Source organism: Ceratotherium simum, chromosome 25 (genome assembly GCF_057802395.1).
Source record: "Ceratotherium simum simum isolate JZ-2026a chromosome 25, ASM5780239v1, whole genome shotgun sequence".
In the NCBI taxonomy this organism is placed as follows: Eukaryota; Metazoa; Chordata; class Mammalia; order Perissodactyla; family Rhinocerotidae; genus Ceratotherium; species Ceratotherium simum.
This window is the reverse complement of record NC_141924.1, coordinates 7933204-7991536: the sequence shown is the minus strand read 5'-3', so window position 1 is coordinate 7991536 and position 58333 is coordinate 7933204. Positions and strand designations below refer to the sequence as shown.

General features: G+C 51.8%; 3 protein-coding genes and 2 pseudogenes across 6 annotated transcripts in view; all 5 read right to left on the bottom strand.

The window, feature by feature from the left end:
• Positions 1 to 5665: 5665 nt before the first annotated feature.
• Positions 5666 to 9823, bottom strand: LOC101392565 (cytochrome P450 2D14-like; annotated as a pseudogene). The gene is made up of 8 exons (XR_015556296.1): positions 9773 to 9823; positions 9430 to 9673; positions 9178 to 9338; positions 8650 to 8825; positions 8331 to 8472; positions 7916 to 8103; positions 7308 to 7410; positions 5666 to 7207 (listed from the first exon to the last, which is right to left on the bottom strand). The product of XR_015556296.1 is annotated as a cytochrome P450 2D14-like (transcript).
• A 154-nt stretch (positions 9824 to 9977) lies between these two features.
• LOC147913707 (cytochrome P450 2D19-like) lies at positions 9978 to 25650 on the bottom strand. 2 transcript variants are annotated; one of them, XM_087448819.1, is made up of 3 exons: positions 25588 to 25650; positions 10967 to 14089; positions 9978 to 10270 (listed from the first exon to the last, which is right to left on the bottom strand). In XM_087448819.1, exons 2-3 carry the CDS (start codon positions 11153 to 11155, stop codon positions 10085 to 10087), a joined length of 375 nt encoding a protein of 124 aa, XP_087304945.1. In that variant the 5' UTR covers positions 11156 to 14089; positions 25588 to 25650; the 3' UTR covers positions 9978 to 10084. The 2 variants fall into 2 exon arrangements, with proteins under 2 accessions (XP_087304945.1, XP_087304946.1); XM_087448820.1 differs by lacking the exon at positions 25588 to 25650 and adding an exon at positions 14843 to 15182.
• Positions 25258 to 27498, bottom strand: LOC147913706 (vitamin D(3) 25-hydroxylase-like). Its single transcript, XM_087448577.1, has 4 exons — positions 27453 to 27498; positions 27101 to 27316; positions 26852 to 27010; positions 25258 to 25775 (listed from the first exon to the last, which is right to left on the bottom strand). The coding sequence occupies exons 1-4, from the start codon at positions 27496 to 27498 to the stop codon at positions 25729 to 25731; spliced, it is 468 nt and encodes a 155-aa protein (XP_087304703.1). The 3' UTR covers positions 25258 to 25728.
• Positions 27499 to 34331: 6833 nt separating this feature from the next.
• LOC101392821 (cytochrome P450 2D14-like) lies at positions 34332 to 40787 on the bottom strand. Its single transcript, XM_087448576.1, has 9 exons — positions 40599 to 40787; positions 39728 to 39899; positions 38901 to 39122; positions 38650 to 38810; positions 38121 to 38297; positions 37801 to 37942; positions 37400 to 37587; positions 36783 to 36924; positions 34332 to 36680 (listed from the first exon to the last, which is right to left on the bottom strand). Exons 1-9 carry the CDS (start codon positions 40785 to 40787, stop codon positions 36502 to 36504), a joined length of 1572 nt encoding a protein of 523 aa, XP_087304702.1. The 3' UTR covers positions 34332 to 36501.
• A 12580-nt stretch (positions 40788 to 53367) lies between these two features.
• The window catches only part of LOC101393081 (cytochrome P450 2D14-like), a 6603-nt pseudogene continuing 1637 nt past the window's right edge, over positions 53368 to 58333 (bottom strand). The window contains exons 3-9 of the transcript XR_015556295.1: positions 57836 to 57988; positions 57585 to 57745; positions 57056 to 57232; positions 56736 to 56877; positions 56320 to 56507; positions 55717 to 55912; positions 53368 to 55616 (exon numbers count right to left, since the gene is read on the bottom strand). The product of XR_015556295.1 is annotated as a cytochrome P450 2D14-like (transcript). The remainder of the gene's footprint in view (positions 55617 to 55716; positions 55913 to 56319; positions 56508 to 56735; positions 56878 to 57055; positions 57233 to 57584; positions 57746 to 57835; positions 57989 to 58333) is intronic.

Below are 58333 nucleotides of genomic sequence, written 5' to 3'. Positions count from 1 at the left end.
GTCTGTGGTCCCCAAGCTGTTACCTAAATGCACCAGGGGGTCAACAAGTCTCTGGTAAGCAGACAGTCGTTAAGAACTCTTGGGCACAGCCCGAGTGCTCAGTCCAGAGCCATTCAATTTTGGGCGTTGGGACAGGTGGAAAGATGGCAGTCCCTGCCCTCAGACAGGGCTCCAGCCTAACAAGGTCATGGCCCTGGCGTGAGCAGGAAATCAGGACCCAGCCACCATCTGGTACAAACGTCTCATTGGCTGAAGGGGAAAGAGAAGCCTAGGGCAGGGAGATATGTGCCCAGGGTCACAGAGGGTCCTGGCAGAGCAAGGAGGAGAGCCAAGGCGTCCCCCTCCAAGATCCTCATGCGGCATCTCTTCCCCTGGCCATCCAATCTTGGACCTCACATGGGGCCAAGATTGACCCCTGTCCCTAGGGCATGCCTGTGGCCCACAGGGCTCATTCCCTGCACCCTGGCAAAGGCTCCTGAGAGCCTGGTCTGACTCAGCCACTCCCAGGATGGTGCCCTGGGTTGGAGCCCATACGAGTGTCCTCCAGCTCCAGCCTGGCCATGAGGCAACCTCTACTCTGCAGTGGCCTGGACACGAGCATCCCTGAGGGGCTGGGAAAGGGCGCTGAGAGCCTCAGGGAGGTGCTCACTCCAGGACTGCCGTCAGGCTTCCCAGGGAAAGCTCTGGAACCTGAGGACTGAGCCTGAGTGTTAACCTGACACATCACTTCCTGGCTACCCCTGAGTTCCCCACCTCTTGGGGTGTCAAAGATGAAGCTTGGCAGATTTGATGGTGCTGGCTGAGCTGCTGGCCCATGGTGGGGTGGGTGGAGTCAGGCCTAGGATGTGGGCATCCAGGCCAAGTGAGTCCCTTGCACTAAAGGGTAAAGTCACCAGGTTTGGAGGGTTCACATCCTGACCCTTGTAAAGCAGTGACTGCCCCCTGACCAGCTCCTGGAAGATGACCTTTAGGTTCTGGGAATATTCTGCTGGATAACCATGTCTTTTTTTTGCTGGAGCCTCAGGCCATGCAGATCACTCACGCTGACAATGTGACACGTGGTGGGGCCCCTGCATCTCCCTGTATCAGTCTTTCCTCTGGAGGGGTTGGAAACTTACTGACTCCTCTCAGCCACACAGGTGCTCCATGCCTACAACACCAACCCAGTAAAATCCCTGGACACTGAGGCTCATTTGTGCTTCCCTGACCAGCAATATTCTGTGCCTGTGTCACTCATCCTTGCCGGGGTATTAAGCACTGTTCTATGCATCTCTTGGAAGAGAATAAGTGGAAACCTGTGCTGTGATCTCCTATGTGTCTGTCTGTCTGTCCTATTTGTCTTTTACCTTTGCTAATTTTAATTTGTATCTTTCACTGTAATAAAGCATAGCTGCTACAGAGAGAATGCCTGTGTCTCCCCAAAATTCATATGTTTAAACCTAATCCCTATGTGATGGTATTTGTTAGTGGGGCCTTTGGGAGGTGATTAGGTCATGAGGATGGAGTTCTCATGAATGGGATTGGTGCCCTTATAAAGGGGAACCCAGAGAGATCCCTTGATCCTTCCGCCGGGTTAGGACACAGTGAAAAGGTGACCGTCCATGCATCAGAAAGCGAGCCCTCACCAGACATCAAATCTGCCAGAGCCTTGATCTTAGACATCTCAGACTCCAGAAATGTGAGGAATAAATTTTGCTTTTTATAACCACTCATTCCAGGGTATTTTACTCTAGCATCACAAACAGACTAAGAGAATAACCCTGAAGATAACAGCATCTCTGAAGTCTGTGAGTCCTCCAGGAGTGCATTGACTCTAGGATGATCTTGGGGACCCCCAACACAGTTGGCTTCAAAAGTGGCATTCACTAGAATAACCCTGACTCTCTGGAACGTGGTGAAGGCACAGTTTGGGAAAAGAATGGAGGGGTGGTAGTTGACCAAACTTCTTTCCTGAATTGTTTCTGCATGCACATGGTGTGATGTAGCAGGTGCACTGTGGTCAGTTACTGGAGGTAAAAGTTACCTATGGAATTGGGAAATGATAGAGCTAACCTCCAAGGGGCTGGTTCACTGGATATGTAAGGAAATGCAAAAAAACTCCATGGAACAGGCTAATATACAAGCTGGTGGTTATTGCTATATGTAATTAGCTAAAATGGAAATAAAGGAGAGGGTGGGGCCATATGCTGACACTGCACTAGGCAGGGATTTCATCCGGTCTGAGTTATGGCCACTTCTGTCAGGGATGCTCCCAAAGGGGAAGATTATGCTGGGACAACAGAAAGCACCTCTATGACCTCTGGTCACCAAGAACGTAGTCTAAGTGGGGGTACAGAAAAGTCAGGAAACTACTGAAAAGTTTCCTTTAACCTGAGAAGGGGGATTATTCTTCCCCTCCTTTAAATGCCATGTGGAACTTTCCAGATGAAGCGGCTGATATGCTGCCTCTGCATGGAAATCATGCTGGATTGGCTTGATAGTGATCAGGATATTCATTCACTACAACCTAGAAATCAACAACAGAAGGAGAATTGGAAAGTTCACAAACATGTGGAAATTAAACAACACATTCATAATTAACCAATGGGTCAAAGAAGAAATCATAAGAGAAAGTAGGGTGTAGCTTGAGATGAATGAAAACAACAGCACAATATACCGAAACTTACAGATTCCAGCAAAAGTCGTGTTCAGAGGGAAGTTTATAACTGTAGATGCCTACATTAAAACAGATCTCAAATCAATCACCTAAGACTACACCTTAAAGAACTAGAAAAAGAAGAGCAAACTAAAACCAAAGCTAGCAGAAAGAAGGAAATAATGTAGAGTAGAGGTAAATGAAATGGAGATCAGATAAATAGAGAAAATCAATTAAACCAAAAGTTGGTTCTTCAAAAAGATCAACAAAGCTGACAAACCTTTAGCTAGATGGACTAAGAAAAAAGAGAGAAGAATCAAATTACTAAAATCAGAAATGAAAGCAGGGATATTACTACTGATTCTACAGAAAAAAGAAGCATTATAAGTGCATACTGTGAAGAACTGTATGCCAACAAATTGAATAACCTATTGATGAAGTGGAAAAATTCCTAGAAACAGAAGAGCTACCAAGACTGATTCATAAACAAGTATAACATTTGAATAGACTTTTAATAATAAGGAGATTGAATAAGTAATCGAAAACCTCCTGACAAACACATGCACTGGATCTGATGGCTTCACTGTTTAATTCTACCCAACATTTAAACAGAACTAACACCAATCCTACTCAAGGTTTCCCAAAATATTGAAGAGGAGGGAACACTTCCTAACTCACCCTATGAGGCCAGCATTACCCTGATATTAAAGCCAGACAAACACTACAAGAAAGGAAAACCACAGACCAATATCCCTTATGAACATTGATACAACAGTCCTCAAGAAGACACTAGCAAACCAAATGGAGCATCATATTCAAAGGATTATACAAGTGGGAAAGGATTATGAGCAGGTGGGGTTTATTACTGGAATTCAAGAATGATTCAACACATGGAAACTGATCAGTGTTATACACCACATTAACAGAATGAAGGACAAAAACTACAAGATCATCTCAATTGATGCAGAAAAAGCATTTGACAAAATTCAACACTCTTTCATGTTGAAAACACTCAACAAACAAGGAATAGAAGGAAACTACCTCAACAAAAGAAAAGTCATATATGGAAACCCACTGCAAATTCGATATTCAATGGTGAAAACTGAAAGATTTTCTTTAACACCAGGAACAAACAAAGGAGGCCCACTTTTGCCTTCCACTCTACATAGTACTGGAAGTTCTTGGCAGAGCAATTAGGAAAGAAAAGGAAATTAAGGCACCCAAACCGCAAAATAAGAATTAACACTATCTCTGTTTGCAGATGATATGATCTTGTGTGTAGAAAAATCTGAAGATTCCACAAAACAACATATTAGAACTTATGAACAAATTCAGCAAAGTAGCAGCATACAAAATCAATGCACAAAAATCAGCCATATCTACACACTAACAATGAACAATCCAAAAACGAAATTAATAAAACATTTCATTTATCATAGCATCAGAAAAAATAAAATATGTAGAAATTAACTTAACCAAGGAGGGGAAAGACTTTTACCATGAAAACTACAAAACAGTGCTGACAGAAATTAAAGAAGACACAAACAAATGGAAAAGAAAAGCTAGGTTTATGGATTGGAAAGCAATATTGTAAAGACATCAAAACTTTTTTGTAGATCAAAGTGATCTACAAATTTAATGCAGTTGCTTTGTTGTAGAAATGGAAAAATCAATCGTAAAATTCATATAGAATCTCAAGGGACCCCAAATAGCCAAAAACAATCTTGAAATAGAAGAATAAAAGTCTTACTTCCTGATTTCAAAACTTACTACAAAGCTGCAGCACTCAACCCACTGTGGTAGCGGCATAAACACAGAGTTATAGACCAACAGAAGAGAATAGAAGGCCCAGAAAGAAACCCTCATATATAGTCAAATGATTTTGAAACGAGTGCCAAGACCATTCAATGGGGAAAGGACAGTCTTTTCAACAAATGGTGCTGGGAAATCTGGACATCTTAATGCAAAAGAATGAAGTTGGACCTTCACATAGCTAGCACCATATACAAAAATTAATTCAAAATGGATCAAAGACTTAAATGTAAGAGCTAAAACTAGAAAATGCTTAGAAGAAAACCTAAGAAAATTCTTAGGTGAAAATTCTTAGAAGAAAGACTCAAGGTTCTCAACATTGGATTTGGCAGTAATTTCTTCGATATGACACCAAAGGCATAGGCAACAAAAAGAAAATGTGGACAAGGTGGACTTCATGAAAATTAAAAAATATTGCACGTCAAAAGATACTATCAACAGAGTAAAGAGCTAACTTGCAGAATGGGAGAAAATATTTCAAATCATATAAAGTCACGTTGTCACTTAATGACAGGGACACGTTTTGAGAAATGCATCATTAGGCGATTTCATCATCGTGAGAACATCATAGAGTGTACTTACAATAACCTAGATGGAATAGCCTACCACACACATAGGCTCTGTGGTACTAATCCCATGGGACCATGATCATACATGCGGTCATCGTACCTACACATTGTTATGTGGCACATGACTGTATCTGATAAGGGATTCATATCTAGAATATATAGAGAACGCCTAAAACCCAAAAGCAACAACAGTAAAACACACAACTCGATTTTAAAATGGGCAAAGAACTTGAAAGACATTTCAAAAAAGAGATATACAAATGGACAATAAACACATGAAAAGATGCTCAACATCACTCATCATTAGGGAAATGCAAATCAAAACCACAGTGAGATACCACCTCACACCCATTACATGGCTACTATCATCAAAACAGAAAATAGCAAGTGTTGGCGAGGACGTGGAGAATCGGAACCCTTGTGCACTGCTGGTGGAAATATAAAATGGTGCAGCTGCTATGGAAAACAGGCTGGTGCTTATATATCCACAAATGAAAGCAGAGTCTCAAAGAGGTATTTGTACCCCATGTTCATAGCAGCAGTGTTCACAAAAGCTGAAAGGCAGAAGCAACCCAGGTGTCCATCGACGGATGAAGGGATAAGCAAAATGTAGTCTATCCATACAATGGAGTATTATTCAGCTAAAAAAGGAAGGAAATGCTGATATATGATATAACATGGATGAACTTTGAGGACATCATGCTAGATGAAATAAGTCAGTCACAAAAAGACAAATACTGTATGATTTCCCTCATATGAGGTCCCTAGAGTAGCCACATTCACAGACATAGAAAGTAGAACGGTAGTTGCCAAGGGCCACGGAGTGGGAGCAGGGGGAGTTATTGTCTAAGGGGGACAGAGTTTCAGTTTTGCCAGATGAAAAGAGTTCTGGAGATGGATGAGGTGATGGTTGCACAACAATATGAGAACTTAATAGCATTGAACTGCAGACTCAAAAATGATTAAGAGGGCAAATTTTATGTTGTGTGTATTTTGCCACAAACACACACATGGAAAAAGTAGATACTAAAACAAATAAGACCATTTTGCTGTAGGAGCCAAAATCCAGGGGAGTGGCCTGTGCAGCACAAAGTTTACTCAGGTTTGGGGTTTTCAAGCCCAGCACATTCCAAAGAAATGGTGGGACCTTCACAGACTCCTGGGAAACATCCCCTACATCCTTAGGATGACCTGCCTGACGAGAGTGTCTCTGTACCTGGGGCCTGGGGTCACACAACACAGTTTATGTCAACAATGTGATTGGCGGGGGGGGGGGGGGGGGGGCCTTGGGACACACTGTTTGACCTTGAGAGGGGCTGGAGACTGAGTAACTGAGGTCAGCCATGCGGCTCTCTGAGTCTAATTGACTGACCCCCAACAAAATCCCTGGACACTCAGACTCAGGTGAGCTTCCCTGGTGAGCAATACGCTCTGCTGTGTAGCACATCATTGCTGGGAGAACCGAGCACTGTATGCATGAATCCTCTGGAGAGACAGCTGGAAGCTTGTGCCCGTTCTTCCTGAACTCCACCTATGTGCCTTAGACCACTGCTGATTCTATCTGGATCCTTTCTCTGGAAAGATCATAACTGTGAGTGTTAACAGCTTTTCTGACTCCCGTGAGTCCCTGTAGTGAATCTCTGAACCTGAGGGTGCTCACTCAGCCAGGGATCGGGCTGATTCCCATTAGAAGCCCATTCACACGCCTCCTTCTCCCTGACACCCGGGAGTCAAGACTTCTACATGGACTTAGTCACCAAGGCAGCCAGTGCTGGGTCTCCATGGGTGACTAGCGGGTAAACTCTCACCTTCTGAGCGTCAGTATAACAATCTCTCAAATGAGGAGAGTTGCCAGGTGAGGCTGGATCAGGGAGGGGTAGATGCTGGCCTGGGGAGGCTGCTGAGGCTGAATCACTGGCTCTGCCTGGGACTCAAGCCAGGTTGGAGCCATCAGACTGGTTTATTGTACATCAGTGCTTCTCCATGAGCGGGTTAGGGACTTGCTGACCCCTCTAGCGGGGCACAGCACAGAGCTGGTAGGGGGAGGGGGTCACCAGTCCACCATATACACCGTGGTCGCTGGGGCGGGGCTGCCCAGCGGGCACCGAGAAGCTGAAGCGCTGCAGGAGGCAGGTGAAGAAGAGGAAGAGCTCCATGCGGGCCAGGGGCTCCCCGAGGCACGAGCGGTGGCCTGGGGGTGGGTATGGGGGGGTCATGAGGCTGGGGGCGTGGGCTCAATGCCTCCAAGACTCCCTCAGGAGGGGAAAGTGTGCGAGGCTCCCCACAGGCACCTGCTGAGAAGGGCATGAAGGCCTCCTGCTTGACGAAGCGGCCCTGGGCGTCCAGGAAGTGCTCGGGGTGGAAGCGGAAGGGCTTCTTCCAGACGGCCTCGTCCTTCAGCACCGAGGACAGATTGGTGATGAGCGTTGTCCCCTGGCAGGATATGGCTGGCATGGGTGGGGTCTGGGCTGAGGGGGTGCCTGGACCCCTGCCACCAAACACGCATGGGCCACACTCTCTGCCTGGCACACACCTGGACTCTTTCAAGTCAGTCTCAGCCCAAGAGCTTCCCGCCATCCTCCCTGTTCCCATGGCAGGGCCATGAGAATAGCCTCCCATGGGCGCCCTCCTTGCCACCTGTCCCTGCATGCATGGCTCCTCCAACAAACTGTGACACATTTTAGTTTGTCCTCCCCTAACCAGACTGCGGGCTCTGCATGGACCTGGCCAGCCCTGCCTCTGCTTCCTCCCCACACCCACCCAGGATGGAGAGTTGGTGCCTGTGGAAATGAGGATTGGGTCGCCTCAGTTTCAGTCCTTGCCCTACCTGGCAATGGCCATACTGGGGCTACCAGGTGGCAGGGGAGCTTAGCTGGGGTGAGCAGGGCCGCAGGCCTACCTTGGGGATGAGGAAGCCCTGCACTTTAGTGTCGCAGGATGTCATGTGGGGCAAGCCCAGTGGGATGATGTCCCCAAAGCGCTGCACCTCATGGACTACGGCCATGGTGAAGGGCATGTGGGCCTGGTCCCCCATCTCTGGTCGCCTCGCCTGCCCTATCACCTCATCGATCTCCTGTTGGACACGGCCTGCACAGACAAGCGTCCCCACAGTGGTCAGACCCCAGGGGAATGTGCCCTGACCTCCTCCTGACTCCTGTGCAGGGGCTGTGCCCACGTGGAGGAGGAGGTCACTCTGACCCCTGACGCAGGGCCCGGCCTCTGCTCAGAGCTCCTGGTGGCCAACCCAAGCTCAGTGCCCCAACCTGTCCCTCTCCTCCCTGACCCATCCCATCAGGCCCACAGACTGGGCTCACGCTGCACATCCGGGTGCAGGATCATGAGCAGGAGGGCCCAGGCCAGCGTGATCGAGGTGGTCACCATCCCGGCAAGGAACAGGTCAGTCACCACAAGGCGCAGATTCTCATCACTGAAGCTGGTCTCAGGGTTCCCCTTGGCCTGGGCCAGGCAGAGAGGGTGGGCTCAGGGGCAGAGGGAGGAAACCCCCAATGGTGTCCCACTCTGCACCCATCAGCTCAGGTGCCTGATCACCGGGTGATACACAGGCCCCACCTAGCCCAGGCTCCCCTCATGGGCCCGCAACCCACAACCTCGTCCTTGTCCCTGGCACCTCACCTTCTCCACCTTGTCCAGGAAGGCATCAGTCAGGTCCCGGGGAGGCTGGCTGGGTCCCGGGTCATCCTGTGCTCGGCGACCAGCTCATCCAGCAGGGCCATGAAGGCCCTCTGCCCCGGAAAGACCTTGTCGACCAGCCCCGGGATGTGCAGGAGCACGGGGATGGCGTGCGCCACCTGTGCGGGCCACAGATGTGGGGCCCTGGGTCCTCCGTGTGCTCAGGTGTTCACCTCCACCAGTCAGGTCCCAGCACCTCCCTGGATGTCCCAACCATTGACCTGGTTCCTCTCTATGTTCTGACTACGACCTTCTCTCCTGGCCTTGTCCCCAAATGTATAAACCTAAAATCTACTCCTCATGGGTTCTGGTGGCTTCCAATGAAGGAGTTACAGGTTCCTAAGCCCTCTCCTGGGGCCCGCTGACCCGACACCCCTCTATACGAATCCTCCTCCCAGGAGGCCCATTCCAGGTGTAGGTCTCGTCCATGAGCTTGCCCTCAGGGCTCCTTGGCCCCCTCCATCCCCGTACCTGAGCCAGGAAGCCAGAATTTCCCTTCACTTGTTCATCGGTGAGGTCCAGTAGCTTTAGGAAGCGCGGGTCGTTGTACTCGAAGCGGCGCCCGAAGGTCAGGGAGGCGATCACGTTGGTCACCGCGTTATTCAGGAGGGCGTTGGGGCTAAAGGGCCGTCCTGGGAGGGGACGGTGCAGGTCAGGGGGTCGCCTCCATCTCCTCTTCCCCAGCCTCCATCCCTGTCTCCCATCTCTCAGCCCCGCACTCACCGGCCTGGTCTGCGAAGGCGGCGCAGAGGCACGAGGCCTCCTCGGTCACCCACTGCTCCAGAGACTTCTTGCCCAGGCCGAAGTTGCGCAGGGTGGACACGCAGAAGCGCCGCTGCTCCCGCCAGGCGCGCCCATAGCGGGCAAAGACCACCCCTGGGGGCGGGGCGGACGTGGTTGTGGCTCGGGTGAGCCCTGGCCCCGCCTCTGCGCGCACACCATACTGTTGGTTGGCCCGCCCTTCCGTCTACGCAGGGGACATACCCCGGCCTTGCCGTGCTCACACAGTCCCGCCCCTACTTCTCTCACAGTATTCTTCTTCGCATGCCCTCGAGGTCCCGCCCACTTTACACCTCTTTCCGGCTGCGGTCCAGTCCCACCCTCTGCCCGCCCACATCGTTCGCCAGCTCTCCCCACTGGAGGCCGGTTTGGCCGCACTCTTGATTCTGCACGAGATGTCCTTCCGTCCAGGGAGTGTCCCCGGCCCGCCCACTCCCAGTAACGCCCCGCCCTCCGGCCCGACCACAGCCACCTCCCCACCCTTAAAGGCTCCTTCCTCCACCTGCCGCCCCTTCCAATTCGCTGACTCTTCCCTTCACCGCAGGTCCACCACCTGCCTCCGCGTGGCCCTGCCGGTCTCAGGTGACTGCGGACCAAGTCACCGCCGCTTGCCTTGCGCGTGGGGTCCGAAGCCCAGGTGCTTGGAGACGGGCATAGGTGGGCGGTCGGCGGTGTACTCGCTGCGGTCCACCAGGGCCTCACGTATGGCCGCCAGCCCGTTGAGCACGACCACAGGCGTCCAGGCCAGCTGCAGGCTGAACACGTCCCCGAAGCGGCGCCGCAGCTGTAGCACAAGGGTCAAGGGCATTCGACAAGTCCTGCCCAACCTCAGGTTGCCTGACCCAGTCTCCTGGCTCTAGACCCCCGGGGGGGATGCCTGGGTTGCGAGCAATGAGTGGGTTCAAGGACTGTATCTGGCCTTGTGACGCTGGTGGTCACATCCACTATGGTTGAAGACCTCACGTTGGATCAGATCATCCAGCTGTGACTTTGCAGAGATCACCAACATGTCAGAAGGCCAAGTTAGCATCCCATTTTACAGGCGAAGAAACTGAGGTTCACAGAGGTGAGCAGTGCGGCCCAAGGTCTCACAGCAGCAAAAGATTTGAACCTGGTCACTGTCCCTTCTCAACCTCAATTTCCTGATTAAATGGGGCTCATGACCAGACTCCTCTTCCCCATCTCAAGACCTCTCCTCCTGATGTCATCAGAAGGGGACACATAACTTAAGCTCTGTCCCACTGGATCCCAAACCCCCTGCCAAGTCCCACCCACTCCAGGCCTTTGCCGTCTCTGACCTTTGATTGGAAAATTCAGACTGTCCTCAGGCCCTGCACAGATGCCCTCCCCCAGGAGGCCTCTCAAACCTGCCTCCTCCTTTCCACCCAGCTCCCTGTCCAGCCTGTGGCTTCACCCACCACCCACTGTCTGCTGCCAGGTGGGTCCCCAGGACCTCTGTGCCCACCCCCACCTTCCTCACCCGAGTAAAGCAGGAAAGCAAGTCCTGGAGGTCCACCTGCAGCTGGTTGCCCAGCCCAGGCAGGGGCATGGGGCCTGGTGGGTAGCGTGGGGCCCAGCGCTGGCGTCGGTGCATCAGGTCCACCAGGAGCAGGAAGATGGCCACAGCCATGGCCAGGGGCACCAGTGTCTCCCCAGTAAGCAGCCCCATGTCTCCCTCAGTGGGCACTGGGCTCCTCTGGACACAATGGCACCCCTCACCACACCAGGAACCTAGGACCAGGCCAGGCAGGGCACTCGCACCAACCCTGAGGGCTCGACCAGCCTGGACCCTCTTTATAAAGGGAGCTGAGACTGGCCTTTGCCCTCTGCCCTGAGGCAACCTGTTGGAATGACTGAGCTGCCAAAAGGTGCAGGGTGGGGCCAAGGAAGTTCAGGTGCAGGTGTGGCACAGAAATCCTCTCCCTGCTGCCCTCTCTAGGTGCTTATCCAGGGTGGGGGGTAGAGAAAAGAGATGTCCTCACCCCCAGCCTGACTCCCCAGCATTGTACAGGCTGCGAGGAAGAGCCAGGGGTCTTTGGACTTGATCCTCCCCCACCTGTCACATTAGCCTCACATTCCCTAACGTGGCCACAGCCTCACGCAATACACAGTCTTGCCTTCCCATAACTCACCTGCCTCCTCCTTAGTGACCGTCACCTCCCAGGTTTGTACAGGTACTTGCTGTACGGAGGTTGCAACGATCAGAGGGATGAAGGGGGGGGAGTGGGAGGAGGGATGAAGTTCTCCGTGTCCCTCACTTCACACTAGTTCACTCAGTACACACAGACACAGATCACACACACATTCAGACACTAGCCACATGCTCACAGACTGACACACAGCACATGCACACACACCTTTACATGCACAAAACTACATACACACATTAATACATGTACCACATACACACACACACACATGCAGACCCAGCACCAGGGCCCCTGTTCCCAGTGGTTGCCTAGAGCTGACCTCCTCCTCCCCTTCCCTGGAGCCTGCGGGCAGTGATGCTGAGGACCCCCACCTGGCTGGCACCTGGCTCAGTTTCCACCTAGTTGTGGCTGAGGCACCTTTCAGTCTGGGTGGGGAGGCAGCAGGGTTGTTCTCGGAGCTCCCTAGTGACCCAACAGCCAGCTCCGAGTCCAGGAGACCCTTCCTAAGTTGGTTACAAACTGGTCCTTGAGCTCCTAGCTCTTGAGGCCACCCAGGTGATGAGTCTCCTCCTGCCTGTGTCTCCTTTCCTGACTCAGAGAAATGTGGGGTGGGCCCCACTCGCCCTTGTTGACTGAGCTGCCAGGAAGCTCAGGGGACTAGGGTGGCTTAGCATAGGATGTGAGTCTGTCCCCAGAGGAGGGGGCCTGCTTCCTCCTCCTCATTATCATTTGTCCTTGAACATCAGCTGCTCAAGCTCTTTCTGGAAGACAAGGGGGTGGAAAGCAAGTGGGGACAATGTAATTCTTTAAACCCTCACAGGCCTGCTGAGGACCACAAGGAATGGATTCTCAGGCCACTCCCTTTGCCGGCCTCCTTCCTCTCCCTGGGCCAGGTCCCCCTGCTCCAGCCCCATCCCTTCCAACCCGGACTCTGGTCACTCAAGGAAAGACGCAAACCTTGGCACCACCCCACACCAGGGCTGTCACTGTGTGGCTGGAATTATTGCTACCAGGCCCTCCCTGTTGCTCAGCCTCTCACTCAGCATCCAACAGGGGAGGCACCACACCATGCCAGGGCAGGACCACTGCCCACCGGCCTCAGCACCCTCCTTCTTCAGGAAGAAAAGGGGTGGGATTTGAGGCTGAGTTTTTAAATCAGTGAAGCTGATGGGAACTCTGAGCCCAAAACCCACTCAAATGGGAAGGGGAAGGAGCCCAGAGGGTGGGGAAAGGGCATTTCCTGGGTAGGGGTCAGGCCCCCTCACCCAGCCCAGGGGTGTATGAGGCAAGCTCTCATTCTGGAAACAGCTAGAGTATTCTCTCCCAAGCTGAAGCAGGTCCTGCAGGAGGCACTCCACACCCCCGTGTCCCCCCAATTCTCTCCGTCACTCACTCCCCAACAGTAAGGGGACCCCTTCTTCCCAGGGTGCCTCAGGACATCCCCGACTCAGAGATGGCCACCCAGAGATGGCTCCCAGGTGCTGTGGCCTCTTGGTATTGGCTTTCGAGTTCCAGTTCCTGCTTGGCTTGTGAAAGCTGCTCCTCCCCTTCTGAATTCCCACATCCCCACTCTCCTGCCAGGCCCAGGCCAGAGGGTGTAGCTTGCAGGGACACAGCAGGGCCTTCCTCAGTTTACCCAGCCTTCCATGCATCTTGCTTTGCTCAGGACTTGGATTCTGTTCCACCCCCGCTGGAAGGACCATGTGCTGGGTGCCGGGCTGGGCACTGGCAGCCTGGGAGCAAGAAGATGGTGGGCCCCTGCTCCAAGGTGCTCACGACCAAGAGGAGTGGGAAGGCAGAGAGCTGACAGGCTGAGCCAGCAGTGCGGGGACTGCTTTGAGGGTCGTGGGGACACTGCCCCAGGCTGGAGCAAGACTTTCAGGGAACACTTCCTGGAGGACTTTTTGCTGGCTTGGCACTGCAAGCTAAGGTGACCTGGCAACGGGACCAAAGGGCAACTGCAAAGTCCTGTGCAGGAAGGTAAGGGGCAGAGGGAGGGAGGCAGCTTGGCAAATCTAGCCAAGGACTGGGCTGGAGGCAACTGACGTCCCTGGCCCTCCAGAAGGCGGGAACACTAGCTTTGAGGCCATTCAACAGACCAGGAGAGCAAGACCCATGGGCACACTGGAGACTTTCTGGATCCAGCCTGTGGCCTCTCCTTGGCCTCAGTTGAATGTCCTGTCCTGTGGTCAGCAACTTTCAACCCAGAACTGTCAGAGAATCAGGTGGTCTCAGCACCGGGCAGGATGGCCCAAGTGGTCGTCACATAGTGGCCCTGGATAAACTGTCTTTATCCAAACTGTGTTTTGGATGTGTCATGCCCTCTCAAGCAGTCACCCTAACGTGGATATGAAGGGCAGGGACAGACGTACCTGTAAGTCAGGCAGACATCACCCCCCCGCACCCCGGATGCTCGGGGCCTGTTGTCCAGGACAGGGCAGCCTTGAGGAAACCTGGTGAGTACAACGAGCACACAGTACAATCGTGAGGCTGGTTGCCTGTTTCAATCATTATGCAACTGCAGCTTCCATTGATCAGGGACTCACAAGCCAGGCTCTGCTGCTCACTCCATGTGTCCTCCCCACAGCCCTGTAAGGCAGGTGGCTTTAGGGTCCCCAAGGCATGGAGGAGACTGAGTCTCAGGGGTCAGGTCAGAAGGTCAAAGTCACAGAGCAGCATTTGGGTCCATCTCAAAACACATGCTCTGAGCTACTGCTCTACAAGTTAGTTACTGAGATTTATTGTTTTAGAAACACACTCAGACCGCCCTCGCTGTGGTTCTGCTCTGGTGAAGGTGCTGGGGTAAAGGGGTGAGCGCCCCAGGGACCACGCGTTCATTAGTGTTCACTCGCGCAGGGAAGGGTCCTCTGGACAGTGTGACCTGAGACTTAGAGTCCCGGGGTGACGTCACCACGATGGCGGAGCAGACAGTGCCCAGCCCCGGATTCCCAAGCACCAAGACGCGGCTGTGGGTCCTCAACGGGATGCGGAGCGAACCCTGGGAGAGAGCCCCAGAAAGCAGGTAGGGAGCTGCGGCACCAGCCGGGGCGCTGGGAAAGTTGGTGGCATTTGGCTCGCCTTCCCCCTCCCCCCGCAGCATGGAGCGCCCGCAGAGGAAACCCCCCAATTCCCGCTCCTCCCTCGGGACAGAAAGGAAGAGTGGAAGCTGCGTGCAGCTTGTGGGGTCGCGGGCCTGGCCGCCTCACCTGACTCGCAGTGCCGACCCGCCCAGCGCAGCGCTGGGATCCAGGTGGAGGCCCCGGCAGGGCGGCCGCGGCTGCAGTTCCGCAGGCGGGCGCCGGGGGGCGCAGGAGGCCGCGGCCGAGGAGGGAACAGGGGCGGGAGGGGGAGCTGGGCAAGGCCCGCCTCTCTGAGACGGTTTATGAGTACAGGGCTTCGGCTTTTACCCTCATGTTCACACGTACACGCGCATGTACAGAGCGACCACATAGAACTCTACTCACCCACAAAGCGACCCACACTCAGACAAAACTCAATTGAAGACAAAAACTCACCTTTGCGCACAAGGCTCACGGATTCTCACGCGCGTGCGCGCGCGCGCGCGCACACACACACACACACACACACACACATATGCACGCACACCCAGCACCAAGTTCCCTGGTTCTCAGCGAGGCTCGTGGATACCTGGGAGGGACCTCTTCTGGTGGAGGCTGCTCCCTGCGAGGCTCAGAGTCCTCACTCGACTTACAGCACAGCCCAGATTCCCAGGCTGTGGCGTAGCCGTGGAAAGTTTAAATCTGGTTGTGGGGCAGCAACAGGGCTGTTCACTAGCCTCCCCATTTACCCTGACTGGACAATTTGTGGAGCCCAGACGCCCTTTCCCAAGCTTGTGACATCCTCCAGTCACTTCCTGAGGGATATTGTCATCCCACTGCTTTCTGGCCTCTATGGTTTCTGATTACAAATCTGACGTCAGTGTTATTGAGGACCGGTCCTTTGTTCATGATGAGGTGTATCTCACATCTTGCTGCTTTCAAAATTCTCTGTCTTTTGACAGTGTGATTGTGATGTGTGCCGGTGTAGATCTCTGAGTTTATCCTACTTGGAGTTCACTGAACTTCTTGGATGTGTAGATTAATGTTTTTCATCAAATTCTGGGAACATTCAGTTTTCAACATTTCTTCAATATTCCTTCTAGTCCTTTATCTCTCTGTTCTTCTGCTAGGACTCCCATTACGTGTGTGCAGTATGCTTGATGGTGCCCCACAGGTTTCTGCTTCTCTGCTCATGTTCTTCATCCTTGTTTCTGTTCCTCAGCATGGATCAGCTCAGCTGACTGTCTTCATGTTCATTGATTTTTCTTCTTCATGGTCAAATCTGCACTTGAGTTCCTGTAGTGAACCTTCATTTCCATTATTATACTGCTCATATCCAGAATTTCTACCTCGGTCCTTTTTATAATTTCTATCTCATTACAGATAGTATTTCATTGGTGACATCATTTTCCTACTTACTTTTGGTTCTTTAGACATGGTTTATTTTAGTTGTGTGAACTTATTGAATTAGCTGATATGCAGTCTTTGTCCAGCAACTCCACCATCAGGGACGGCTTACATTGATGGCCTTTTTCTCTGTAGGGCCTATCTTTTCTTGTTCCTTAGCATGCCATGTAATTTTTGGTTGAAAACTGGACTTTTGAAAGAAGATACCGTGGCAACTCTGGAAATCAGATTCTCTTTGCTCCTCAGGGTTTGTTGTGGTGGTTGTTTGCCGTTGTTGTAGTTGTTTCTTTGCTTGGTGACGTTTCTGAACTAAATGTATAAAGTCTCTATTCCTTGTTGTGTGTGGCCACTGAAGTCTCTACTCAGTTAGCTTGGGGGTCAGCTAATGATTGGTTAGAGATTTCCTTAAACGTCTGCAATCAATAACTCTCCCAGTCTTTCCTGCACAGAGGTGCTCTCTGTATGTGTTGGGACATACTTTCAACACTTCACAAGGCATGGAATTTAGAGTATAGAACTTTCCCTCTGCCCTCACTTCCTGTTTCCACAGAACCTCAAGGTCATTCAGAGGGGAGAGATCATGGCACCCTCCAGGCTTTCTTGAGCCTGCACACAGCCCTAAACACATGCATTTCCTCCTAGATTCCCAGGAATGTGCTAGAGCTTTTCAAAGCCCCTGTGGACACCTCATGCCCCAGCTTCTCCTTTTAAGCTTTGTGTTTAGTGTATCCTTTGATCTACTTTTATCTGTTGCCTCAGGCAGGTTCCATTTTCAACAGTGGCCTCTGATTACCTTCAACAAACTCTCCTGAGAAAAGGCTGTTTGCACGAGGGGAGCTCTCAGCTCACAGACAGCCCTGCATGTGGGGTCCCCAGCCAGGGAAATAGTGACAATTCTTAGGGAATGAAGCTTTGAAAATGCTCCATGTCCTGTGCTCCCTCAGGAGGCTTCCCTGGGTGTGGGTGGTTCTTTTCAAGGCTCCTGCTGAGCTGGAGAGTGGCAGATAGGACCAAGGAAGTGGAAATGCCACAGAGCTAGCTGTTCATTCTGAGATTCAGCCATCTGTCTTGAAAAAATGCATCTGAGTAGACATGAAATTTTGGTTAATTCTCAGACTTCTGAAAAGGTATCTGATCATTTTAACAGTTTTTCATTGCTCTTGCGGAGTGGCCAATTTCACAGCTCTGCCATTTTTTCAGATATCACTGCTCTCCCGTGGGTGTTTATGAGATCTTAGATGTCTTTTTTTTTTTTTTTTCTGGTGAGGGAGATGTGCCCTGACCTAACATCTGCTGCCAATCCTTTTCTTTTTGCTGAGGAAGATTGGGCCTGGACTAACATCCATGCTCATCTTCCTCTACATTGTATGTGGAACACCTGTCAAAGCATCGCTTGATAAGCAGTGCATAGGCCCATGCCTGAGACCCAAAACTATGAACCCCGCACTGCCAGAGCAGAGCATGCGAGCTTAACCACTGTGCCACAAAGCCATCCCCAAGATCTTAGATGTCTTAAAATTCTTCATTCACACTTGACTAATAGTTCAGCTGGGTATAGAATTCTACATTGGAAATAACTTTTCAGTGGAATTGTAAAGACCTTTCTCATTGTCCTCTCCCTCAAGGGTTGGTGTTGAGAAGTCTGATGCTACTTGAATTCCTAAAAAAGAGCCTTCTTTCTTCTTTATAACTCTGCAACTCTTTAGGTTCTTGTTATGGTCATCCTGCAAAAGCAGGAGAGACCCCCTCACTCAAAGTTTGATTAGGATGTGGACTGATGACACCATTCCCACACTAAAAGGGTATGAAAGTCTTTACTATTTGCATCATTGAGGTCTCTGGGCAGAGCAGGACTGGCCTCTCAAGCAGGACCAAAATGGCTTGAGAGGGCCAGGAAAGGAGACTGGCCTGGATATTTACTGTGGTTTGGTGATCGGCTGGGGTGAGGCCTCACTTGTGGGGTAGGAGCTTAGTGATTTGAAACTCTAGTAGAGACCAAAGGAGAGAGCACTAGGATTTATTATCAGCTGGTCCTGTTGCGGGGACAAAGGAGCAGACAGAGGTGATGCTTAAACGCTGTCAGAAGTCACACATCAGGGCTGGCCCGGTGGCACAAGCAGTTAAGTGTGCATGCTCTGCTGCGGCGGCCCGGGGTGCGCAGGTTCAGATCCCAGGCGTGCACTGACGCACCGCTTGTTAAGCCATGCTGTGGCGGCGTCCCATATAAAGTAGAGGAAGATGGCCATGGATGTTAGCTCAGGGCCAATCTTCCTCAAGAAAAAAAGGGGAGGATTGGCATCAGATGTTAGCTCAGGGCTAGTCCTCCTCACACACACACACACACAAAAAAAGTCACACATCAAAAAATAGAGTCACACCCCTCAGAGGGAGAAGCCCAGATAGTCAGATGTCCCAGCATTCCTGAATGAGCCTCCCTTGCCTCCTGCTTCCTTCCTGGTTGGCAAGAACTGGAGACCACTCCTCTTGGAATGGAGGAATATCTAACCTTTTATCAATCCTAATCTGCTCCCCTGGCATCAGGCGTCCCATGGCCCTGGAGAAAGGACCTCCCAGCAGGGGACCCACAGGGCATGCCTGCTTGTGCTTTTCAGAAGCCTCTAAGGTGGAGAGCAAAGAGGAATGTCCCGGGGGCTAGAGCCCGCAGCAACTGAGGAAGCTGTGGCTGAACTGGTTCCCAGCCTCTGACGTCCCCAAGACTCAGAACAATGAAGCACAAAGTATCAAAAAATCCACAGACTTGCTGCTTCGGCAGGCCCACCTCCTCCTTTCAGGGGCCTCACGTCTTCACAAACCCAGTGTGGCCCCTCCACAGTCTCTGTGCCAAGAAGCTGCAAGAACACCTCCACCTGCCACCAAGCCCTTACTCAACAGTGGATACTCTGGAGAGGCTGAAGGAGGCCCTGGCTGGCTTTCTGACTCAGTTCCAAGGGACAGACCAAGTTCCCTGAGTGCTGAGAGCTGGGCACCTGGAAGATACTAGTGGAACCCCTGTCAGGGATGCTGTTGGGTGGGGCTCCTCTGGCAACAGTGGCCTGGAGGGGCTGCTGCTTTCCTGAGTGTCGGTGGTCCCCAAGCTGTTACTTAAATGCAACAGGGGGTCTGCCTACGACTCCGGTAAGCAGTCAGTTATTAGAAACCCCTGAGCACTGCCCGTGTGCTCAGTCCAAAGACAGTGAATTGTGAGGGTGGGGACAAGTGGAGGATGGCAGTCCCTGCCCTTGGCCAGGGCTCCCAGCTAACAAGGTCACAGCCCCAGAGTCAGAGCAGGAAGACAGGACTCAGGCCATCTGGTATACCATCTCTTGGCTGAAGGGGAAACAGAAGCCCAGGGCAGGGAGGGACTGGCCCAGGGTCACAGTATGTCCTGGCAGAGCAAGAGCGAGAGCCAAAGTGTCCTCCTCCGAGGTCCCCATGTGGCCTCCTTCTGCTCTGGCCATCCCACTGTCACATGGGTCCAAGGTTGACTCCTGTCCCTAGGGCATGCCTGCTGCCCACAGGGCTCATTCTCTGCCCCTGGCCAAGCCTCCTGAGAACCCGGCCTGACCCAGCCACTCCAAGGACATTGCCCTGGGTTGGAGCCCAGACAAGTGTCCTCCTCCAGCTCCAGCCTATCCGGGAGCAACTCCAACTCTGCAAGGGCCTGGATGAGCATCCCTGAGGCACTGACAAAGGAGAACCATCCTATCTTGAGGCGGCTGAGAGGCTCAGGGAGGTGCTCATGCCTGGACTGCCATGAGGCTTCCCAGGGAGGGCTCTGGCACCTGAGGACTGAGCCTGGGTATTAACCTGGCACACCACTTCCCAGTGCCCTAGTTCCCCCTACATTGGGATGTCATAGATCAAGTGGGGCAGCTGACTTGACGGTGCTGGCTGAGCCTTGGCTCGTGACGGGGTGGGTGGAGTCGGGCCGGGGATGTGGGCATCCAGGCCACGTGCATCCCTGTGCAGTAAAGGGAAAGTCAGCAGGTTGGGAGGGTTCAAATACTGCACCTTGTAAAGAAATGACTGGATCCTGACCAGCTCCTGGGAGATGACCTTTAGGCAGTGGGAATATTCTGCCGGCTAACCATGCCTTTGTTTTCCTGGAGCCTCAGGCCATGCCAGATCATTCATGCTAACAATGTGACATGTGGGGGGACCCTGCATCTCCCTGATCAGTCTGGCCTCTGGAGGGGCTGGAGACTTAGTCACTCCTGTCAGCCACACAGGTGCTCTGTGCGTATGACACCAACCACAGTAAAATCCCTGGACACCAAAGCTCATTGTGCTTCCCTTACAAGCAATATTCTGTGTGTGTCACTCGTCGTTGCTGGGGAATTAAGTGCTGTCCATATCACTCCCCTGGAAGAGGACAAATGGAAACCTGAGCCGTGCTCTCCTTGTGTCTGTCTGTCCCATGTGTCTTTTACCTTTGCTCACTTGAATCTGTATCCTTTCACTGTAATAAACCATAGCTGCTACAGATGCAGTTTGTGTCCCCCCTAAATTCATATGTTGAAATGTAATCCCCATGTGATAGTATTTGTTAGTGGGGCCTTTGGGAGCTGATTAGGTCATGAGGATGGAGTCCTCATGGATGGGATTGGTGCCCTTATAAAAGAGAACCCAGAGAGATCCCTTGACCCTTCCACCAAGTGAGGACACAGGGAAAAAGTGACCATCTATGAACAGGAAGCGGGCCCTCACCAGACAGCAAATCTGCCAGAGCCTTGATCTTAGACTTCCCAGACTCCAGAACTGTGAAGAATAATTGCTTGCTGTTTAGGGCTGGCCCAGTGGCACAGCAGTTAAGTTCACACATTCGCTTCAGTGGCCCAGAGTTCACTGGTTCGGTTCCTGGGCGTGGACCTACTCACCGCACATCAGGCCATGCTGAGGTGGCATCCCACATAGAAGAACTAGAGGGACCTACAACTAGGACATACAACAATGTACTGGAGGCTTTGGGGAGAAAAAACAAAAAGAAAGAACAAATATATATGTAGGCAATCTGGAATGCTGAAATGAATTTACTAATAAATGCAGAATTGCCTGGCACATAGCAGGTACTCAACATCTTAACTCTTTAAAAAAAATGTTTGCTGTTTATAACCCACTCATTCTATGATATTGTGTTCTAGCATCTCAGACTAAGACAATAACCTGAATATAACAGCATTTCTCAGGTCTGTTTGTTGTCCAGCAAATCATTGAACCTAGGATGGTCTTGGGGCCCCTGACACAGTTGGCTTCAACAGTGGCATTCACTAGAATAACCCTGACTCCATGGCTCGTGGTGAAGGCACAGTTTGGGAAGAGGAAGAATGAGGTGGTGGCTGACGAATCTTCACTCCTGAATGGTTTCTGCATCGCTCATGGCAAGACGCAGCAACTGCACTGCGGTCAGTTGCTGGAGGTAAAATTTACCTATGGAATTGGGAAATGATAGAGCTAACCTCCAAGGAGTTGGCTCACTGGATATAGAAGGAAATGCAAAAAGAAAGCAACCATCCAAAACAGGTGAACATACAATCCCATGGTTATTTCTATACATAATTGGCTAAAATGAAAATAAAGGAGAGGGTGGGGCCATATGGTGACACAGTTTCAAGCTCAGATTTCATCTGGACTGAGTTATAGCCACAGGTGTCAAGGATGCTCCCAAATGGGAAGATTATGCTGGGAAAACAGAAAGCACATCTATGACCTCTGGTCACCAAGAACATAGTGCAAGTGGGGGTAGAGCAACATCAGGAAACTGCTGAAAAGTTTCCTTTACCCTGAGAAGGGGGATTATTCTTCCCCTCAATTAAATGCCATGTGGAACTTTCCAGATGAAGCGGCTGATATACTACATGTGCATGGAAATCATGCTGCATTGGCTTGATAGTGATCAGGATATTCGTCCCCACAACCTAGAAATCAACAACAGAAGGAGAACTGGAAAATTCACAAATATGTGGAAATTAAACAACACATTCATAAACAACCAATGGGTCAAAGAAGAAATCATAAGAGAAAGTAGGGTGTAGCTTGAGATGAATTAAAACAACAGCACAATATACTAAAACTTAAGGAATCCAGCAAAAGTCATGTTCAGAGGGAATGCTTTACCTGTAAATGCCTACATTAAAACAAATAGCAAATCAATTACCTAAGTCTACACCTTAAAGAACTAGAAAAAGAGCAAACTAAACCCAAAGCTAGAAGAAAGAAGGAAATAATATAGAGTAGAGATAAATGAAATGGAGATCAGATAAATAATAGAGAAAATCAATTAAACCAAAAGTTGATTCTTCAAAAAGATCAACAAAGCTGACAAACCTTTAGCTAGATGGGCTAAGAAAAAAAGAGAAAAGATTCAAATTACAAACATCAGAAATGAAAGTGTGGACATTACTACTGATTCTACGGAAATAAAAAGCATTGTAAGAGAGTACTGTGAACAACTGTATGCCAACAAACTGAATAACCTATTGATGAAATGGACCAAGTCCTAGAAACAAAAAAACTACCAAGACTGAATCATAAAGAAATAGAAAATCTGAATACTTTATCTTTAATTAATATTTATTTATTTATTTATAATTTAATCTTTAGTCAATAAGAAGATTGAATAAGTAATCAAAAATCTCCCTTGGGCCGGCCCCATGGCTTAGCGGTTAAGTGCGCGCGCTCTGCTGCTGGCGGCCCGGGTTCGGATCCCGGCTGCGCACTGACACACCGCTTCTCTGGCCATGCTGAGGCCGCGTCCCACATACAGCAACTAGAAGGATGTGCAGCTATGACATACAACTATCTACTGGAGCTTTGGGGGAAAAAATAAATAAATAAATAAATGTAAAAAATACAAAAAAAATCTCCCGACAAAGAAATGCCCTGGATCTGATGGCTTCACTGTTGAATTCTACCCAACATTTAAAGAAGAACTAACACCAACCCTACTCAAAGTTTTCCAAAATAATGAAGAGGAGGGAACACTTCCTAACTCATTCTAGGAGGCCAGCATTACCCTGATATTAAAGCCAGACAAAGACACTACAAGAAAACTACAGACCAATATCCCTTATGAACATTGATACAAAAGAAAGAAAACACTAGCAAACCAAACTGTGCAACATGTTAAAAGGATAATACAAGTGGGAAAGGATTATCACCAGGTGGGGTTTATTAATGGAATTCAAGAATGATGCAACATATGAAAATTGATCAGCGTTATATACCACATTAACAGAATGAAGACAAAAACTACATGATCATCTCAATTGATGAAGGAAAAGCATTTGACCAAATTCAACACTCTTTCATGTTAAAAACACTCAACAAACTAGGAATAGAAGGAAACTACCTCAAAATAACAAAAGCCGTATAAGGAAACCCACAGCAAACTCGATACTCAATGGTGAAAAACTGAAAGCTCTTCTTTTAACAACAGGAAGAAAGAAAGGATGCCCACTTTTGCCACTTCCATTCATCAGAGCACTGGAAGTTCTATCCAACAACCAGGAAAGAAAAAAAAAAAAAAGGCATCCAAATTGATATTATCTCTGTTCCGAGATGATATGATCTTGTGTGTAGAAAAACCTAAAGATTCCACAAAAAAACATGTTAGAACTTATAAACAAATTCAGCAAAGTAGCAGGATACAAAATCAATGCACAAAAATCAGGCGTATTTCTACACACTAACAATGAACAATCTAAAAATGAAATTAAGAAAACATTTGATTTACAATAGCATCAGAAAGAATAAAATAGTAGGAATTAACCCAGGAGATGAAAGTCTTCTACCGTGAAAACTACAAAACATTGCTGAAAGAAATTGAAGAAGACACAAATAAATGGAACGACAACCTAGGTTCATTAATTGGAAAGCAATATTGTAAAGACATCAAGACTACTCAGAGTGATATATAGGTTTAATACAATCCCCAATGGCTTTTTGCAGAAATAGAAAAATCAGTCCTAAAATTAATGTGGAATATCAGGGGCCTCAAATAGACAAAACAATCTTGAAAAAGAAAAAACTCATGCTGCTGATTTCAAAACTTACTACAAAGGCACAGTAATCAACACACTGTGGTACTGACATAAAGACAGAGATATAGACTAATGAAGGAGAATAGAAGGCCCAGAAAGAAACCCTCATATAGAGTCCAATGATTTTGATATGAGTGCCAGGACCATTCAATGGGGAAAAGACAGTCTTCTCAGCAAATGGTGCTGGGAAAACTAGATATCTTAATGTAAAAGAATGAAGTTGGTCCTTCACCTAGCACCATATACAAAAATTAATTCAAAATGGATCAAAGACATAAATATTAAGAGTTAAAACTAGAAATTTCTTAGAAGGAAACATAGGAGAAAAGAAATCTCAACATTGGATTTGGCAGTGATTTCTTGGATATGACACCAAATACATAGGAAAGAAAAAAAAATAGACAAATTGGACTTCATGAAAATTTTTAAAAATTTGTGCACCAAAAACCATCAACAGAGTTAAACGGCAACCTACAGAATGGAAGAAAATATTTGCAAATGATATACAGCCACGTGTCGCTTCAAGAGGGAGACGCACTCTGAGAAATGCATTTTTAGGCGATTTCGTGTGTGTGTGAACATCACCGAGTTTCTTACACAAACCTAGATAGTATAGCCTACTACACACCTTAGATATATGGTACCATCTTATGGTGCCTCGTCTTTAGGGACCACCGTCATACATGCGGTCCATCATTCACCGAAATGTCCTTATGTGGCACATGATGTATCTGATAAGGGATTGATATCGAGAACATATAGAGAACTCCTAAAACTCAAAACAACAACAATAACAACAATACACACAACCTGATTGTAGAATGGGCGAGGACTTGAATAGACATTTCTACACAGATACACAAATGGACAATGAACACATGAAAAAAACGCTCCACATCACTCATCAGTAGGGAAATGCAAATCAAAACCACAGTGACATACCACCTCACATGCATTAGAATGGCTACTATCATCAAAACAGAAAAAGTAAGTGTTGGCGAGTGTGTGGAAAATCGGAACCACGTGCACTGCTGGTGGGAAAGCAAAATGGTGCAGCTGCTGTGGAAAACAGTCCGGTGGTTATACATGCATAAAATGAATGCAAAGCCTCAAACAGATATTTGTACCCCATGTTCACAGCAGCATTGTTCACAAAAGCTGAAAGGGAGAACAACCCAAGTGTCCATTGATGGATGTAGGGATAAGCAAAATGTGGTCTATACATACAATGCAGTATTATACAGCCTAAAAAAAAGGAAGAAAATGCTGACACATGCTGCATCGATGAACATGCCTCTGCTTCATCCCTGCAGCTGGACAGTTGGTCCTGTGAAAATGAGGATTAGTGGCTTGGGTTCCAGGCCTGGCCCCACCTGGGAATGGCCATGCTGGGGCCACTATGGGGCAGGTGGAGCTGAGCTGGGGTGAGCAGGGCCGCAGACCTACCTTGGGGATGAGGAAGCCTTGCACTTCAATGTCACGGGATGTCATGTGGGGAAAGCCCAGTGGAATGATGTCCCCAAAGCGCTGCACCTCATGGACCACGGCCATGGTGAAGGGCACGTGGGCCTGGTTCCCCATCTCTGGTCACCGCGCCTGCCCTATCACCTCATCGATATCCTTTTGGACACGGCCTGCACAGACAAGCGTCCCCACAGTGGTCAGAACCCAGTGGCCTGGACCCCCACCTCCTCCTGACTCCTGTGCAGGGGCTGTGCCCACGGGGAGGAGGAGTTCACTGTGACCTCTGAGCCAGGGCCCAGCCTCTGCTCAGAGCTCCTGGTGGCCAACCAGGCCCAAGGCCCCCAGCCTGTCCCTCTCCTCTCTGCCCCATCAAACCGGGCCCCCAGGCTGGGCTCATGCTGCACTTCCGGGTGCAGGATCATGAGCAGGAGGGCCCAGGCCAGCGTGGTCGAGGTGGTCACCATCCCGGCAGTGAACAGGTCAGACACCACCAGGCGCAGGTTCAGATCACTGAAGCTGCTCTCGGGGTTCCCCTTGGCCTGGGCCATGCAGAGAGAGTGCACTCGGGGGCAGAGGGAGGAAACCCCAAATGGCCTCCCACTCTGTACTCATCAGCCCGAGTGACTGATCACTGGTTGACACACAGGCCCCACCTTGCCCAGGCTCCCCTCCTGGACCCTCAACACACCACCTCTGTCCTTGTCCCTGTCAGCTCACCCTCTCCACTTCGTCCAGGAAGGCGTCAGTCAGGTCTCGGGGGGTCTAGGCCGGGTTCCAGGTCATCCTGTGCTCGGCAACCAGCTCATAAAGCAGGGCCATGAAGGCCCTCTGCCCAGGAAAGACCTTGTCAACCAGCCCCAGGTTGTGCAGGAGCACCAGGATGGCATGCACCACCTGTGCGGGCCACAGATGTGGAGGCCTGGGTCTTCTCTGTGCTCAGGTGTTCACCCTGACCAGTCAGATCCCAGACCCTCCCTGAGTGTCCCCACCATTGACCTGGCTCCTCCCTATGTTCTGACTACGACCTTCTCTCCTGACCTTGTCCCCAAATGTATAAACCTAAAATCTACATCTCATGGGTTCTGGTGGCTTCCAATGAAGGAGGTACAGGTTCCCTAGCCCTCTCTTGGGACCCGCTGACCCAACACCCCTATATCCAAATCCTCCTCCGTGGAGGCCCATTGCAGGTGGAGGCCTCCTCCATGGAGCTCGCCTGCAGTGTTCCTGGGGCCCTCCACCCCCGTACCTGGGGCAGGACCAGAATTTGCCTTCAGTTGTTCATCGGTGAGGTCCAATAGCTTGAGGAAGCGCCGGTCGTGGTACTCGAAACGGCGACCGAAGGTGAGGGAGGCGATCACGTTGCCCACCGCTTTATTCGGGAGGGCGTTGGGGCTAAAGGGGCGTCCTGGGAGGGGTCGAGGCAAGTCAGGGGGTCGCCTCCATCTCCTCTTCCCAGCCTCCATCCCTGTCTCCTGTCCCTCAACCCAGCACTCACCGGCCTGGTCTGCGAAGGCGGCGCAGAGGCACGAGGCCTCCTCGGTCACCCACTGCTCCAGTGACTTCTTGCCCAGGCCGAAGTTGCGCAGGGTGGACACGGAGAAGCGCCGCTGCTCCTGCCAGGTGCGTCCACAGCGGGCAAAGAGGATCCCTGGGGGCGGGGCGGACGTGGGCGTGGCTCGGCTGTTCCCAGGCCCCGCCTCTGCGCGCACAACTTACTGTTGGGCTCGCCCGCCCGTCCGTCTACGCAGGGGACATGCCCCTGCGCTTGCCCTGCTCACACAGTCCCGCCCCCTACATCCCCAACAGTACTCTTGTCCTTCCCATGAACTCGAACTCCGCCCCCTTACACCTCTTTCCGGCTGGGGTCCGGTCCCACCCTCTGCCCGCCCACATTTCTCGCCAGCTCTCCCCACTGGGGCAGGTCTTGGCCCCAGTCTTGCTTCTACCTACCGAGACGTCCTTCCGTTCAGGGACGGTCCCGGCCAACACCCTCCCCCGCCCACACTAACTCCATCGTCCTCCTTCCCGCCGCCCAGACATTCCCTTCCTGCTCGCAGTGGCCCGGCCCCGCCCACTCCCAGAAGGCCCCGCGCTCTCCCGCGCCCGCGCCCACCTCCCCAGCCTTGGTACAGGCTTCTTCCTCCGCCTGCTCCCTCAAATTCGGTGACTCTTCCCTGCTCCGCAGGTCCACCACCCTGCCTCCGCTTGGCCCTGCCGGGTCACAGGTCACTGCCAGCCAAGTCCCCGCCGGGCCGCGGTCCTCCCCTCCTCCGCTTGCCTTGCGCGTGTGGTCAGAAGCCCAGGTGCTCGAACACGGGCATAGGTGGGCGGTCCGCGGTGTCCTCGCCGTGGTCCACCAGCGCCTCGCGCATGGCCGCCAGCCCGTGGAGCACGACCATGGGCGTCCAGGTCAGCTGCAGGCTGAACACGTCCCCGAAGCGGCGCCGCAGCTGGAGGCCGAGGGTCCAGGGCATTTGATAACTCCCGCCGCACCCCAGATTGCCTGACCCCATCTCCTGGCTCTAGATCCCTGGGGGACTCCAGGGCCGCCAGCAGTGAGTGGGTGCAAGCAACTTTATCTGGCCTTGTGACGCTGGTGGTCACATCCTCTATGGTTGAGGACCTCAAGTTGGATCAGATCATCCACCTGTGACTTTGCAGAGGTCACCAACATGTCAGAAGGCCAAGTTAGCATCCTATTTTACAGGTGAAGAAACTGAGGGTCACAGAGGTGAGCACTGAGGCCCAAGGTCTCACAGCAGCAAAAGATTTGACCCTGGTCACTGTCTCTTCTCAACCTCGATTTCCTGATTTAAATGGGGCTCATGACCAGACTCCTCTCCCCCAGTCTCAAGACTTTTCCTCCTGATGTCCTCAAAAGGGACTCAGGCTCACATAACTTAAGCTCTGTCCCACTGCATCCCAAACGCACTGTCAAGTCCCACGCCACTCCCAGCCTTTGCACTCTGTGACGTTAGACTGGAAAATTCAAACTGTTCCCCAGGCCCTGCACAGATGCCCTCCCCCAGGAGGCCTCTCAAACCTGCCTCCTCTTTTCCACCCAGCTCCCTGTCCAGCCTGTGGCTCCACCCACGACCCACCGTCTGCTGCCATCTGGGTCCCCGGCACCTCTCTGCCCGACCCCACCTTCCTCACCTGAGTAAAGCAGTAAAGTGTGTCCTGGAAGTCCACCTGCAGCGGGCTGCCCAGCCCAGGCAGGGGCATGGGGCCTGGTGGGTAGCGTGGGGCCCAGTGTCGGTGCCAGTGCATCAGGTCCACCAGGAGCAGGAAGATGGCCAGAGTCACGGCCAGGGGCCCCAGTGTCTCCCCGGTCAGCAGCCCCATGCCTGCCTCAGGGGCAATGGGCTCCTCTGAACACACTGGCACCCCTCACCACACCAGGTACCTAGGACCAGGCCAGGCAGGGCACTCTCACCAACCCTGAGGGCTCCACCAGCCTGGAGCCTCTTTATAAAGGGAGCTGAGACTGGCCTTTGCCCTCTGCCCTGACCCCACCTGTTGGGATGACTGAGCTGCCAGAGGGCGCAGGGAGGGGCCAGGCAAGTTCAGGTGCAGGTGTGGCACAGAAGTCCTGTGCCTGCTGCCCTCTCCAGGTGCTTATTCGGGTAGGGGGTAGAGAAAGGGAATGTCCCTACCACCAGCCTGACTCCACAGCGTTGTACAGGATCTGAGGAAGAACCAGGGGTCTTTGGACTTGATCCTCCCCCCACTGTCATTATCAGGCTCACACTCCCTAATGTGGTCACAGCCTCATCCCCAGAACACATTCTTGCCTTCCTTTGTCTCACCTGCCTCCTCCTGAGTGACCTTCACCTCCCAGGTTTGTACTTGCAATTGCTGTAGAGAGGTCACAACGATCAGAGGGACGAAGTGGGGGGAGTGGGAGGAGGGATGAAGTTCTCCGTGTCCCTCACTTCACACTAGTACACTCAGTACACACAGACACAGATTATACACTCACACATTCAGACACTACCCACATGCCCACAGACTGACACACAGCACATGCACACACACATTTGCACACACAAAAAACTACATACACACACATTAATACATGTACCACATACACACACTAAGACACACACACACACACACAGACCCAGCACCAGGGCCCCTGTTCCCAGTGGTTGCCTGGAGCTGACCTTCTCCTCCCCTTCCATGGAGGCTGCGGGCAGTGATGAGGAGGACCCTCACCAGGCTGGAGCCTGGCTCAGTTTCCACCTGGTTGTGGCTGAGGCACCTTTGAATCTGGGTGAGGAGGCAGCAGGCGTGGTCTCAGAGCTCCCTAGTCACCCAGCAGCCAGTTCAGAGGCCAGGAGACCCTTCCTAAGTTGGTTACAAACTGATCCTTGACCTCCTAGCTCTTGAGGCCACCCAGATGATAAATCTCCTCGTGCCTGTGTCCATTTTCCTGACTCAGAGAAATGTGGGGTGGGCACTCGCCCTTGTTGACTGAGCTGCCAGGAAGCTCAGGGTACTAGGGTGGCTTAGCATAGGATGTGACTCTGTCCCCAGAGGAGGGGGCCTGCTTCCTCCTCCTCATTGTCATTTGTCCTTGAACATCAGCTGCTCAAACTCTTTCTAGAAGACAAGGGGATGGAAAGCAAGTGGGGACAATAATAATTTGTTTACACCCTCACAGGCCTGCTGAGGACCACAGGAACGGATTCTCACTCCTCCCACTTTGCCGGCATCCTCCCTCTCCCTGGGCCAGGGAGGCCCCTGCTGGAGCCCCATCCCTTCCAACCCTGACTCTGTGGTCCCTCAAGGAAAGATGCAAACCTCAGCATCACCCTGTGCCAGGGCCTGCCACTGTCTGGCTGGAATTGTGGCTCCCAGGCCATCCCTGTTTCTCAGCCTCTCGTCCTCTCCAAGCAGGGAAGACACCACACCATGCCAGGGCAGGGTCGCTGCCCACTGGCCTCAGCACCCTCCTACTTCAACAAGAAAAGCGGCGGGATTTGAGGCTGAGTTTTTAAATCAGTGAAGCTGATGGGAACTCTGAGCCCAAAACCCACTCAAATGGAAAGGCTCAGGAGCCCAGAGGGTGGGGAAGGGGCAATTCCTGGGTAGGGGTCAGGCCCCCTCACCCATCCCAGGGGTATTGAGGCAAGTTCTCATCCTGGAAACATCAGGAGAATTCTCTCCCCAGCTGAAGCAGGGCCTGCAGGAGGCACTCCCCACCCCTATGTCCCCCCAGTTCTCTCCCTCTCTCACTCCCCAAAGGTAAGAGGACCAGCTTCTTCCCAGGGTGCCTCTGGACATCCCCCACTCAGAGATGGCCACCCAGAGATGGCTCCCCGGGGCTGTGGCCTCTTGGTATTGGATTTTGAGTTTCCATTTCCGGCTCGGCTTGTGAAAGCTGCTCCTCCCCTTCTGAATTCCCAAATCCCCACTCTCCTGCCAGACCTTGGGCCAGAGGGTGTAGCTTTCTGGGGCCCAGCTGTGCCTTCCTCAGTTTACCTGGCCTTCCATGCATCTTGCCTTGGTCAGGCCTTGGATTCTGTTCCACTCCTGCAGGATGGACCATGTGCTGGGTGCTGGGCTGGGCACTCGCAGCCTGGGGGGAAGACGGTGGTGGGCCCCTGCTCCAAGGTGCTCATGACCAAGAGGAGGAGGGGGAAGACAGAGACCTCATAGGCCCAGCCAGCAGTGAGGGCAGTGACAGCTTTGAGGGTCCTGGGGACACTGCCCCAGGCTGGAGCAGGACTTTCTGGGAAGACTTCCTGGAGGACTTTGGCTGGCCTGGCACTACAAGCCAAGGTGTCCTGGCAACATAACCAAAAGGCCAGTGCAAAGTCCTGTGCAGGGGGGTGAGGGGCAGAGGGAGGGAGGCAGCTTTGCAAATCTGGCCAAGGACTGGGCTGGAGGCAACTGGGGTCCCTGGCCCTCCAGAAGGCAGGAAGACCAGTCTTGAGGCCACTCAAAGACCAGGAGAACAAGACCCATGGGCACGGTGGGGACTTTCTGGATCCAGCCTGTGTTCACTCATTGGCCTCAGGTGAATGTCCTGTCCTGTGTGCAGCAACTTTCTACCCAGGACTGTCAGAGAATCAGGGGGTGTCAGTGAGACAGCAGGATGGTTGTAGTGTTGGTCACACAGTGGCCCTGGATAAACTGTCTTTATCTCCACTTTGTTTTGGATGTGTCACGCCCTCCCAAGCAGTCACCCTGATGAGGATACGAAGGGCAGGGACAGACGCCTGTAATTCAAGCAGAGCCCCTGGTACTCGGGGCCTGTTGTCCAGGATGGTGCGGCCTTGAGGAAACCTCATGAGTACAATGAGCACACAGCACAATCGTGAGGCCGATGGCCTTTGCAATCATTGTGCAATTGCAGCTTCCACGTGCCAGGCTCTGCTGCTCACTTGTGTGTCCTCCCCACAGCCCTGTAGGGCTGGTGGCTTTAAGGTCCCCAGGGCATGGAGGAGACTGAGTCTCAGGGGTCAGGTCAGGATGTCAAAGTCACAGAGCAGCATTCTGCTCCATCTCAAACACATGCTCTGAGCTGCTGCTCTACTTGTAAGTTACTGAGATTTCTTATTTTAGAAACACACTCAGCAGCCCTGGCTGCACTTTTGCTCTGGTGAAGGTGCTGGGGTGGAGGGGTGAGCGCCCCCAGGGACCATGAGTGTCACAAGTGTTCACCCAGCAGGGAAGAGTCCTCTAGACACTGTGGCCTGAGACTTAGTGTCCAGGGGTGACGTCAGCACGATGGCGGAGCAGGAAGCGCTGACCCTGATCTCTCAAGCACCGAGACGCGGCCCTGGGTCCCCAACGCGATGTGGAGCAACCCCTGGGAAAGAGCCCTAGAAAGCAGGTAGGCAGCTGAGCCCCAGCCGGGACGCTGGGAAAGTGGGTGGCACTTTGCTCGCCTTGCCCCTCCCCCCCGCGGCTTGGAGGTCCCGAGGAGGAAACCCCGCAATTCCCGCTCCTCCCTGGGGACAGACAGGAAGAGTGGAAGCTGCGTGCAGCTTGTGGGGCCGCGGGCCTGGCCGCCTCACCTGACTCGCAGTGCGGACCCGCCCAGCGCAGCGCTAGGATCCAGGTGGAGGCCCCGGCAGGGCGGCCGCGGCTGCAGTTCCGCAGGCGGGCGCGGGGGGGCGCCAGAGGCCTGGCCGAGGACGGAACACGGGTGGGAGGGTGAGCCCGACTCTCTGAGATGGTTTATGGGTACAGGGCTTCTGCTTTTACCCTCATGCTCACACATGCACACACACACACACACACAGAGAAACACCACACAGAAATCTACACACCCACAAAGCCACCCACACTCAAACAAAACTCTCGTGAAAACACAAACTCACACTTGCACTCAAAGCGCACAGATTCTCAGACACACACACACACACACAGGCACACCCAGCACCAAGTGCCCTGGCTCTCAACAAGGCCCGTGGATGCCTGGGCCGGTCTTCTTCTGGTGGAGGCTTCTCCCCGTGAGGCTCCGAGTCCTCACCCAGCTTGCAGCACAGCCCAGATTCCCAGGCTGTGGTGTAGCCGTGGCAAGTTTAAATCTGGGTGTCGGGGGCCAACAGGGTTGTTCTCTGAGCTCCCCATTTACCCTGACTGGACAATTGGTGGAGCCTGGAGGCCTTTTCCCAAGCTTGTGACATCCTCCAGTCACTTCCTGAGGGATATTGTCATCCCACTGCTTTCTGGCCTCTGTGGTTTCAGGTTAGAAATCTCACGTCAATGTTATTGAGGACGGATCCTTGGTTAATAATGACGCAAGCCTTGCATCTTTCTAGATGCTTTCAAAATTCTCTCTGTCTTTTTTCTGTGTGTGTGTGAGGAAGATCAGCCCTGAGCTAACATCCATGCTAATCCTCCTCTTTTTGCTGAGGAAGACCCGCTCTGAGCTAACGTCTATTGCCAATCCTCCTTTTTTTTCCCCAAAGCCCCAGTAGATAGTTGTATGTCATAGCTGCACATCCTTCTAGTTGCTGTATGTGGGACGCCGCCTCAGCATGGCCGGAGAAGCGGTGCATCGGTGCGCGCCGGGATCCGGGCCCAGGCCGCCAGTAGTGGAGCGCGCGCACTTAACCGCTAAGCCACGGGGCCGGCCCCTCTCTTTGTCTGTTGATGGTTTTCTTGTGATGTGTATAGATGTAGATCTCTGATCAACAGATTTAATGCAGTCCCTATCAAAATCCCAATGACTTTTTGCAGAAATAGAAAAATCAATCCTAAAATTCATGTGGAATATCAAGGAACCTCAAATAGCAAAACAATCTTGAAAAAGAAGAAAAAACTCATACCGCTGATTTCAAAAGTTACTACAAAGCTACAGTAAACAACACACTGTGGTACTGGCAGAAAGACAGAGATATAGACCAACAGAAGAGAATAGAAGGCCAGAAACAAACCCTCATATAAAGTCAAATGATTTTGACACGGGTGCCAGGACCATTCAATGGGGAAAGGACGGTCTTTTCCACAAATGCTGCTGGGAAATCCGGATATCTTAATGCAAAGGAATGAAGTTGGACCTTCACCTAGCACCATTTACAAACATTAACTCAAAATGGATCAAAGACGTAAATGTTGAGTTAAAACCAGAAAATTCTTAGAAGAAAATATAAGAGAAAATGTTCCGAACACTGGATTTGGCAGTGACTTCTTGGATATGACACCAAATGCATAGGAAAGAAAAAAACATAGGCAAATTGGACTTCATGAAAATTAAAAAATATTTGTGCATGAAAAATCATCAGCAGAGTTAAAAGGCAACTTACACAATGAAAGAAAATATTTACACATCATATACAGTCAAGTGTCACTTAAGGAAGAAGACACATTCTGAGAAATGTATTTTTAGGTGATTTCGTCTTTGTGCAAACATCATAGAGTTTCTTACACAAACCTAGATGGTATAGCCTACTACACACCTTGGATATATGGTACCACCTTATGGTGCCCCGTCTTAAGGGACCATCGTCATACATGGGGTCTGTCATTGACCGAAACGTCCCTATGTGGCACATGACTGTATCTGAAAAGGGATTCATATCTAGAATATAGAGAGAACTTCTATAACTCAAAACAACAAGAATAACAACAAAATACACAACCTGCTTCTAAAATGGGCAAAGGACTTGAATAGACATTTCTACAAAGAAGATACACAAATGGACAATGAACACATGAAACGATGTACCACATCACTCATCATTAGGGAAATGCAAATCAAAACCACAATGAGATACCACCTCACATCCATAGGATGGCTACTATCATCAAAACAGACAATAGCAAGTGTTGGTGAGGGTGTGGAGAACTGGAACCACGTGCACTGCTGGTGGTAATGCAAAATGGTGCAGCTGCTGTGGAAAACAGTCTGGTGGTTATATATCCACCAAATGAATGCAGAGTCTCAAAGCGATGCTTGTGCCCTAGGTTCACAGCAGCATTGTTCACCATAGCTGAAAGGTAGAAGCAACCCAGTGTCCATCGATGGAAGAAGGGATAAGCAAAATGTGGTCTGTGCATACAATGGAATATTATTCAGCCTAAACAAGGAAGGAATTCTGACACATGCTACAACATCGATGAACTTGAGGACATCAGGCTGAGTGAAATATCAGTCACAAAAGACAAAGACTGTATGATTCCACTTATGTGAGGTCCCTAGAGCAGTCAAATTCAGAGACAGAGAGTAGAGGGGTGGTTGCCAGGGGCTATGGGGAGGGGGAATGGGGAGTTATTGTCTGATGGGGACAAGGTTTCAGTTTTGCAAGATGAAAAGAGTTCTGGAGATGGATGGTGTGATGGTTGCACAACAATATGAGAACTTAATAGCATTGAACTGTACACTCAAAAAGGATTAAGATCACAAATTTTATGTTGTATGTATTTTTCTACACACAAACACAAAATGTAGATACTCAAAAAGACTACGACCATTTTGCTGTAGGAGCCAAAAACCAGGGCAGTGGCCTGTGCAGTAAAAAGCTTATTCAGTAGCTCTGGGATTGTCCATCCCTGCACATTCCAAAAAAAATGCCTGGCCAATGAGAAGTTCTGGGGAAACATCCTATACGCCCTTGGGATGCCCTGCCTGACAAGAGTGTCTCTGTACCTGGAATCTGGGGTCACACCACACAGTTTCTGCCAACAATGTGATTGGGGGGGCTTGGGCCACACTGTGTGACCCTGAGAGGGGCTAGAGACGGAGCAACTGAGGTCAGCCATGTGACACTCTCAGTAAAGTGACTGACCCCCAACAAAATCCCTGGACACCCAGACTCAGGTGAGCTTCCCTGGTGAGCAATACTCTGTGTTGTGTCACTCATCATTGCTGGGAGAACTGAGCACTGTCTGCATGAATCCTCTGGAGACACAGCTGGAAGCCTGTGCCCACTCTTTCTGAACTCCACCTATGTGCCTTTGACCACTGCTGGTTCTATCTGGATCTTTCTCTGGAAAGACCATAACAATGCGTATAACAGCTTTTCTGGCTCCTGAGAGGCCTTCTAGTGAATCCCTGAACCTGAGGGTGCTCACCCAGCCAGGGATCGGGCTGATTCCTATCAGAAGCCCATTCACATGCCTCCCACTCCCTGATACCCAGGAGTCAAGGACTTAGTCACCAACCAGGGCAGCCAGTGCTGGGTCTCCATGGGTGACGAGGCCGTAAGCTGTCACCTTCTGAGCCTCAGTATTCCTGTCTCTCAAATGGGGTCAAATGCCAGGTGAGGCTGGGTCAGGGAGGGGTAGAGGCTGGCCTGGGGAGGCTGCTGAGGCCGAATCACTGGCTGTGCCTGGTCACGGGGCCAGAGTGGGACTCAAGCCAGGTTGGAGCCATCAGACTGGTTTATTATACATCGGGAATCTATGAGGAGCAGGTTGGGGGCTTGGTGACCCCCTCTAGCGGGGCACAGCACACAGCTGGTATGGGGACGGGGACACCTGTACACCAGAGACACCGTGGTCGCTGGGGCGGGGCTGCCCAGCGGGCACCGAGAAGCTGAAGCGCTGCAGGAGGCAGGTGAAGAAGAGGAAGAGCTCCATGCGGGCCAGGGGCTCCCCGAGGCACGAGCGGCGGCCTGTGGGTGGGTATGGGGGGGGTCAGTGAGCCTGGGGGTCTGGGCTCAATGCCTCCAAGACTCCCTCAGGAGGGGGCAGCGAGCCAGGCTCCCCACAGGCACCTGCTGAGAAGGGCATGAAGGCCTCCTGCTTGATGAAGCGGCCCTGGGCGTCCAGGAAGTGCTCGGGGTGGAAGCGGAAGGGCTTCTTCCAGATGGTCTCATCCTTCAGCACCGAGGACAGGTTGGTGATGAGCATCGTGCCCTGGCAAGAGATGGCTGGCATGAGTGGGGTCTGGGCTGGGGGGGTGCCTGGAACCCTGTTACCAAATACACGTGGGCCATACCTCTGCCTGGCACTCACCTGGACGCTTTCAACTCAACCTCAGCCCAAGAAATTCCCCACACCCTCCTTGTCCCCATGGCAGGGCCAAGTGACCTGCCACCCATGGGCACCCTCCCTGCCACCTGTACCTGCATGCACCGCTCCTCCAACACACTCTGGCACATTTTAGTTTGTCTCCCTCCCCATACCCCCGCCCATACTGGGGGCTCTGAATGGACAGGGCCAGCCCTGCCTCTGCTTCCTCCCCACACCCACCCAGGATGGAGAGTTGGTGCCTGTGGAAACGAGGATTAGTGGCTTGGGTTCCAGTCCTGGTCACACCTGGCAATGGCCATGCTGGGCCTACCTGGTGGCAGGTAGAGCTGAGCTGGGGTGAGGAGGGCCTCAGGCCTACCTTGGGGATGAGGAAGCCCTGCACTTCAATGTCGCGAGATGTCATGTGGGTCAAGCCCAGTGGGGCAATGTCTCCAAAGCGCTGCACCTCATGGACCACGGCCATGGTGAAGGGCATGTGGGCCTGGTCCCCCATCTCTGGTCGCCGCGCCTGCCCTATCACCTCATCGATCTCCTGTTGGACACGGCCTGGACAGACAAGCGTCCCCGCAGTGGTCAGAACCCAGGGGGCTGGTCCCCGACCTCCTCCTGACTCCTGTGCAGGGGCTGTGCCCACGGGGAGGAGGAGGTCACTCTGACCCCGGAGCCAGGGCCCAGCCTCTGCTCAGAGCTCCTGGTGGACTACATAAGCTCAGGGCCCCCAGCCTGGCCCTCTCCTCCCGGCTCCCCAGCTGGGCTCACACTGCACATCCGGGTGCAGGATCATGAGCAGGAGGGCCCAGGCCAGCGTGGTCGAGGTGGTCACCATCCCGGCAGAGAACAGGTCAGCTACCACCAGGCGCAGGTTCTCATCATTGAAGCTGCTCTCGGGGTTCCCCTTGGCCTGGGCCAGGCAGAGAGGATGGGCTCAGAGGCAGAGGGAGGAGCCCCCAAATGGCCTCCCACTCTGCACCCATCATCCCGGGTGCCTTATCACAGGGTGTTACATAGTTCCCACCTTGCCTGGGCTCACCTCATGGGATCTTCAACCCAGAACCCTGTCCTCATTCCTGGAAGCTCACCTTCTCCACGTTGTCCAGGAAGGCGTCAGTCAGGTCTCGAGGAGGCTGGGCCGGGTCCCGGGTCATCCTGTGGTCAGCAACCAGCTCATCCAGCAGGGCCATGAAGGCCCTATGCTCTGGAAAGATCTTGGCAGCCAGCCCCGGGATGTGCAGGAGCACGGGGATCGCATTCAGCACCTGTGTTGGCCATAGATATTGGACCCTGCGTCCTCCCTGTGCTCAGGTGTTCACCTCCAGCAGTCAAGTTCCAGTCTCTCCCACGGTGTCCCCACCATTGACCTGGTTCCTCCCTAAGTTCGGACCTTAACCCTCTCCCCTGCCTGAGACACAGAAAGATAAACCTAAAATCTATATCTCATGGGTTTTGGTGCCTTCCAGCCAAGGATGTACAGATTCCTTAGCCCTCTCCTGGGGCCTGCTGAGCTAAGGTCCCTCTAGCAATTCCTCCTCCGCGGAGGCCCATTGCAGGGCAGAGGTCTCCTCCATGGAGCTCCCCTGCAGGGCTCCTTGGTCTCCTCCATCCTCATACCTGGGGCAAGAAACTGGACTCCTCCTTCAGTATGTCCTCCATTAGTTCCAACAGCTTGATGAAGCGCCGGTCGTTGTACTCGTAGCGGCGCCCGAAGGTGAGGGAGGCGATCACGTTGCTCACCGCTTTATTCAGGAGGGCGTTGGGGCTAAAGGGGCGTCCTGGGAGGGGACGGTGCAGGTCAGGGGGTCGCCTCCATCTCCTCTTCCCAGCCTCCATCCCTGTCTCCTGTCCCTCAGCCCCTCACTCACCGGCCTGGTCACTGAAGGCAACACAGAGGCACGAGGCCTCCTGGGTCACCCACCGCTCCAGTGACTTCTTGCCCAGGCCGAAGTTGCGCAGGGTGGACACGGAGAAGCGCCGCTGCTCCCGCCACGCCCGCCCATAACGTGCCAGGATCACCCCTGGGGGTGGGGCAGGCACGTGGTTGTGACTCAGGTGTGCCCTGGCCACGCCTCTGCGCGCACCCCTTGCTCAGGGGCCTGTCTATCCTGCCTGCACCTACAGGACAGATCCCAGCCGCGCCCCCTGCGGTTTTCTTGGAGTCACATCCTTTTAGGTAAAGGCCCCGCCCTCTGCCCTTGATCACACAGCCCCGCCTCTGTTCCGCCCACTCTAATTCTCCTGACCAGAACTCCCACCCACTTTTCACCCCCTTCCATCTGGAGATAGTTGCCACCCTCTACCCGCCCACATTGCTCAGCAACTCTCCCCACGGGGGGGAAGGTCTTGGCCCCACTCTGGGCTATGCTAGTCATGACCTCTTCCAGTCAGGGAAGGTCCGAGACCGCCCTCTGCCCCGCCCACACCGACCCGTCCCCCTCATTCCCACCACCTGGACGTCTCCTTCCTCCCCGCAGTGGCCCGGGGCCCGCCCACTCCCAGTAAGACCCCGCCCTCCGCCCCACCCACCTCTCCACACTCAGCGCCAGCTCGCTCCTCCACCAACTGACCCTACAAATTCGCTGACTACCCTGCACTGCAGGTCCACCACCCTAACTCCGCTTGACACTGCCGGGTCTCAGATCACTGCGGGCTCAGTCCTTTCCGGACCGGGGTCCTCTCCTCGTCCGCTTACCTTCTGCGTGTTGCCTGAAGCCCAGGTGCTCGTAGATGGGCACAGGTGGGCGGTCGGAGGTGTCCTCGCCGCGGTCCACCAGCGCCTCGCGCATGGCCGCCAGCCCGTTGAGCACGACCGCGGGCGTCCAGGCCAGCTGCAGGCTGAACACGTCCCCGAAGCGGCGCCGAAGCTGCAGGCAAAGGGTCAAGGGCGTTCCACAAGCCCGGCCTCCGCCAGGCTGCTGACCTGAGGCTCCCAGGGCTACCCTTGGAGGATCCTGGGACAGCAGCAGTAAGTGGGTGCAAAGACTCTATATGGCCTCGTGATGCTAGGGTCACAACCTCTATGGTCGAGCACCTCACATTGTATCAGACCACCCAGCTATGACTTTGCAGAGGTCACCCACATTGTCAGTAGGTCAAGTTAGCATCCCCTTTTACAGGTGAAGAAAGTGAGGTTCAGAGAGGTGAGCAGTGAGGCCCAAGGTCTCACAGCAGCAAAAGATTTGAACCTGGTCACTGTCCCTTCTCAACCTCGATTTCCTGATGTAAATGGGGCTCATGACCAGACTACCCTCCCCCAATCTGAGGTCATCTCCCCCGATGTCCTCAGAAGGGACTCAGCTTACATAACTTAAGCTCTGTTCAACTGCATCCCAAACCCATTGCCAAGTCCCACCCCCTCCAGGCCTTTTTCCTCTCTGACCTTTGATTGGAAAATTCAAACTGTCCTCAGGCCCTGCACAGATGCCCTCCCCCAGGAGGCCTCTCAAACCTGCCTCCTCCTTTCCCCCCAGCTCCCTGTCCAGCCTGTGGCTTCACCACCACCCACTGTCTGCTGCTAGGTGGGGTCCCCAGGACCTCTGTGCCCACCCCCCCACCTTCCTCACCCGAGTAAAGCAGCAAAGCGTGTCGTGGAAATCCACCTGCAGCAGGTTGCCCAGCCCAGGCAGGGGCATGGGGCCTGGTGGGTAGCGTGGTGCCCAGCGTTGGCGTCGGTGCATCAGGTCCACCAGGAGCAGGAAGATGGCCATGGCCACGGCCAGGGGCCCCAGTGTCTCCCCGGTCAGCAGCCCCATGGCTGCCTCACTGGGCACTGGGCTCCTCTGGACACACTGGCACCCTCACCACACCAGGACCTAGGACCAGGCCAGACAGGGCGCTCTCACCAACCCTGAGGGTTTGACCAGCCTGGCCCATCTTTATAAAGGGAGCTGAGACTGGCCTTTGCCCTCTGCCCTGAGCCTACCTGTTGGCATGACTGCTGCCACAGGGTGCAGGGAGGGCCCAGGGAAGGTCAGTGCAGGGCTGGCCGCAGAATCCTCTCCCTGATGCCCTCTCCAGGTGCTTAACCTTGGTGGGGGAGGGAGAAAAGGGAAGTCCCCACCCCCAGCCTGATTCTCCAGCATTGCACAGGCTCCGAGGAAGGGGTCTTTGGACTTGATGTCCCCCCACATCATGTCAGGCTCACACTCCCTAATGTGGTCAAAGCCTCATCCCCAGAACACATTCTTGCCTTCCCATGTCTCACCTGCCTCCTCTTGAGTGACCTTCACCTCTCAGGTACTAGCTTGTGCTGTAGGGAGGTCACAATGATCAGAAGGACACAGGGAGTTTGGGGGGGATGAGTCCTCCGTGTCCCTCACTTCACACTAGTACATTCAATACCCAGACACAGAATTCAACACTCACAAACCACTCACACATTCAGACACTACCCACACGCTCACAGACTGACACCTAAGCACATGTACACACATTTACACACCCACAAAACCACACACAAACACACATATTAATACGTGCAGCACTTACACGCACAGACCCGGCATCAGGGCACCTGTTCTCAGTGGTTGCCTGGAGCCGACCCCGCTGCTCCCCACACGGAGGCTGCTGGCAGTGATCTGAGAACATTCCTGGCTCAGCTTCCATGGTTACCACCTGGTCGTGGCCTTTGCAAGTTTAAATCTGGGTGGGGAGGCAGCAGGCTTATTCCCAGAGCTCGCTAGTCACACAACCACCCAGTTCAGAGGCCAGGAGACTCTTCCTAAGTTGGTTCAAACTGGTCCTTGACCTCCTCGCTCTGGAGGCCACTCAGGTGGTGAATCTCCTCGTGCCTGTGTCCACTTTCCTGACTCAGAGACATGTGGGGTGGGCACTCGCCCTTGTTGACTGAGCTGCCAGGAAGCTCAGGGGACTAGGGTGGCTTAGCATAGGATGTGACTGTCCCCAGAGGAGGGGGCCTGCTTCCTCCTCCTCATTATCATTTGTTCTTGAACATCAGCTGCTCAAACTCTTTCTAGAAGACAAGGGGATGGAAAGCAAGTAGGGATGATGTAATTTCTTTACACCCTCGCAGGCCTGCTGAGGACCACAAGGAATAGATCTCAAGCCTCCCCCTTTGCTGGCCTCCTCCCTCTCCCTGGGCCACGACACGCCTATTAGAATGGTCAAATCCAGAACACTGAGAACACCAAATGCTGGGAGGATGCGGAGAAACAGGCGGTCTCATACATTGCTGGTGAGAATGCAAAATGGCACAGCCACTTTGGAAGACAGTTTGGCGGTTCCTTAAAACTCAACATTCTTACCATATGATCCAGCAATCACACTCCTTGATATTGACTCAAAGGAGTTGAGTATGTCCACAAAGAAACCTGCACAGGGATGTTCACAGCAGCTTTATTCAAAATTGCCAAACTTCAGAAGCAAGCAAGATGTCTTTCAGCAGGTGAAGGGATAAACTGTGATACATCCCAACAATGAAACATTCTTCAGCACTCACAAGAAATGAGCCATCAAGTCGTGGAAAGCCTTAAGTCTCTATTACCAAGTGAAAGAAGGCAATCTGAAAAGCCTACATGGTGTAAGAGTTCACTTAAATGACATTCTGGAAAAGGGAAAACTATGGAGATAGAAAAACGATTAGTGTTTGCCAAGAGCTGGGGGGAGGGAACAGGAGGACACAGAGGATTTTCAGAGCAGTGAAACTTCTCTGTATGATCCTATCATGGTGGATATATGTCAGTGTACATTTGTCCAAACTCATAGAATATACAGCACCAAGAGTGAACCCTGATGTAAACTATGGACTCTGGGTGATGATGATGTGCGTATGTGGGTCCCGGCCCCGCCCCCTGCCCTGGTCTCACAGTCCTGCCCCTTTGACAGGCCCGCCCTGTACACCTGCTCAGACAGTCCCACCTCTTTGGGTGAGGCCCACCCCCTGCCAACCCGCCACCACCCACTGCCTTGTCCTCCCCCGCCCTCAGTCCCATCCACTTTGACCCCGCCTTCCAACAGCAAAAGGATCCTGGCCCCGCCCCCTGTCATTGCTCGCACAGTCCTGCCCTCTTTCCCTACAGGCGGGGTCCTGTGACAGGCTCACACTCCTCCTGCACCAACTCTGGTACAGGCTCCTTCCTCCATGCCCTGGGCCCACCATTCGCTAGTCTTTCTCTGTGCCCCACATTTGAGACCCACGTAGGTTAGGCCTGGCTTGTCTCGGGTCACTGCAGGCCCAGTACCGCTGGGACAGGGTCTGCCCCTCCTCCGTTTGCCTTGTGTTCCGCCCCCAGCCCAAGTGTGGCGACTGAGGAGCAGAGAGCAAGTCCTCGCTGTGGTCCACCAGCGCCTCATGTATGGCCGCCAGCCACTGAGCACGACCACGGGTGTGCAGGCCAGCTGCAGGCTGAACACGTCCCCGAAGTGGCACCGCAACTGCACACAGAGGGTCAAGGGCGTTGGTCAACCAGACCCCACCAGGCTGCAGGCCCCCGTCTCCTGGCGCTAGCCTTGGGGGAGACCTGGGACCCCACAGAGCATGTGCAAAGACTTTATCTGGCCTCATGACCACACCTGTAGGGGATGGCAGGGAGAAAGAGAGGGCTGAGGGTCTCCATTTGTCCTGGGCACCTCACACTGCACACTTGACACACACAGACAGACACACCTAATCACACACAAACCACTCATCCATTCCCAGACTCTTACTTTCATGCTCACTCGTGCACTCACACACACAGACCCACCACACAGAAATCTACATATGCACAAAGCCACCCACACTCAGGCAACACTCACATGAACATACAAACTCACACTTGCACTCAAGGTGCACAGATTCTCACACACACACACGCAGACCCAGCACCAGTGTCCTGGTTCTCAGTGAGGCCCGTGGACGCCTGGGCGGGACCTCTTCTGGTGGAGGCTGCTCCCTGCGGGGCTCAGGGTCCTCACCCGGCTTGCAGCACAGCCCAGATTCCTAGGCTCTGGTGTAGCCGTGGTAAATTTAAATCTGGGCATCAGGGCAACAGGGTTGTTCTCTGAGCTCCCCATTTATCCTGACTGGACAATTGGTGGAGCCCAGAGGCCCTTTCCCAAGCTTGTGACATCCTTCAGTCACTTCCTGAGGGATATTGTCATCCCATGGCTTTCTGGCCTCCGTGGTTTCTGATTAGAAATCTGACGTCAATGTTATTGAGCACAGATCCTTTGTTCATGATGAGGAGCATCTCACATCTTCCTTGCTGCTTTCAAAATTCTCTCAGTCTTTGACCATTTGACTGTGATGTGTGCCAGTGTAGATCTCTGATTTTATCCCACTTGGAGTTCACTCAGCTTCTTGGATGTGCATATTAATGTTTTTCATCCAGTTTCGGGAGTATTCAGTATTCAATATTTCTTCAATATTCCTCTTATTCCTTTACCTCTCTCTTCTTCTGCTAGGACTCCCATTATGTGTGTGCAGTATGCTTGATGGTGCCCACAGGTTTCTGAATCTCTGCTCATGGTTCTTCACTCTTGTTTCTTTTCCTCAGCCTGGATCAGCTCAGCTGACTGTCCTCATGTTCGCTGATTTTTCTTCTTCCTGTTGAAATCTGCCCTTGAGTTCCTGCAGTGAACTTCCATTTCACTTATTGTACTTTTCAACTCCAGAATTTCCACATGGCTCCTTTTTAAAATTTGGGTCTCATTACAGCTATTCTTTAATAGGTGAGACATCGTGCTCCCACTCTCCTTTATTTTTTAGACGCGGTTTCTCTTAGTTCTGTGAACATATTGAAGTAGCTGATATGCAGTCTGTGTCCAGCAACTCCACCATCAAGGACAGTTTCCATTCATTCCCTTTTCCTATGTATGGGCCATACTTTCCTATTTCTTTGCATGTCTTGTGATTTTTTTTTGAAAACTGTACAATTCAAAGAAGATATTGTGGTGACTCTGGAAATAGATTCTCTTTGCTCCCCAAGGTTTGTGTCGTGGTTGTTTGTTATCATTGTAGTTCTTTCTATGCTTAGTGACTTTTCCAAACTGATTCTATAAAGTCTCTATTCCTTGTTCTGTGTGGCCACTGAAGTGTCTACTCAGTTAGTTTCGTCGTCAGCTAATGATTGGTTAGAGATTTCCTTAAATGTCTGGAACCAATAACTCCCAGTCTTTGTGCACAGAGGTGCTCTCTGTGTGTTGGGACATACTTTCAACACTCAGCCAGGCACTGGCTTTAGAGTTTACAACTTTCCCTCAGCCTCCACTTCTTGTTTGCACAGAATCTCAGGGTCACTCAGAGGTGAGAGCTGAGGGCCACCCCCTCCCCCAGGTGTTTCCTGAGTAGGCACACAGCTGCACACAGCCCTACATATGAGTATACGGCCTCTTAGATTCCCAGGAATGTGTGATAGGTTTTTCAAAGCCCCTGTGGACACCTCATACCCCAGCTTCTCCTTTTAATCTTTGTGGTTAGTGTATCATTTGCCCCAACTCTTATCCATTGTCTCAGGCAGCTTTGATTTTCAACAGTGGCCTCTGATTACCTTCAACAAACTCTCCTGAGAAAAGGCTGTTTGCACGAGGGGAGCTCTCAGCTCACACAGACAGCCCTGCACATGGGGTCTTCCGGGGAACCCCCAGCCAGGGAAATAGTGACAATTCTTTGGGAAGGAAGCTTTGAAAATGCTCCATGTCCTGTGCTCCCTCGGGAGGCTTCCCTGGGTGTGGGCGGTTTTTTTCAAGGCCCCTGCTGAGCTGGAGAGTGGAGGAGAGGACCAGACAAGTGGAAATGCCACAGAGCTTGCTGTTCATTCTGAGATTCATCCATTGTCTTGAGAAAAATGTTCCTGAGTAACCGTGAGCTTTTGGTTAATTCCCAGACTTCTGAAGTGGTATCTGATCATTTTGCCTGTTTTTCCATTTCTCTTCCTCAGTGGCCGATTTTCAGAGCTCTGCCACTTTTGCTGATATCACTGCTCTCCTGAGGGTGTTTATGAGACCTTAGACGTCTTAAATGTCTCCATTCATACTTGAGTAATAGTTCAGCTGGGTTTAGAGTTCTAGATTGGAAATAACTTCCCTGCAGAATTTTAATGACCTTTCTCATTGTCCTCTACATCAAATGTTGGTGTTGAGAAGTCTGATGCTACTTGAATTCCTCCTACTGAGACGTCTTTCTTCTTTATAACTCTGCAAGTCTTTAGGTTCTAGTTATGGTCACCCTGCAAAGCAGGCGAGACCACCCACTCAAAATTTGATTTGGATGTGGACTGATGACACTCATTCCGACACCAGGAGTGTATGAAAAGCTTCACTGTTGGCATCATTGAGGTCTCTGGGCAGAGCGGGACTGGCCTCTCAAGCAGGAACAAAATGGCTTGAGAGAGCCAGGAAAGGAGACTGGCCTGGACATTTACTGTGGTTTGGTGATGGGCTGAGATGAGGGCTCATGTGTAAAGATGGAGGCCTCGTGGTTTGAAACTCTAGTAGAACCAAAAGAGAGAGCACCAGGATTTATTATCAGCTGGCCCAGATATGTGGGGCAGGGGAAGAGACAGAAATGATGCTTGAAGGCTATCAGAAGTCAAACACCAAAAAAATGGAGTCACACCCCTCATTGTGGGGAAGAAGCCCAAATAACCAGATGTCCCGACCTTCCTGAATGAGCCTCCCCTGCCTCCTGCTGCCTTCCTGGTTGGCAGGAACTCGAGGCCTCTCCCCTTGGACTGGAGGAGTACCTAGCCTTTTATCAATGCTGATCTGCTCCCCTGGCCCTGGGGTAAGGTCCTCCCAGCAAGGGACCTGCAGGGCATGTCTGCTTGTGCTTTTTAGAGTCCTCTGAGGGGTAAGCAAGGAGGAAAATCCAGTGACTGGGTACCCCAGCCCCTGAGGAAGCTGTGGCAGGGCTGGTTCCCAGCCTCTGAAGTCCCCAAGACTCAGAACCACAAATGAAAAACTATCAATAAATCCAGAGAGTTGCTGCTTCTGCAGGCCTGCCTGCCTCCTCTCAGGGGCCTCATGTCTTCACAAACTCAGTGTGGCTCCGTCCACACTCCCTGTTCCAACAAGTGGCAGGAACAGCCCCTCCTGCCACCGAGCCCTGACTCGACAGTGGATGCTCTGGAGAGGCTGAAGGGGACCTGGCTGACTTTCTGACTCAGTGCCCAGGGACACCGCAAGTTCCCTGAGTGCTGAGAGCTGGGAGCTCCCTGTCATGCGGGCATGTGGAAGACGCTGGTGGAACCCCTGTTAGGGATGCTGTTGAGTGGGGCTCCTCTGGGAAAACAGGCTGGGAGGGGCTGCTTCTACTCTGAGTGTTGGTGGTACCTAAGCTGTTACCTAAATGCACCAGGGGGTCTGCCGAGGACTTGGGTAAGCAACAGTCATTAGAAACCCCTGAGCACTGCCCCTGTGCTCAGTCAATTGTAGGGATGGGGACAGGTGGAGGATGGCAGTCCCTGCCCTCAGCCAGGGCTCTAGGCTGACAAGGTCACAGCCACAGAGTCAGAGCAGGATGACAGGCCCCAAAGGCCATCTAGTACAACCATTCATTGGCTGAAGGGGAAACCGAAGCCCAGGGCAGGGAGAGACTGGCCCAGGGTCACAGCGTGTCCTGACAGAGCAAGGCCTAGAGCCAGGGTGTGCTCCTCCAAGGTCCCCACATGACCTCCTTGTCCTCTGGCCATTGCACCGTCACATGTGTCCAAGGTTGACCCCTGTCCCTACACATGCCTGCAGCCCAGAGGGCTCATCCCCGGACCGTGGCCAAGCCTCCTGAGAGCCCAGCCTGACCCCGCCACTCCGAGGACAGTGCCCTGGGTTGGAGCACAGACAAGTGTCTTCCTCCAGCTCCAGCCTCTCTGTGAGGAACCCCTACTGGGCAGGAGCCTGGACATGAGCATCCCTGAGGGGTGGGAAAAGGGGACCATTCTACGTTGGGGTGACTGAGAGGCTCAGGGAGGTGCTCATTTCTAAAGTGCCATCAGGCTTCCCAGGGAGGGCTCTGATACCTGAGGACTGAGACCAGTGTTAACCCAGCACAACCCTTCCTGGCCATCCCTGAGATCCCCACCTATCGGGGTGTCGTAGATGAAGTGGGGCAGCTGACTTGATGGTGCTGGCTGAGGCTAGGCCCATTTTGAGGTGGCTGGAGTTGGGCCTGGATTGTGGTCATCTAGTCCAAGAGAGTCCCTTGCAGTAAAGGGTAAAGCCTGCAGGTTTGAAGGGTTCACATCCTGAGACTTGTAAAGCAGTGACTGGCCCCCGACCAGCTCCTGGGAGATGACCTTTATGCTCTGTGAATATTCTGCTGGATAACCATGCCTTTGTTTTCCTGGAGCCTAAGGCCATGCCAGATCATTCATGCTAACAATGTGACATGTAGGGGGACCCTGCATCTCCCTGTATCAGTCTGGCCCCAGGAGGGGATGGAGACTTAGTCACTCCTGTCAGCCACACAAGTGCCTCATGCCTATGACACCAACCCCAATAAAATCCCTGGACACTGAGGCCTGAGTGTGCTTCCTTGACTGGCAATATTCTGTGCACGTATCACACATTGTTGCTGGGAAATTAAATATTGTCTGTATGACTCTCCTGGAAGAGGACAAATGGAAACCTGTGCCGGGCTCTCCTATGTGTCTGTCTATCTTTCCTATGTGTCTTACCTTTGCTGATTCAAATTCGTATTCTTTCACTGTGATAAATCATAGCTGCTATAGATGGAATATTTCCCCCTAAATTCATATGTTGAAAGCTAATCCCGATGTGATGGTATTTGCTAGTGGGGCCTTTGGGAGGTGATTAGTTCATGAGGATAGAGTCCTCATGAATGGGATTGGTGCCCTTATAAAAGAGAACCCAGAGAGATCTCTTGACCCTTCCACCAGGTGAGGACACAGTGAAAAGGTGACCATCTATGAGTCATAAATTGGGCCCTCTCCAGACATCACATCTGCCAGAGTCTTGATCTTGGACTTCCCAGACTCCAAAACTGTGAGGAATAAATGTTGTTTATAAGCCACTCATTCTATGGTATTTGTTCCAGTATCCCAAACAGACTAAGACAATAACCATGAATATAACAGCATTTCTGAAGTCTGTGAGTCCTCCAGCAAATGATTGAATCTAAGATGGTCTTGCAGACCCCTGACACAGTTGGCTTCAGCACTGGCATTCCCAAGAATAACCGTGACTCACTGGAACATGGTGAATGCCAAGTTTGGGAAAACGAAGAATGGGAGGTGGCTGTCGATGAACCTTCTTTCCTGAATGGTTTCTGCATCGCTTGTGGTGTGACGCAGCAGCTGCGCTGTGGTCAGTTACTGCAGGTACAAGTGATCTATGGAACTGGGAAATGATAGAGCCAAGCTGTGAGGGGCTGGCTCGCTGGATATGTAAGAAAATGCAAAAGAAATACAAGCAACCCCCCAAAATAGGCTAACATACAATCCCGTTGTTATTTCTAAATATAATTAGCTAAAATGAAAATAAAGGAGAAGGTGGGGGGAAATGCTGACACTGCACCAAGCTCAGATTTCATCTGGTCTCAGTTACAGCCAGTTATGTCAGGGATGCTCCCAAAGGGAAAGACTCTGCTGGGAAACAGAAAGCACCTCTGTGACCTCTGGTCACCTAGAACGTAGTCCAAGTCGGGGTAGGGCAAAATCAGGAAACAACTGAAGTTTCCTTTAACCTGAGAAGGGCGATTATTCTTCCCCTCCTTTAAATGCCATGTGGAACTTTCCAGATGAAGCGGCTGATATGCCGCCTGTGCATGCAAGCCATGCACGATTGGCTCGAGATTTATCACAATACTTGTCCAAAACAACCTAGAAATTGATAACAGAAGAAAATTGGAAAATTCACAAATATGTGGAAACTAAACAACACATTCATAAACAACCAACGGTTGAATGAAGAAATAAGAGAAAGGAGAATAGCTTGCGATGAATGAAAATGACAGCACGATATACCAAAACTTATGCATCCCAGCAAAAGTCATCTTCAGAGGGAAGCCTATAACTGTAATTGCACACATTGTTCCAGATCTCAAATCAATTTCCTAACTCTATAACTTAAAGAACTAGAAAAAGAAGAGCAAACTAATCCCAAAGCTAGCAGAATGAAGGAAATAATGTAGAGAGACATAAATGAAATGGAGACTAAACAAATAATAGAGAAAATCAATTAAACCTAAAGTTGATTCTTCAAAAAGATCAACAAAGCTGACAAAAATTTTGCTGGATGGACTAAGAAAAAAAGAGGGAAGACTCAAATTACTAACATCAGAAATGAAAGTGGGGACGTTACCACTGATTCTACAGGAAAAAAAGCATTATAAGAGAGAACTGTGAACAACCACAGGCCAACAAATTGAATAACCTATTGATGAAATGGACAAATTCCTAGAAATACAAAAGCTACCAAGACTGAATCATAAATAAATAGAAAATCTGAGTAGACCTTTAATTAATTAGGAGATTGAATAAGTAATCAAAAATCTCCTGACAAAGAAATGCTCTTAACACAATGGCTTCACTGTTGAATTCTACCCAACATTTAAAGAAGAACTAACACCAATCCTACTCAAAGTTTTCCACAAAGTGGAAGAGGAGGGAACACTTCCTAACTCATTCTAGGAGGCCAGCATTACCCTGATATCAAAGCCAGATAAAGACACTACAAGAAAAGAAAACTAGAGACCAATATCCCTTATGAACATTGATGCAAAAATCCTCAAGAAAACACTAGCCAACCAAATTGAGCAGCTTATTAAAAGGATTATACAAGTGGGAAAGGATTATGAGCAGGTGCGGTTTATTAATGGAATTCAAGAATGACAACATAAGAAAACTGATCAGTGTTATACACCACATTAACAGAATGAAGGACAAAAACTACATGATCATCTCCATTGATGCAGAAAAAGCATTTGACAAAACTCAACACTCTTTCATGCTAAAAACACTCAACAAACTAGGAACAGAAGGAAACTACCTCAACATAACAAAAGCCATATAGGAAAACCCACAGCAAGCATGATAGTCAATGGTGAAACACTGACAGCTTTTCCTTTAACATCAGGAACAAAGAAAGGATGCCCACTTTTGCCACCTCCATTCATCAGAGCACTGAAAGTTCTAGCCAGGGGAATTAAGAAAGAAAAAGAGGACCGGCTCGGTGGTGTAGTGGTTAAGTGCGCGCACTCTGCTGTGGTGGTCCGGGGTTCGCAGGTTCGGATCCTGGGCGCGCACCAACGCACCGCTTGTCAAGCCATGCTGTGGCGGCATCCCATAGAGTGGAGGAAGATGGGCATGGATGTTAGCCCAGGGCCAGTCTTCCTCAGCAAAAAAAGAGGAGGATTGGCAGATGTTAGCACAGGGCTGATCTCCTCATGAAAGGAAGGAAGGAAGGAAGGAAGAAAGAAAGAAAGAAAGAAAGAAAAAGAAGTAACTTTATGCCTGTTCACAGATGATACGATCTTGTATGTAGAAAAACCCAAAGATTCCACAATGAACCATGTGATAACTTCTAAACAAATTCAGCAAAGTAGCAGGATACAAAATCAATGCACAAAACTCAGCTGTGGGCCAGCCCTGGTGGCATAGCGGTTATCTGCAGCACACTCTGCTTCAGCAGCCCGGGTTCAGTTCCCAGGCACGGATCTACACCACGCATCAGCGGCCATGCTGTGGTGGCAACCCACATAAAAAATAGAGGAAGATTGGCTCAGATGTTAGCTCATGGCAAATCTTCCTCATCAAAAATAAATAAATAAAAATCCGCTGTATTTCTACACACTGACAATGAACAATCCGAAAAGGAAATTAAGAAAATAATTTGATTTAAAATAGCATCAAAAAGAATAAAATACTTAGGAATTTACCAAAGAGGTGAAGCATTTGTACCATGAAAACTACAAAACATTGCTGAAAGAAATAAAGAAGACACAAGTAAATTGAAAGATATCCTAGGCTCACGGACTGTAAGAATTGCTATTGTAAAAACATCAAGACTACTCAATAAAATCTCCAGATTTAATGCAATTCCTATCAAAATCCCAATGACCTCTTGCAGAAATAGAAAAATCAATCCTAAAATTCATATGGAATCACAAGGGACCCAAATAGCCAAAACCACCTTGAAAAAGAAGAATAAAACTCATACTTCCTGATTTCAAAACTTACTACAAAGCTACAGTAATCAACACACTGTGGTAGCGGCATAAAGACAGAGACGTAGACCAACGAAGAGACTAGAAGGCCCAGAAACAGACCCTCATGCATGATTTTGACACAGGTGCCAAGACCATTCAATGTGGAAAGGACAGTCTTTTCAACAAATGCTGCTGGGAAATCTGGATATCTTAATGCAAAAGAATGAAGTTGGACCTTCACCTAGCACCATTTACAAACATTAACTCAAAATGGATCAAAGATCTAAATGTAAGAGACAAAACCAGAAAATTATTAGAAGAAAACTAAGAAAATTCTTAGAAGGACAAAAGGTTCTCAACATTGCATTTGGCAGTAATTTCTTGGATATGACACCAAAGGCATAGGCAACAAAAAAAAAGGTAGAGGGGTCCGGCCCTGTGGCCTAGTGGTTAAGTTTGGCATGCTCTGCTTCAGCGGCCCGGGTTCAGTTCCAGGGCACAGACCTACACCACTCGTCAGTGGCCATGCTGTGGTGGAGGGCCACCTACAAAATAGGGGAAGATTGGCACAGACCTTAACTCAGCATGAATCTTCCTCAGGAAAAAAAAAAGTAGACAAGGTGGACTTCACAAAAATTAAAACATATTGCATATCATGATACTATCAACAGAATAAAAAGCTAACGTGCAGAATGGGAGAAAATATTTTCAAATCATATAAAGTCACGCATCACTTAATGACGGGGACACATTTTTTTTTTTTTTTTTTTTTTTTAAAGATTTTATTTATTCAGTTTTTCCCCCCAAAGCCCCAGTAGATAGTTGTATGTCATAGGTTCACATCCTTCTAGTTGCTGTACGTGGGACTCGGCCTCACGTTGGACGGAGAAGTGGTGCCTCGGGGCGCGCCCAGGATCCGAACCCGGGCCGCCAGCATCAGAGCGCACGCACTTAACCGCCAAGCCACGGAGCCGGCCCCGGGGACACATTTTGAGAAATGCATCATCAGGCAATTTCGTCGTTGTGTGAACAAAATAGAGTGTACGTACACAAATGTAGGTGGAATAGCCTACCACACACCTAGGCTGTACGGTACTAACCTTATGTGGCCCTGTCATACATGCAGTCATCACCCCTACACGTTGTTATGCAGCACATGACAGTATCTGATAAGGGATTCATATCTAGAATATAGAGAGAACTCCTAAAACCCAAAAGCAACAACAGTAAAACACACAACTCGATTTTAAAATGGGCAAAGAACTTGAAAGACATTTCAAAAAAGAGATATACAAATGGACAAGAAGCACATGAAAAGATGCTCCACATCACTCATCAGTAGGGAAATGCAAATCAAAACCACAATGAGATCCCACCTCACAACCATAGGATGGCTACTATCATCAAAACAGAAACTAGCAAGTGTTGGCGAGTGTGTGGAGAGTCGGAACCCTTGTGCACTGCTGGTGGGAATGTAAAATGGCACAGCTGTTGTGGAAAACAGTCCTGTGGTTATATATCCACAAATTGAAAGCAGAGTCTCAAAGAAATATTTTCCCCCATGTTCACAGCAGCAGTGTTCACAACAGCTGAGAGGTAGAAGCAACCCAAGTGTCCATCGACGGAGGAAGGGATAAGCAAAATGTGGTCTATACATACAGTGGAGTATTATTCAGCCTAAAAAAGGAGGGAAATCTGGGCCAGTCCCATAGCCGAGTGGTTCAAGTTCTGCTCGCTCCGCTTCGGCGGCCCGGGGTTCACGGGTTCAGATCCCAGGTGCAGACATACTCCACTCACCAGCCATGCTGTGGAGGCATCCCAGATACAAAATAGAGGAAGACTGGCACAAACATTTGCTCAGGACAAGTCTTCTTCAAGCAAAAAAGAGGAAGATTGGCAAGGGTTCTCAGCTCAGGGCGAATCGTCCTCACTGGGAAAAAAAAAAAGGAAATGCTGACACATGTCACAACATAGATGAACCTTGAGGACATCATGGTAAGTGAAATAGGTCAGTCACAAAAGGACAAATACTGTATGATTCCCCTCATGTGAGGTCCCTAGAGTAGTCACATTCACAGACATAGAGAGTAGAACGGTGGTTGCCAGGGGCTCCTGGGAGGGGGCAGGGGGAGTTATTGTCTAAGGGGACAGGGTTTCAGTTTTGCCAGATGAAAGAGTTCTGGAGATGGGTGATGTGATGGCTGCACAAGATGAGAACTTAATAGCATTGAACTGTACACTCAAAATATTAAGATTGGAAATTTTATGCCCTGTATATTTTGGCACACACACACATACAAAATGTAGATAAACAAATAAGACAATTGTGTTGTAGGAGCCAAAAACCAGGGGGGTGGCCTGTGCAGTAAAAATTTTACTCAGTAGGTTTGCGGTTTTCAATCCCTGCACATTCCAAACAAAATGCCTGGCTCTTGACGACCTCCACAGAAACACTGCCTACGCTATGGGATGTCCTGCCTGACCAAAATGTCTCCGTACCTGGGGCCTGGGGTCACACCACACAGTTTCTGCCAACAATGTGATTGATGGGGGGGCCTGGGGACACACTGTTTGACCTTGAGAGGCACTGGAGACTGAGTAACTCAGGACAGTCATGTGGCTCTCTGAGTCTAATTGACCCCCAACCAAATCCCTGGACACCTAGAGTCGAGTGAGCTTCCCTGGTGAGCAATACTCTCTGCTGTGTCACACATCATTGCTGGGAGAACTGAGCACTGTCTGCATGAATCCTCTAGAGACACAACTGGAAGCTTGGGCCTGCTCTTTCTGAACTCCACCTATGTGCCTTTGACCACTGCTGATTCTATCCGGATCATTTCTCTGGAAAGATCATAACCGTGAGTGTAACAGTTTTTCTGACCCCTGTGAGGCCTTGTAGTGAATCCCTGAAGCTGAGGGTGCTCACCCAGCCAGGGATTGGGCTGATTCCTATCAGAAGCCCATTCACACTCCTCCCGCTTCCTGACACCCAGGAGTCAAGACTTCTACATGGACTTAGTTACCAACCAGGGAAGCCAGTGCTGGGTCTCCATGGATGACTAGGGGGTAAGCTGTCACCTTCTGAGCCTCAGTATACCCATCTTCAAATGGGGTCAGATGACAGGTAAGGCTGGATCAGGCAGGGGTAGGAGCTGGCCCTGGGAGGGCTGCTGAGGCTGCCCCTCTGTCAGGGGCTGATCAGGGGCCTGGTGGGACTCAAGCCAGTTTGGAGCCATCACACTAATTTATTGGACATCAGGGCCCCTTCAAGGAGCAGGTTGGGGGCTTGGTGTCCCCCTCTAGCGGGGCACCGCACAGAGCAGGAAGGCGGACGGGGTCACCAGGATGCCAAAGACACCGTGGTCGCTGGGGCGGGGCTGCCCAGCGGGCACCGAGAAGCTGAAGCGCTGCAGGAGGCAGGTGAAGAAGAGGAAGAGCTCCATGCGGGCCAAGGGCTCCCCGAGGCACAAGCGGCGGCCTGTGGGTGGGTATGGGGGGGTCAGTGAGCCTGGGGGCCTGGGCTCTATGTCTCAAATCTCCCTCAGGAGGGGACAGCGAGCCAGGCTCCCCACAGGCACCTGCTGAGAAGGGCATGAAGGCCTCCTGCTTGACGAAGCGGCCCTGGGCGTCCAGGAAGTGCTCGGGGTGGAAGCGGAAGGGCTTCTTCCAGACGGTCTCGTCCTTCAGCACCGATGACAGGTTGGTGATGAGCATCGTCCCCTGGCAGGAGATGCCTGGCCTGGGTAGGGTCTGGGCTGGAGGACCCCCCGACCCCTGCCACCAAGCACAAATGGGCCACACTCTGTGCCTGGCACACGCCTGGACTCTTTCAAGTCAGTCTCAGCCCAAGAGCTTCCCCCAACTCTCCCCGTCCCCATGGCAAGGCCAAGTGATGTGTCTCCCATAGTCACCCTCTTTGCCACCTGTCCCGGCATGCATGGCTGCTCCAACTGTGGCAAATTTTGGTTTGTCCTCCCCTACCCAGACTGCAGGCTCTGAATGGACCTGGCCCGCCCTGCCTCTGCTTCCTCCCCACACCCACCCAGGCTGGAGAGTTGGTGCCTGTGGAAATGAGGATCAGGTGGCCTGGGTTCCAGTCCTGGTCACACTTGGCAATGGCCACGCTGGGGCTCCAGGGGGCAGGTGGAGCTGAGCTGGGGTGAAGAGGGCCGCAGGCCTACCTTGGGGATGAGGAAGCCCGGCACTTCAATGTCACAGGATGTCATGTGGGGCAAGCCCAGTGGGATGATGTCCCCAAAGCGCTGCACCTCATGGACCACAGCCATGGTGAAGGGCATGTGGGCCTGGTCCCCCATCTCTGGTCGCTGCACTTGCCCTATCACCTCATCGATCTCCTGTTGGACACGGCCTGCACAGACAAGCGTCCCCACAGTGGTCAGAACCCAGGGGGCTGGACCCCGACCTCCTCCTGACTCCTGTGCAGGGGCTGTGCCCACAGGGAGGGGGAGGTCACTCTGACCCCGGAGCCAGGGCCCAGCCTCTGCTCAGAGCTCCTGGTGGCCCAACCAAGCTCAGGGCCCCCAGCCTGTCCCTCTCCTCCCTGGCCCAGCCCACCAGGCCCCCAGGCTGGGCTCACGCTGCACTTCCGGGTGCAGGATCATGAGCAGGAGGGCCCAGGCCAGCGTGGTCGAGGTGGTCACCATCCCAGCAGTGAACAGATCAGCCACCACCAGGCGCAGGTTCTCGTCATTGAAGCTGCTCTCGGGGTTCCCCTTGGCCTGGGCCAGGCGGAGAGGGTGGGCTCAGGGGCAGAGGGAGGAGCCCCCAAACTATCTCCCACTCTGTACCCATCAGCCCAGGTGCTGGATCACTGGGTGATACACAGGCTCCACCTTTCCCAGGCTCACCTCATAGGCCCCCAACCCACAACCACTGTCCTCATCCCTGGCAGCTCACCTTCTCCACCTCATCCAGGAAGGCATCAGTCAGGTCTCGGGGAGGCTGGGCCGGGTTCTGGGTCATCCTGTGCTCAGCAATCAGCTCATCAATCAGCGTCATGAAGGCCCTCTGCTTAGGAAAGACCTTGGCGACCAGCCGCGGGATGTGCAGGAGTACGGGGATGGCGTTCAGCACCTGTGTTGGCCACAGATGTGGGGCCCTGGGTCTTCCCTGTGCTCAGGTGTTCACCTCCACCAGTCAGGTCCCAGCCCCTCCCTGGGTGTCCCCACCAGCAACCTGGTTCCTCCCCATGTTCCGACTATGACCTTCTTTCCTGGCCTGGTCCCCAAATGTATAAACCAGAAATCTACGTCTCATGGATTCTGGAGGCTTCCAGTGAAGGAGGTACAGGTTCCTTAGCCCTCTCCTGGGGCCCGCTGACCCAAACACCTCTATCCAAATCCTCCTCCGCGGAGGCCCATTGCAGGTGGAGGTCTCCTCCATGGAACTTGCCGACATGGCTCCTGGGGGCCCTCTACCCTAGTACCTCGGGCACGAAGCCAGAATTTTCCTTCAGTCCTTCTTCCGCGAGGTCCAATAGCTTGATGAAACGCAGGTCGTTGTACTCGAAGCGGTGCCCGAAGGTCAGGGAGGCGATCACGTTGCCCACCGCTTTATTCAGGAGGGCGTTGGGGCTAAAGGGGCGTCCTGGGAGGGGACGGTGCAGGTCAGGGGGTCGCCTCCATCTCCTCTTCCCAGCCTCCATCCCTGTCTCCTGTCCCTCAGCCCAGCACTCACCGGCCTGGTCTGCGAAGGCGGCGCAGAGGCACGAGGCCTCCTCGGTCACCCACTGCTCCAGTGACTTCTTGCCCAGGCCGAAGTTGCGCAGGGTGGACACGCAGAAGCGCCGCTACTCCCGCCAGGCGCGCCCATAGCGGGCAAAGATCCCCCCTGGGGGCGGGGCGGATGTGGGCGTGGCTCGGGTGAGCCCTGGCCCCGCCTCTGCACGCACACCAAGCAGATGGGCTCGCCTGCCCTTCGGTCTACGCCTGGGACATGCCCGGGACCTTTACCTGCTCACATAGTATTGCACTCCGCTTCCCCCACAGTATGCTTCTCCTCCGCATCACCACTAAATTCTGCCTGTTTTACACCTCCTTCCGGCTGAGGTCGGGTCCCACCCTCTGCCCTCCAACCTTGCTCCTCAGCTCTCGCCACTAGGGGAAGGTCTTTGCCCCGCTGTCCTCTAAGCGGCTCTTGACCTCTTCGGTTCAAGGAAGGTCCCGGCCCGCCGCC

Bases quoted from the DNA above. Each gene is read 5' to 3' on its own strand.
- LOC147913707 (XM_087448819.1), bottom strand. From the start codon at position 11,155: ATGGGGCTGCTTACTGGGGAGACACTGGTGCCCCTGGCCATGGCTGTG. The intron at 10,271-10,966 runs GTGAGGAAGGTG...CTTGTGCTACAG, and splicing joins TGCTTTCCTGCTTTACTCGG to CTGCGGCGCCGCTTCGGGGA.
- LOC147913706 (XM_087448577.1), bottom strand. From the start codon at position 27,498: ATGTGGGCGGGCAGAGGGTGGGACCGGACCCCAGCCGGAAAGAGGT. The intron at 27,317-27,452 runs GTAAGGGGGCGG...CCCAACAGTAAG, and splicing joins GACCCCAGCCGGAAAGAGGT to TTGTGCGCGCAGAGGCGGGG. The intron at 25,776-26,851 runs GTACGGGGGTGG...TTGTCTGTGCAG, and splicing joins AAATTCTGGTCCTGCCCCAG to GCCGTGTCCAAAAGGATATC.
- LOC101392821 (XM_087448576.1), bottom strand. From the start codon at position 40,787: ATGGGGCTGCTGACCGGGGAGACACTGGGGCCCCTGGCCGTGGCCATG. The intron at 38,811-38,900 runs GTGAGTGAGGGG...GTCCCCTCCCAG, and splicing joins TGCCTTCAGTGACCAGGCCG to GACGCCCCTTTAGCCCCAAC. The intron at 36,925-37,399 runs GTAGGCCTGAGG...ATCTCTTGCCAG, and splicing joins AGGGCTTCCTCATCCCCAAG to GGCACGATGCTCATCACCAA.